The sequence below is a fragment of the Abramis brama genome (assembly GCF_963993115.1).
Source record: "Abramis brama genome assembly, chromosome: 16".
Lineage (NCBI taxonomy): Eukaryota > Metazoa > Chordata > Actinopteri > Cypriniformes > Leuciscidae > Abramis > Abramis brama.
In genome coordinates, this window is record NC_139978.1 from 24,213,465 (window position 1) to 24,270,638 (window position 57,174).

The 57,174-nt window shown below is 38.0% G+C and overlaps 5 protein-coding genes across 8 annotated transcripts; 1 reads left to right on the forward strand and 4 right to left on the reverse strand.

The window, feature by feature from the left end:
* The first annotated feature begins 1,333 nt into the window (after window positions 1-1,333).
* On the forward strand, window positions 1,334-13,326 carry gpr173 (G protein-coupled receptor 173). The gene is made up of 2 exons (XM_084087341.1): window positions 1,334-2,444; window positions 8,425-13,326. Exon 2 carries the CDS (start codon window positions 8,656-8,658, stop codon window positions 9,817-9,819), a length of 1,164 nt encoding a protein of 387 aa, XP_083943467.1. The 5' UTR covers window positions 1,334-2,444; window positions 8,425-8,655; the 3' UTR covers window positions 9,820-13,326.
* Window positions 13,327-15,093: 1,767 nt separating this feature from the next.
* Window positions 15,094-18,619, reverse strand: suv39h1a (SUV39H1 histone lysine methyltransferase a). Its single transcript, XM_084087015.1, has 6 exons — window positions 18,501-18,619; window positions 17,977-18,122; window positions 17,177-17,836; window positions 16,798-16,944; window positions 15,671-15,800; window positions 15,094-15,537 (listed from the first exon to the last, which is right to left on the reverse strand). The coding sequence occupies exons 1-6, from the start codon at window positions 18,517-18,519 to the stop codon at window positions 15,404-15,406; spliced, it is 1,236 nt and encodes a 411-aa protein (XP_083943141.1). The 5' UTR covers window positions 18,520-18,619; the 3' UTR covers window positions 15,094-15,403.
* A 721-nt stretch (window positions 18,620-19,340) lies between these two features.
* Window positions 19,341-22,536, reverse strand: LOC311066056 (organic solute transporter subunit alpha). The gene is made up of 7 exons (XM_084087027.1): window positions 22,256-22,536; window positions 21,576-21,727; window positions 21,427-21,500; window positions 21,169-21,324; window positions 20,954-21,065; window positions 20,196-20,448; window positions 19,341-20,078 (listed from the first exon to the last, which is right to left on the reverse strand). The coding sequence occupies exons 1-7, from the start codon at window positions 22,320-22,322 to the stop codon at window positions 19,648-19,650; spliced, it is 1,245 nt and encodes a 414-aa protein (XP_083943153.1). The 5' UTR covers window positions 22,323-22,536; the 3' UTR covers window positions 19,341-19,647.
* A 2,035-nt stretch (window positions 22,537-24,571) lies between these two features.
* Window positions 24,572-27,696, reverse strand: mapre1a (microtubule-associated protein, RP/EB family, member 1a). Its single transcript, XM_084138500.1, has 7 exons — window positions 27,547-27,696; window positions 26,887-27,063; window positions 26,365-26,510; window positions 26,049-26,247; window positions 25,188-25,291; window positions 24,951-25,103; window positions 24,572-24,852 (listed from the first exon to the last, which is right to left on the reverse strand). Exons 2-7 carry the CDS (start codon window positions 27,005-27,007, stop codon window positions 24,802-24,804), a joined length of 774 nt encoding a protein of 257 aa, XP_083994626.1. The 5' UTR covers window positions 27,008-27,063; window positions 27,547-27,696; the 3' UTR covers window positions 24,572-24,801.
* A 456-nt stretch (window positions 27,697-28,152) lies between these two features.
* Window positions 28,153-44,892, reverse strand: dnmt3ba (DNA (cytosine-5-)-methyltransferase 3 beta, duplicate a). Of its 4 annotated transcripts, XM_084138859.1 has the most exons (27): window positions 44,799-44,892; window positions 43,585-43,714; window positions 43,341-43,486; window positions 42,890-43,088; window positions 42,615-42,656; window positions 40,933-42,488; window positions 40,661-40,829; window positions 39,667-39,735; window positions 39,299-39,351; window positions 37,874-38,005; window positions 37,139-37,216; window positions 36,472-36,621; window positions 36,273-36,380; window positions 36,027-36,156; window positions 34,389-34,511; window positions 34,158-34,202; window positions 33,559-33,638; window positions 33,333-33,445; window positions 33,060-33,243; window positions 32,292-32,376; window positions 31,921-32,066; window positions 31,625-31,715; window positions 31,341-31,489; window positions 30,989-31,074; window positions 30,780-30,849; window positions 30,451-30,569; window positions 28,153-30,315 (listed from the first exon to the last, which is right to left on the reverse strand). In XM_084138859.1, exons 2-27 carry the CDS (start codon window positions 43,706-43,708, stop codon window positions 30,174-30,176), a joined length of 4,389 nt encoding a protein of 1,462 aa, XP_083994985.1. In that variant the 5' UTR covers window positions 43,709-43,714; window positions 44,799-44,892; the 3' UTR covers window positions 28,153-30,173. The 4 variants fall into 4 exon arrangements, with proteins under 4 accessions (XP_083994985.1, XP_083994982.1, XP_083994983.1 ...); XM_084138856.1 differs by having other exon boundaries at window positions 40,933-42,656; XM_084138857.1 differs by lacking the exon at window positions 44,799-44,892 and adding an exon at window positions 43,997-44,098 and having other exon boundaries at window positions 40,933-42,656.
* Between the last annotated feature and the right edge of the window lie 12,282 nt (window positions 44,893-57,174).

The window sequence follows — 57,174 nt, forward strand, 5'->3', positions numbered from 1 at the left end:
AACATGCATTTAAGCCTGGTACTAGGCTTAAGCCTTGTCTGTGAAACCGAAGTGAAATGAAGACCGTCTGTCAAATGAAGTCTTTCTATACCTTGAAATAAGCTGGACTAAGTAGGCTACTGTAGCGATCTATAACTCTTTCCACTAGAGGGCGCTACTGAACCCAGAGAGCTTTTTCCATTTGAGGCTAGTGTTACGACAGACCTTTGCTTATTACGAAAATGATATAAAATGATCTTAATTATCATAATGAAAGATGATGGTGGTGATATACCAGATTATAGGCTACAACACAGTTCAGGGGCCGTTTAAACTTACTCTGTGAAGTAACAATTTGATACTTTTTACCAGTGACCATGCTGCATTGCATATAGGCTACAACAGCAGTGGATGTAGCAACAGCTTACCAGTGCTATAAACATCACACAAGATTCGTTTAGCAAATAGAAAGGGGACATTGATCTATTTATATATTTATATGGTAAATCCACCATTTTGTGCTGCCTATAAATTAAACAACTTTAAAAATGTCATTTTTGTACTTTCATTCCTTTCAGGTGAGTGATTGTGTGTCCTCAGGTCGGTTTTCCTTTTGTCGGGTAAGGCCATCTGTTCCTGCGGCTTCCAGCGGTTCAGGCAGCTGTTTGGCCAGGCATGAGGGCACGCAGCGGATCGCTGTGTCACGCAGAGACAAAACACCTTTTTACCAGGAAGTTACAGGTAGATTAAACGCTCACACACCAAGGGCCTACTGAGCGAGCTGGCTTACAACATTCCTCTCTTCAATCAAAAATGTGCCAAAGACCCCAAATCCATAGAGGAGAACTGGGCCTTCTAGTAATTTCTACATTGTAACATTAGAAAATGTTGCCCTATTTTTACCGACTACAGTGTAAGCCTAATGATATAGCCTATAGCCTATCAATATCTTTTTATTGTTTTGAATAGTTTTTTCATATTTGTTTAGGGTAGGCCTACCTGTTTTGAAATGTTTAAGGATGAAGGATTGAGAATGTAAGCTATAGCCTATCAATAAGCAGCCTATATATTTGTAGGCTATTGTATTGTTTTTATTTTGGTAAAATAACAATACTTATATTTTTTGAAAACACAACAAAAACAAAGTTGTTTTTTTTGTTTGTTTGTTTTTTTGAGTGCATGAGATTTAAACCATCCTTCATCATTAATTCAAAACAGGAAAACAAATATGTCGTATTAAAAAAAAAAAAAAAAACTATAATTTTGTATTTTTTTTTAAAAAACACTGGCCGTTTAAAAGTTGTGGTTGTCTAGCCTATGATTTCAGTGCACCACAGTGAGGAGAACAAGGTAAGTGAGGCTGCCGAAAAATCCCGAGGCGTTTCCGAAGGGATCCGATCCAGAGAAAACTGAGGTAGAGCGCAGAGACGAGAGCCACTGTTTCCTTCGCAGAAGAACCCATTTAATTTCCTTCATTTTTCGTTAACATTCTTAATTCAGCGATGGCACCGGGATACTGACATTAATGGGCAATTCCCGAGCAAAGACTCGGTTCTGACTGCTATGTGTGATCCATCTTTTTTGCGCCTTGCATTACAGACCGTACCAGGCTTATGCATTTTAAATATATAGGGCGCTTACATGTACTGTGTACATGTCTCCACATAGAATGACTACACTATGTGAGAGGACAACGTTGATGCCAATGGATGTACCGAAGGATGATGCTTGGTAAAGCGGATTTATTCCCGTCGAAGATAAGATGTGAATCGGTGTGGCGTGGGAGAAAATGTCTTTGGCTCCAGCAAGAAATGAAGATGGGAAGAAGCGTCTTGTCTTGTAGCCCAGTACCGAGAGCCAGTCGTTATTTACAAATCTAAATCTGCGTACAAGATAATGATACTGACGTTGTGTCTCAGGATTAATCGAAACCACAAAAACACTGCAGAAATAGAGTAATTGTGCTATTAAACTCTGCTTGATTTAGTCACCGTGTGATGGGAATATACTGCTAAAGCTTGGCCTAGCTTTATGGAAAACCCGTAGACATGACATGCACACGAAAAAAGAGGAAACGATATTTTTTGTTTTTTAAAACCTGTATGTATGTAATATTCCAGCTTCTGGCATAATATTGTTTAACCCATTCAGCAAAAGACTTTCCAGTGAAACAGGTCTTGTTTCTGTTTTTCAGACGTGACCATTCCGTTTATTAATTAATTAATTAATTATATATATTTTTCATTCTCTGTTCATAAAGGACGTCGAGGTTCATCTTGGATTACAATTTGGATTCATGAGAGATTTATTGAACGCGTTGTGTCGGGTAAAAAAAACGTATTTGCACCTTTTTGTGCGTTTCAATTTTTTATTTATTTTGATTTTTTTAATATTTGCAACAAGCTCCCGTTAAGGCCTACTATCGAGACAAGATCCATTGTCTGGAGGAAGACCAAGAATTACAAGTAAGACATCCATCACTTTATGACTCTTCTATTTGATGTTTTATAATTAACTAGCCTTATAAAATGGAGGATACAATTGCTCGAGCATTTAAAATAAAAATAGTTTAAAAAAAAATAAAGTCAATAATAAAAAATAAACATCCATGACTCTCTGCATGACGCATAATATGTATACTGAAGTGAAATGCAGGCCTGTTTTATGCATTTGTTATTTCATTGTCCCTCATGCAAACGCGCAGATGCGCGCGCGGAATAAGACACACACACAGAGAGGGAGAGACGCCGTAGTTATTCATGATATCTAATGATAACCATGCAGGTCACAGTGCTCTAAGAAGATGTGAATCGCACCCAAGAGAGTTAGATAACGAAATAGCAGTGTAACACCGTCTGGGACTGTCGTATATGCGCCCTGACAGAGTCCATACGGGTCATTTGCACTTTTGCGTATTGGCTGTGCGAGTCACGTCATTAGTTTAAAGCAATACATTATTTTCATGTTTTTCAGGTGTTTCACTGAAACCCATTGACAACGCACGCGCTGTAAAACAGGTTCTAGTTCAGTAAACGATTTATGTAGGCTATATCAGTATGGCGCATCACCAAGCGCACCTATAGCCTGTCGCAAATAAAGATGATGGAGATACGGAGAAAACACTTTCTAAAAGCTAGCCACGAACGACGGGATCACGTTGTTCTTTTTTATCGTATCAAAACGATAGGTGTGGGAGAGTCGAAATGATTCAGGCTCGTTTGGTTGGTGAATTCCGCGTCGCCTCCTCCCACCGAGACCACGGTAGCGATATTCACTGCTGTTGCTATCCAGCCTTCTACCTCCAACCAACTCCCTTTACACCTGACTCCTCCCAACGACATCGAAGGCCTTCTCACTACTAATGCGAGATAAGAGCACGCTAAATTCTCGGGAGGGAAATATTAAACAGTCCGAATAATTAATATAACAAAATGATAACCCAAGGGATGACAACTGTAGCCTAATGGATAGTTACAATGGAGCTAAAGTCCTCGCTTACGCAAAATGTGTGTGTGTCTGTGTGTGTATTTTGATATAAATTTTGTAAATTAACAAATGTTGTCTCAATTGTATTTGTGTATACATTTTGTATAATTTATTTTTGGAAGCGTTTTGTCCACTGTGTGTGTGCGTGTGTGTGTGTGGGGGGGGGGGGGGGGTAGCTCTACCATCTTTATGGACTTTTTACCCCACATTATTAAACTATTTGATAGTTACGAAAAAAGCACTTTGTCTGAAAATGTATGTGATAGCAACATTTTAAAAATCCAACCTTTTGAAATTGCACCTTTTTGGCTAGAATCATTTTGCAGTGCATAGCGATAAACAGGTGTTTAGGAAAGTACTGCCTTGCTGTATAGTGAGAAAAACAGTACTCATAAGGGACATTTAAATTCATTAGATTACATGTAGGCCAACAGACTAGTTTGTCTTCCAAGACATATAGCCTATGTTAAATACTGAATTTACAGTGGGAACTATTTGCACGCAAATCGATACAATCTGCATATTGAAAAGTTTCATCTTTGGACAATAAAAATATTATTGTTTTTCAAGAGAAAACTTTGACATTAAGCAGTGGGAAAACATCTGTTCAAGTTTAATTTTTTTTTTCCTTTTATCTTTTTTTTTTTTGCATAAAGGTAAAGTTCAATGATACGCATGTAGAATGTTATATCACTTAATATTTATAAAATTGTCATGTTTCTATCTAGAGGTTTCTACAATTGGAAACATCTTAACAATAACAATACTTAAGACTAAATTTCTGAAATTTAATCAGTGGAAGTGCTGATTCAAATAACACCTTTAAATGATATAAAGCTGTACATTTTGTAAACTGGTTACAACAGGTTGTCACAGTAAGGCTGTAACATTTTATCTTCTCTGTGACAGAAACATTTACTTTAATCTCCATTTTGGCTGATTATTTCTCATGAGTGACACTTTTTTCCTTCCCAGCTCACCTCAACGCATACAATTCTGAGTTGCATTGAGGCTTACAAAGACACATACACCGCACAAGGCAGAAGGACCCCGTAGCCTAGCAACAAGCAGCTGTAATTGCTGTGACACAAGTGAATTAGTGTTTCTGCTCTAAAACAATGGGTCGGCGCAGTTCTATCTCCTGTTGGACTAAGGTACTCAGTGACTTTGTCATCAGCTGGCGTCTACTTGTAGCTTTCTCGGTACCTGAGAATGTTAGCCAGTGAGGGCTGGCACAAATGGCGCTTTAAGTGCTGCAAATATCACCTCAGCAGGTGTAGGTATACGCCTGGATTCATGGATCAGTGCTCTTTCACATTGAGAGTCAGATAATGCTAGCTGGCTGTTCTACACCACAGCAGGGTACATGTCTGTTTGGAAAGTATATATGCTCTCTAATAAATACCGCCAACCAGCCAAGACTGCCTTTTCGGTAGTGGGTGTAAATGAGAAAGCCTGAGTTAGGTGGAACTTTCAGAAACATTTGGTGACATTGGAAACATTTTCAGAACAATATTGCTATATATTCTAAAGCTTTATTTTGAAGCTCTGCTATGGCTTTTAATGTAGATTTAAAAGATTTCCCACCCCCTAACTCTTTCATTCCCCCCCTTCCCCCACACCCCTTGCCCCCGCATCCCGGTCCACATGCCTATACTCAACACATAAAAAGTGATGTGTTGTAGCCTAGCAACAATGAGGTAATTACCATGAAAGACTAGTTGCTGGCATGCCATGTAGCGTGTGGTGGAAACAGCTGATCTGTTCGGCACTAAGGGAGAAGCAGAAGATGTTCCTCAGCATGTTACAGCAGATGCTTAGAGGAGCCCTGCTTATCTCATTCAGCAAATTATTGATTGATCTGTGTTTACTGATGGTGAACACAAATAAAATACCTTTTGTGGTGTCAGGTGCTTTTTTTTCTGTTCTTTCTATAATAGTTTAAATGTGATGTATGCACTAAAATATATAGGTTTTAAGATTAATATTTAACATTATTGAAAATAAATGTTTCATGCATAATGCACTTAGGGTTTTAAATTAATTAACTTAATTATAGAATCATTACTTACCAAACATAAAATGTCCCCAATACTGCAATAGGTGTCTTGAGAAATTGCATCTGCCTCTATACGCATTGCTGGGCAGATTACTTGCAAATTGTAGTCCGTTACTGATTACAGATTACATGATGATAATTGTAGTAACGTAACCTAGATTACTCATTTTAGGTAATGTATTCTGTCTACTTTTTGATTACTTTTAAGCAAAGTCATTTATCACTTAAATTTGAATAGGATTATTGTGTACCATACTGATATCAGTAGTGTTTCGTAACTTAATTATTTATCTCATACATGGCGTAATTGAGAGGCGCTTTTGTCCCCAAATTTAGAAGCATCACAGATTTATTTACATGACAATTACATGGCCATTCTATATTGAGAATGTAGTCAAAGCTAAAATGGTATTTTTTAAAAGGAAATAAATAAAAAAAAAGAATTAGAGAGAATCAATAATTTATGAACAATTTACTGCCATTTTCATGTAAACCATAAAAAAGTAACTGTAATCTGACTTTTTTAATCTTTTTCTTATGCATGTGCATATTTTTAAGATGCCGTGCCAAGTTAAGTTTTAAAAACATGTCTCCAGACCGCTTTATTTGCGAACAACCCCATTATTATTTTGGTTTGAGTGGAATGCGTGTCTTTAAAGTGCATGTAATCAAACAAAAAACAAACATTCTCTACCTGTCAATCATTTTGTATACATAACAACTGGTCAAAAATTGGGGGATTGAGGGCTTTGGAGGGGGACAAGGAGATGGCGAAAGGATGTGGAGAGAAGCAGGCAAAGGGATGGTTAAAAAACCGGCAGATGAGACAATGAAGGAGTAGATGGAGGCAGCAACCATGGAAGAGATGAAGGGAGGAGTGGCCAGATGGTGCTGACCCAGAGTATGACCAGGACGAGGTGGAGCCCAAGGTGGAGTTGATGGAGGGAGGAGCCGTGGCAGAATCCTGGTTGATGACACCAGCGGGACGTCCAACAGCGATGGAGCCGTAGGTAGTGGAGCCCAGAGCGCAGAAGGAGAGCAGAGGCAGCGATGGGAGGCTGATGACCTGGCGGCCACCACAGAGCCGCAGCGACGACCCCCTGAGATAGTAGAAAGTAGGTATCCGGAGGGCAGAGGTTGAGCTGGAGCGACTGAGAGCAGAGCTAGCTAAAGCCAAAGGGGTGGAGGGCCGAAGAGCAGCAGACTGTGCGCAAGTCTGCAGCGAAGGTGTGACGATGTCCGACCCAGGTGGAGCCGACGGTCTGAGGGAGCCCACCGTGGCCGAATGCCCGATTTTTCACGCTGGAGTCGAGGGAGGAAGAGAGTCAGGACAAGGAGTCAGGACAATAGGTCCAAGAGGGACAGAGCACTCAGAAGCTGGAGCTGGAGCCACAGGCTCATCACGCACAATTTGAATTGGCTTCCAGCAGGTCCTCTGTGTAACCATGCCACTGAAAGAAGGTATAGTTGACACAGAGGCACCGATTGGGAATGAGAACAACTGGGTGGCAGGAATGGCTGAGGAGAATGGAGAACAGCACAAAAACCAACAAAAAACAAAATATTCCTGATGGCAGGCTGAAGAGGTGGTGGGAGAGGGAGGCTGGGCGGGTTTAGCAGGACTGAAGACGACGATACATATTCTGGCAAGATGGAAAAGGGACACAAGGAATTCATCTCTCCACAATCAAATAAACTGTCCATTTGGTCTAGCCGATACTCTCTCAGTGGCGGGAGGGTGGTCGGGGCTCACTTCAATACCCTAGAATTCCATGAGGACTCCCACGACGATGGATGGCGGCTCACACCCCTGGTCAGACTCAGAGCTTACAGTTTGCATGGGGCTTAGGCATAGTATCCATCTATCGGGTGGTGATGGGCTGGGCTCTGGCTGGGGTCAGGCTGTGGTATGGATCGGGGGTAGACACTTTCCAGACACTTTATGACGACCTCCATCCAGCTAAGTCCTTTGGTGTCTGGGAGGTCTACTGGGTGGTGAGAGTTGGCTCAAATCAAGGCAGGCGAACAAACACAACTCTAGCTTTAACGAGACCAGACAAACTGAAGGGGAACACACAACTTAAATACAAGCGATAATAAGAGTGAACACAGCTGAACAGAATTAATTAGTTACTATGACAACTAAAGACTGGTTGGAACTAGGTCAAAGGAAAACAGAAACCAACTAAAAGTTAATGAAAATGAAACTAAGACAAAAATGACTGAATACAGTATGTTACAGTAGCCTACTTACCTACAAAAGTACTGAGTAATGTAAGGTTTAGGAGTAGGTTTAGGGTTAGAACCTTACCAAGTTTGTGTCATTACTACAATAAGTACATAGTATGTACATGCGAAACAGGACTGTAAAATAATGTTTGGGAATAATGGTCGACCATCATTAGTGTAGTTTGAAACCTTAACCTTTCTGGTAAATAACAAAATGTTAATGTGAAAAAAAATCTAATTTTCAAGTATTTCCCCAATACATTTTATCACAAGTATGTTTCCACACATGGCAAATATTCTTTATTTGATTTCTTAGGGTTTTTTTAAGTCTACTGTACCTGAATGTTTTTGGATAATTTTCACGTTATTTATGAATTGCCATAGTACTTCTAGAGTTAATTTTTTTATTCTGCACTAGTAGTTTGCTGTTGTATTAGTGTGGTCTCCTCAGTGCTCAATTTATTTTCAAGAAAAAACATTTTGTATTGGAATTAAGAATATTATTATTTTTTCCTGCATCAATATCACTTCATGATATTTAACTCTTCTTGACCTAAACATCTTTTTTCCCAGGCATTACAGAAATTATATACTTTCCCCAAGTCAGTTGTATTTGTGGCCTTTAAAGACCAGCATTTGTTTGTAACAAATGTTTTGTTCTTTATTCACAGGTGTGGAGGCCAAGAGAGGTGGCACGTTTAAAGGGACGTTCCAAAGAAAACTGTACAAAATGGGGCAATGCATATCAAGCTTCTCTCCTTCCATTTGAGACAACAACGAAAGGCAACCACGAGGACGGACGACAGCTCAGCTGGAGGTGGCGGAGGTGGAGAAGGGAGTGGAGGAAGTGGGGGTAAAGGAGGAGTTGAAGGAGGAGGTGTGCAATTTGAGCAGCAAAAGGGATGGCCAACGGAAACGCAAGCAGTGATGGGCCTGGGAACCCCTTGGCGGCTGTGGTGTCCACAACAGGTGGCATGATGGGTGGAGCACCTTCTTCAGCCGTGTCTACCTATGTGAAACTCGTCCTTCTGGGGCTGATCATCTGCATCAGCCTGGTGGGCAACTTAGTGGTATCCCTGCTGGTGCTAAGGGACAGAGCCCTACACAAGGCACCCTACTACTTTCTTCTGGACCTCTGCCTTGCCGACACCATCCGTTCGGCGGTGTGCTTTCCCTTCGTGCTGGTGTCCATCAAGAATGGCTCGGCCTGGACTTACAGCGTGCTCAGCTGCAAGGTGGTGGCCTTCATGGCCGTCCTTTTTTGCTTCCATGCTGCCTTCATGCTGTTCTGCATCAGCGTCACACGTTACATGGCTATCGCCCACCACCGGTTCTACTCCAAGCGAATGACCTTCTGGACATGTGTGGCGGTGGTATGTATGGTCTGGACATTGTCGGTCGCCATGGCATTCCCGCCCGTCTTTGACGTTGGCACCTACAAATTTATCCGCGAGGAGGACCAGTGCATCTTCGAACATCGCTACTTCAAGGCCAACGACACATTAGGCTTTATGCTGATGCTGGCTGTGCTAATCTTGGCCACTCACGTGGTGTACATGAAGCTTCTGCTGTTCGAATACAAACACAGAAAGATGAAGCCAGTCCAAATGGTTCCAGCCATCAGCCAAAACTGGACCTTTCACGGACCTGGAGCCACAGGCCAGGCTGCCGCAAACTGGATAGCAGGGTTCGGCCGTGGCCCAATGCCTCCCACTTTATTGGGCATCAGGCAGAACTTGCACAACCAGAACAGACGCCTGCTAGGCATGGAGGAGTTTAAGGCCGAGAAACAGCTTGGCAGGATGTTCTATGTCATCACCTTGTTTTTTCTGGTGCTTTGGTCCCCGTACATTGTGGCCTGTTACTGGCGGGTCTTTGTTAAGGCGTGCACCATCCCGCACCGGTATCTGTCTACTACCGTGTGGATGAGTTTCGCCCAGGCGGGTGTGAACCCCATCATCTGCTTTTTCCTCAACAAGGACCTGAAGAAGGGCCTGCTGGCCCACCTGCCTCCCTGTTGTAGAACTCCACCTCAACTGCCCCGTGAGCCTTACTGTGTCATGTGAAGATGAGTGTTCATTCATAATGTTCTTTTTTTCTGTTCTTTCTCTTCTGGATGGTTGGAAAGTGGACAGCCAGGGGGAGGGAATAAGGGGTCTGTAATTATGGAGACATGGACAAACTTTAAGAGCTGTTGTGGCCTTTGATTTAGTTTAAGATGCTTTAAAAGGGTGGATGTCACAGAATAAGCATCTACTGTCACCTTAATGATTTTAAGGGCAAAATGGGCTCTACACTAATGTGTGGTTTGGTAAATCAACTCTTGAACAGGTTTGAAGAACCATATGTTTCGCTTTAGGGTGGTACAAATTCACAAATCAACCAAACTGATGGTCTATTTTATGGTGAATGTATGAAGGCTATATCAAATGGCTTCTTATGATCGATCTCAACAAACATTACCATTTGATTTGGCTCAGTATCTGTATCCCTTTACCAGGATCCTGAGGGCCTCGAATCAAAGATTTGCAAAAATATTCGTATTCATGCCTTGTGAACAGCTGCACTCCTGGCAGAGTAATTTATAATATTTGAACGAGTGATTCAAAAATACTCAATGTGCATGTGTATTACCTTATCTTTAAGGGAAAACAAACTTGAGATTAAACTATTTTTAAGAATGAGTGCCAAGCATAAGCCTCTAGGAATGAATGAGGCTGACAAAAAAAGACAAAGTTCCTACAATTTATGCTAATTGGTTGGGCTGAATCCTTCCTGTGGCTTCATCAGACAGGAATTAAGATGCTCAAGAAAAACAGTGTGTATAATAAGCAACTTCCAGAACAAATAATGTTGATTCAAAGGGATTGTAGACAAAAGGAGCTGACTGAAAATATGAATCTGTGTGAAATATGGCCTATTCAGGGTTGAAGGTTCTTTCCCTGAGTTTTTGCTGTAATTTATTGTTTCTTAATTTGTCTTTTTTTCTCTCAGCTCTATTTACTTAATTTATAGAATATTTCATATCATTGCACTCAATAACTCATGCCTTTATAATTTCCATAATGAATCTGAATATATGACCATCTTATGATGTTGAAACCAGAAAAGGTGAAGTATTTTACTGTTACTTGTTTTGTGAAGAGACGGATCAGTATTGAATACTGATTTGTTAATGATGCATTTCGGTTAAACCAACCGATCATTTATCCTTCCGAACGCTTGCACAGAAGTTGTTGTAAAGGAGAAGTTACTTGGTCTTTTGTGTTTTGAATTACTTGAAAGAAAGTTTGCTAGCCTGTCGGATACAAAAGGTTTTTAATATGTGATTTTCATACATGTATCTTGGAAAGTGATAATTTCAGACTTTACATTTTCAATCATGTAAGTGACAGGTAGGTTGCATTAGAGGTATTTTAGTTTGCATTTACTGTGTTTTACAGACTAACACAGGATGAATGGATTCTTGGAAAGAAGTTGTTGGTCAGGTAGTATTAAGGAACCTAAAGTCTGACAGTGTATCTCGGCCTCCTGTTGACCAGAAATCAAACAAAAATCTGATTTTTAATCTTGTAATGAAAATATGAATGTGTTTGAGATTAGGGAAGAAAAACATGTAAGGTGTTAGTGGAATGTTTAGATATCTTTTTTGAAGTATTCCATTTCATTAGGAGCTAATAAGTGGATGGACTAAATTTCCAAATGGGTTGAGTGTTAAATGAATTTCCCTTAATATTTTGCACACAACTCAAGAAATCATTGATCAGCCACATGATTTCTCTGGCATATATTGATTTGAATCAGAATGCTGACCAACACAGACAGGACAGATTGTAATATTTCCGTGAATGTTCAATGAGATCTCTCTCTGTACGGTAGGCATGGGATTGGTAGGAGTGATCAGACTTTCTTTTTCTGAAACCTGTCATTGCAAAAACACAGAAAAAAAACATCTATGATGAACAGAAAAAGAGGAATAATTATTTCTGTTATCTGCATTTTATGCCTTATTCCATTACCAAGGTTTAATGTTACCAATGCAAGAATGATCTGAAAGCTGTATGCTTCTAAAGACACCAATAAATCATACTAAAACATATGCTGGGGAAAACACAACACTGTGTATTTGTGGATTATCGGTGGACATGTCTTGCTGCCCTTAACAAGCCTCTGGGTTGCGGGTAAGAAGACGCCTGCATTAGCTGCGTTATTGATAACGAATTTACGAACTGCGACATGTGGGAGTGTACAATTTTGCTCAATTCTCTGGAGAGACTTGAATTTACGAAAACAACAACACAGAGAGACACAAATTGATTTTCCGTGGAATTAAAAGGAACTTCTTGGATTCGTAAGGATTTCTTCGAGACTTTTTTCTTCTTCTCGTCTTTGGGCGGGTTTGGGGTGGGGGACAGTATGTGAATGATGGTTTGGGCTATTGTTGTATTCACCTGTGAATAGGAAATCGCTTGGGTCAGTGTTGGGGGTTGGGTGAACCGGATGTGATTTTGTAACAAGCAAAAATGCCTGGTAGAACATTTTTAGTTGCTTCAGGCATCTTATCTTTTGTAAAATAACTGTGAACCTCTGTGTAATTTCATGTGTATTATATGGACAATGCACTAACTTCAAGTGGGGGGCGGAGTGAAGGGTGGGGTTACGACCCTTGATCGTCATCTTTTTACCACGCATGTGTGTGTGAGTGTTTACGCTGAGTATGAGTGTGTGGATAAAATTGGGTACTCATGAGGAGCAAAGCAAAGGTGAAAGGTCAGAGATGCACCATTTGATAGGAACCACTCCTGTAGTTGATCCACTAAAATTTCACATTTTCAATGCTTCAACACAACTGCAAAGACTACAGAGAGCTGAGCCTTAAATAAGACATAATGTTTATTAGAATCAACATGGAATATGGATCACAACCAACACTCAAAAAGGAATATGTCTTGTTTACCACATCTTGACACTTACATGAAAACAGACAGCCACAGATGGAAAAGTTATCAGTCATTGTTTTGCCATTTCAGCATTACAATGATTACTGAATATATTTTTTGTTCAAATGAACTGTAAATTATACATTTATTTGGCAAGTGAATTTTGATATTCAAGTTGCTCCTTTAAACAGCAAGTGATCAGTTTAGTATCCATTTTGAAAACAGACAAATATGAGTTTTCTTGAGTTGAATTATTCTAACAATGCAATGAATTTGTAAGCAAAAACTTTTACATAATTTATTTAAGGTTGAGAAAGTTTTATCCAACATACCAATGTCTTAATTTTATTTGCCTTTCATATTAATTATTGATAGTGCCTGAGTTGATCACCAACAGCCACTCACACAGCTAACTATTATAAGAGCAATAGACAGCACATATGTTCATTGAAATTTTAGTTGAGCAACTCGGGAGTTGTTTATTTGTGAATGCATGATGAATGAAGGGGGTAATGGAAAAACTGAAGAAGAAAAGAGAAAGAAACGTGAGTCAGCTTTCAGATATCTTGATCTGTAAATCAACAGGATTTTTTTTCCAACATGACAATAAAAGTTTACTTTTGTTGCATTTTTGACTCTTAATGTGGTCTGATTTTTACTCAATGCTGTATGAGTTCAGGATTGAGTGAGCAATATTCTTGTTTGATTATTGAAGTCTTTATTCTTTTGTCATAATGTTTGTAACCTCTTTGACAGTGAAGTTTGCCAACTCGAAGACACCTCAGATTCACACGCTTGGATTATGAGTTGACCTTTATCTACTTTATACTTATGGCAGATTCTCTGCACTGCAGGAAGATCTAAGTCAGCTAAAATGTGTCGGAGAGACTGAACTATATAGGATGAGCATTTCCCTTTCAGGCCAGCAATTTAGATGTGATTATTTTAAAGTCAGCATGAAATCAAAATTTACAATTCTTGTTTTTATATGGAATATTGCAATATTTATTCTAAATGATTTATCTGTGCACATAATTTTTTTATTCATTTTTTAATTCATGTGCCGTAATTTTAATCAAAATAACTTCCCTTCCCTCTTGCTGCGACATTTCTTTGCTGATGATGTGTTTACTGGCGTGAGGGCGGGACAACCTGTCACTCACATGACATCACAGCAATAGCAAACCACAACCATCCAATCAATTCCCGTTTGGACAAAATCAAGTCCGCTCTGAATTTTTTCTTGTTTGAGAAGCGTTTCACTTGGATATACTTCCATTTCATGACGGCTTAAATTTTTTATCAGATTGACGAATATGTTCATTCAGGTTCATTCATTCTCGCTCTGTTCCTTCTTTCCAATTTGGGTCATTTGCAAGAATGTTAAATATTTGCATGAGCATTTAATAACATCAGATTGTACCAGGGTGTCTCTGCAGCCACCTTAGATATGCATGCAATCTAAACTTGACAGAGAGGTTCCATCGGAATTCAACAGTGAAATGTTCAGCAGCATGCGGTGGATGAACATTAGTTCACCCGGCGTGAGATTGGCCATGGTTAGATGCTCAGACCATATGTGTAAGGTCAGCTGATTAATGTTTGCCAGTCTGCGCTTTCTGAGGTTTGATCCACAGCAAATCCAATAAAGGCAACCACTCGCCCTCGGCAACCACAGCATATCGGGATGCTTTGTAGATAGTTTATCTAGGTTCTACAGAGTAGAAGATAGGTGTACAAAAGAGCTATGGATATATAAATGAACAGAATGACAGCAGGAAGGAATGAAGACTTCAACAGCAGAGGGAGAGGGATGAGGAAAGACGCTGGCCTGGAGGAATCTCACCTCGTCATGGCAGGTTAAAACTGAGCTGAGTGTCAGCAAGGCCAGATGAGTATAGGGTTCTACTGCAGCCCTCTCCCATATTCACTACACAGATGTGTTATTTATTGCTATTTTATCTGGATTACATATGTTCAGTAAAACAGCCTTGTGTTTCAATGTTTTAAATGTGGAATAATGATGCACAAAATCCTTCAATAACTAACAAAATACATATCTTTCACCTAATTCTAAACATTTGCCACTGTCACAAGGTGAGCTTGTTTTCTTTATTCACAAACGTAGTAATTTTTTTAAAGATTTGTATTGTGTGTACATCTCCCTTGTTGCCTTTTCATCTGTAAATTTTGCAAAGCATTGAACCAAATGTGTTATGAATACAATAGCACCATCTGGTGGCAAATATAGTATGTATATATATAAACATATGTTTATGTATATATATAAACATATGTTTATATATATATATATATATATATATATATATATATATATATATATATATGTATAGGTAATCAACATACAGTATTCTTGAAGACAGAATAAATACTCAGTATCAAAAGTAATATTTTTATTAACTGAACAAAAGAACATAAAAACATGCATATTCATTGTGGATAAAAAAATAATTTTATTAAAACAGTCCTGAAAATGGATTGAAACAATTTAAATTATTTGAATTAATAAAAGCCATCATACATCACAATGGTCACTAACAAATGCATGAAGTTAAAATCTATTTGAAGTACATATACACAAATAAAATAAGTAAATAAACGTACACAAAAATAAATTTCATGAAATGTGTTAAAAATCTTGACATATATTGATGCCTGTCATTGTATCCGTGCTTTTGTGTGAGCTGGATTAAAATAGATATTTTCGGCAGTTCTTCACTCCACACTTGCACTCCAAATGGATCCGCTTGATGGGTGATCCTTCAGTTCCAGCCCGACTTAAGTCTGTGTCCATTTTTTTACTCTCTGCATCTACTGGATCAACTGCAGCAAAAATGAGAAGTATACATTAGGTATTTACAAAGTTATATAAGATATATTTTTTCCCACATTATCATATTAACAGACCCGCCCCCAAAAATGTTATAAAAGGCCAAATGAAAAATAAAAATCCTACTGGTCATCTTGTAGTCAAAGGTGAGCTCTTCTCCTGCTCTGATCCCTCGTTTAGCAAACAATGCAATTCTGGGAAGTCGTTCATCTAAGTTCTCAACAAAAACATTATACACCAGCAAGTTTGGATCGCACTGGAAAAACAATGGTAAAGATTTATTAATTGCATGCTTTGTGAAGTTACTGTTATAGTTAACTTGGCAACACACTGCGAAAAATTAACACATTAACGTTTAGAAACATTGCCCAGACTTGGCAACTCACTGCGTTAATGGTTTTCACAACACCTTTAAAATGTTTATTCTCTTAAAAGAGGTCTATAATGCTAAATGTACTGGGTAAACATCATATATAATAATTTTAATTTAATTAATAAAATAATAAAAAACTTTCAGATTTTCAGCAGCCATTACTACAGTCACATGATCCTTCAGAACAAATAAGGTATCCTTCATAAAATTAATAATCCTTCAGAATAAATTATACCTTCTATAAATAAATATCAGAATTTGTTCCAAATTACTTGTGAAGGGGGTGGATTCTGGAATCCAATGCTGCTTCAATATAGATGTAATGAGTTATTATAATCAAGGTATTAATCAGTATTTTTCCTCCTAATATCAAATGAGTTGAATGACTTCTCTAAGCTCGAGAGATTTTACTTTGTAATAGAAGTTACCAGTGTGATCATTAAAAATGTTCTTTTCATGCTGGCGCCCAGCAACCCAAATCTGAAACCTGGAAGGTCACGACCATATCTAAATTCAGCTGCACAATCGATGGAGATATGCTTCAGTCTATCTGTATATGTGTGGAAAATGTGTGTTTATCTATTTCTTAGCCAATCAGAATCATTCGACCTGAAGCAAGGACGTAACGACCTTGGTGAAGGGTATAATTGCGGTGATATTTGTAACTGTAAGCGGTGCGACCTACGAACTCCTGTGTGAGTCTTGAAGCTGACTTCTGCCTGATGAAACTGCAAACTATATTCAGTAAAACTTTTCTTCAATTTATTATAATTCTGACTCCAGGTCTTCATTCATCATTTCTGGTTCTGGGTCTTTGACTGTAAATCCCCTTACACTTGATAGACAGCCCACATGATGTGTACAGCTAGTTAGTGCTCACGCTGTGGTTGACAAAATGAGAGACGTTTCCATAATGAGCTGCATCGATGGTGTAGACGTCCTCCACATAGTCCAGATCAAACAGGTAGGTGACGCCTTGCTTATCGTAAACCACTCCTCTCCTCTCTGCTTCCTCTGTGGTGATGATCTGATGCAATACACAACTGACAGGATTCACCAACATTAACCAATTTAAAGGGATAATTCACCCAAAAACTGGGGTCTAATGTTGTTTCGGACACCACTGACTTTAACTGTATAGACAAAAACATTTGAAACATTCTTCAAAACGTCTTTAATGTAAAAATTTGAATTATAATATTTTGCATGTTCAAACAGGAATGACATTTTTGGATGAGCTATCCCTTTAACTTGCTTACCTCTCCGAGATACTCCATAACAAAGCTGTTTTTGTAAATCCTCTGTAGCGTCCGCACTCCCCACCCTCTGCCATTTGTTGTTTTGAAGATGCACAGATCATACTGAATACCTCTCTGCACAACCCTGTTAGCACAGTCAGGACCACATCGGCACATGGAGTTACACTCGTAGATGGGTACCCCGGGCATCACTTTCACCTGCCTGCTGACATTATACGCTCTCCGATGCTTCAGCAGCCCTGGACAGCAGCCGTCGATCGGCTGAGAGATGCAGTCATCACACTCACAGCCCACCGTCACTCTATTCACATCCACTCCTTTCCCTAACTTATTGTCATTAATGTAGGTGAAGTTTTTAGGAGGTCCGTCCAGATCGACCTCATTACAAACAAATATGCGGCCCTTGTGCCTGCAGGTCTGGTTCATGAGGTCTTCCCATTTTTTAAGCTTGATACGTTGCTTGGCCTTCTGGAGGAGGAAGGACACAACGGGGGCGTTCAAAGATGTTGAATCGAGCGGGTCATTGGCCTGAAGCAGAGCTGCCTTCATGTCTTTTCGAAACTGGTGCAAGAGTATTGGGCATTTAAGGTTTTTGAGAGGCTCCCATGTGTTTTCTGACTCTGCATAGCCCCTCCACTTCACCAGGAAGAACTCTCGACCCTGAACAGGCATATTTTTAAAGGTTACGGTGACTGACATGAATCATGTAAATTGGAAATATAAAATATGGATAAGGAGAAACAGTTGGAGCCACAAATGACTAGATCACAGTTGTATGCAATGCATAATTAATAACTCACCATGTGTTTTTTGTAGTTGCACAGATACTCCACTTCATAGTCATTAAAGTTGTTCTTTGTCACACTCAGCTGTTTGCAAACTAGTCTTTCTCTGCGGCATAGAGCCTGGAGGTCCTCCCATGAAAGTTTACAAGACACCCTGCAATCTTAAATCATATGTAAGGGGCTCAATGTATATTCCTTAAGAAACAACTGCAACCTTTCACACATGTTAGTGTCATGTATGCTAAATGTGTCATGTATGAATAATCACAAAATGCTGTCTTACTAGGGAACTTTTAAATATGCTATAGTTAATGACATGACTAGTGTACAGCAAGTGCTTTGCTGTACACTAGTCATGTCATTAACTATAGCATATTTAAAAGTTCCCTAGTAAGACAGCATTTTGTGATTATTCATTGCTATTTTATATATATTTTTGTTTAGCCATTGCGCACGTTTATTCATTGTTATTTATAGGAAACGTGCATCTAATGTCCGTCACTATTGTCACTATTTGAAGAAAGCAAAAGAAATCCTACCTTTCAAATATTGCGCCATTTTCGCGCCTGAATCAATCACCTCACCTCGCCACCTCGCCTCAGTCGCCTCCCCTTCAGTACAGGCTGGATTCCCAATACCGAATAATGTGAATATGGAATTCGCGTTGATGATTGGTCGAGTTGTAGCTGAGAGAAGAAAACCTAATGTTCATTGGTCAATCCCGTTGACACAAAACCATGACACAATGTGTTTATATGTATTTATGTCTAAGCTGTCAACAACTTAAAATCACAATTTGTAAGCGAAAACTATTTTTTTCTTATTTACAGAATATAGGCTAATCATGAAAAATATCTCACTTCTTACTGAAAGTTATTTTCACTTGTTTTAATGAACAAATCGTGAAGTTGTTTTCATAGAAATGAACAGGAAATAGACCTTATTCAGCGTAGCGCCATATTTGCAATGAAAACGAGGCTGCACATGTCTATTGTTCAGCTAACGATACATATTTTTTTTAAAAAACTTACGTAGACAAAAACCCCATTAAAAAATTACTGAAAGTTTTTAGTTTTGAAAATGAATGATCAGCTTTGCTTTATACAGTGCACGCCATTGTATAGACTGCAAGTATGCCTCACAGCCTCGTTTTCATTAAAGATTACTGTACATTACACATCCACATCAAAAACGCAAATTTTGAAGCTGTTATGTTTATTTTTAAAAACACGTTTCTACTAAAAGTGACTAGATAAGAACGTTTGGGTTAAGTGTTTACATTGTTGACCAAAACGTCCAATATTGTCAAGTTATGTTTACTACAGGCCTTATTTTACTCTTAAATAATAATAATAATAAAAACCTTATAAAACCCCATAGGAAAATCTTGAGGGAACCACTGGAAAATTAGTCTTCCGGGCATTGACGTCACGCCTATGGCAGCTTCTGGATCAAATGTAAAAATGTAGCCTTATTTATTGGGAATCACTAATACATTGTGTATTTTTTATTTTATTTAAATGTACTAATAATAGTAAACTGCAGGTACTATTAGAGATAAAAATAAAATAAAAAAAAACTTACTATGCTGGTGAGTTTACAATTCAAATGGCATTTAGTTTCCTGGGCCCCAGTGGAGTCATAGACATAAAAACTGGAATAAACTATACATTTATACATTTTTCTCTATACAACAGTAACATCACCACTGTCAATATGGTTAATTTCAGCACTGACAGTAATTGTCGGCAGCTCCACATTCATGGAGTCCTCAGGAGGTGTAAAATGTACTTTCTCCATGTTTGTTGCAGTTTGTAGTCTGTGCTGTAACGGAAAAGGGAAGCAGTCCAGTGGTGCGTGTTCAATTTTACAGAGGCTGTCTTCACTGTCGCTGTTGTATCCGAGGTTAGAATGGCATGGCTCGTCCTCTTGAGAGGAGAGCTGCACAGCGATTGGCAGCTCGTCTTCTGTCTGAATTGCCTTTTCATTGAGAACTCTTATGACATCAATCTCCATTTCTTCACCCTCGCCATGACAGGGTTCAACTTTTCGGAATGTGTGATGTGCAAAGAGGCTGATGCAGAACATCTCCACAATTACAGAATAGTGGTAGATTACTGGTAGAAAGACAAAATGAGAGAAAATCATTATTGTAACAAATTAAAGCATATCTATTCCAGTTTCCAGATCCCAAAACTTTTGGAAAATCGAAGGAAATGTTTTATGTTTCATACACTGAGAACGAAACACGTCAGAGAAGGGAGGAGTGCAGGGGATGACATTCAGCGCACCCATGGTCTCCAGAATTCCACTCTGTAGTCCACAAAGGACCAGGACAACAATGATGCAAATAAATTTGGCTCGAAGACTGTATCCAGGCAATGCCCTTTTTGAAGCTTTATAAAACAGCAAGTAGCCATAGAAGGACAGAAACGTGGATATGGCAATGATTGCATTTACATACATGTTGGGATTAACCGAATTCACCTGAGAAAGAGAAAAAGATTACAAAGTCACAAGAAACAAATTCTAACCCCTAACTCTAATAAGAAGTGTTTCTTGAGCACCAAATCAGCATTAGGAAGATTTCTGAAGGATCATGTGACACTGAAGATTGGAGTAATGATGCTGAAAATTCAGCTTTGCCATCACAGGAATAAATTAAAAATGTAAAATATATGAAAACAGTTATTTTAAATGGTTATAAAATTTCACAACATTACGGGTTTTGCTGTATTTTTGATCACATAAATGCAGCCTTGGTAAGCATTCTTTCAAAAACATAAAAAAAATCATAATGATTCCAAACTTTTGAACAGTGCTCCAAATAAGGTATCGCTTTTTAAGGAAGCAGCATATGAATGAGACTGAATATTCAAGAAAAATGTTGTGACCTTGAAGAAGAGATGAATTAAACTCGGATAAATAAAAGCTTCTCTCTCAACAGGCCTATCATATAAATATTACATTAGCAATGGCGTATTGTACTTACATCACCGTAATCATATTGTTCATTTGTCCAAAGGACAAGAGTGAGGAAGAACAGGATTGTTCTGACCACAGAGAGCTGAAGAACAGCGGCCATCATCCACCCCACACTGGTCCTAATGGAAAAAAAGGTTAAGATTCCACCATTATTATGAAACAAGACCGGTTATTATAAATTACGTAAGTTAAAGATATGCAGGTGTATGTGTGATTAAGTACTTGTTGATGTCAAAGAGAGGAAGACAGCAGCAGCAGCAACAGGGGAAGGGGTTTGGAGACACCTGTTCCCCTGCTAATGCCTCCAGCATGCGGGTCTTTCCACCGAAGAAGTCTTTGATAAGACCCATGAACTTCAAGAGTGTAATGGAGTGATATCTGCCAAGAAATTTAAAAACATTCCATACAGATATTGTGCAATTTGATTACAAAACACACAAAACATTACAAAACAACAGTGTTTAGTCAAAAGTCACTCACAGAGATGCAATGAAATTGCACAGAGATGAGGAGCGTGGAACATACAGCGCAACGATAGACGTCATCCCAAAGACCTGTCAAAAGTACAAAATGTTACCAAAAGGTAACTAAAGGAAATTAATTAATTGAGGGAGAAGGTGCTTCTTTACTGGATATATTCCCAGGATCCACAGGCAGAGATTCCTGCGCCTCTGAGAGGGGACATGACGCAGAAAAAAGCCGATCTCCTCCAAGAAGAGAGCAAGCAGCAGCACAGCAAACACAGCAGGAAGGAGGAACAGCCAGAGATCGTTCTTGATCACTATGAGCAGAACGAGCAAAACCACATTCTTAAAAATAAATCTTCCAATAGGAGATTTTCAAAGCAATGCCACAGAAGAACCATTTTGGGTTCCCAAAAGAATCTTTCAGTGAATAGTTCTTAAAATACACCTTTATTTTTGAGACTCAAAGAGACATATAATTTCCCATCCTGGTACCCATTCATATGTCTAAAATGGACATAGTTCCATAGCTCAGAGCAGAGGCACACTTTTGGCAGCTTTTAGGGTAATAATGGAAACAAGTGAAAATGAAGAAGGAAAATGGGGGAACAATGCTATATAGATGACTCGAATATTGTTGACTGATGAGCAGTTTCATCTGTGTTGGGTTTATTTCTACTGCATATACAAATTGTATAGCATTTATTCAATGTGAAGCATATTGTCATTCCTGTCATTATCCAGGGAAAATTACATTTAACATTGTAACACTGGTTATAGCAGCAATCCGCAGAACTTGGTTTCATACATCTACTTTCATCATCATGTTGAGTTAAACCTCTTACCTTTAAAGAACTCAGATGACAAAGGGATCCCACCTCCCATGAACGTGCAGTTGTCCACCCTCCTCATTGTTCAGTGAAATCTGAAAGACCTATGAAACACAAGAATTTCGATTGGGAGCCCTCAGATGTCAGGATCCAAATAAGTAAACAAACGCTTATTTGTTAATTAGGTGCAAACCCCTGTGCTACAGAAATAGTGAAAGATTTAGATAAATAGGCAATTGTGTATAAATAGTTCATGCCAAATCTATACCAAGGTGGATTCTTATTGCCTAAGGGATGTCTTTCTGAGCTCACTTATTAATGATTGACTCAAAATCAGGTAGGGCGCAGGTAGAGGGCCAAGTCCATCTTCCCACAAGTCTCAGACAACATTGCATGATTTATGTTAGGAAATACAGTACATGGGAAATGTATAAACATTTAATACAGTTCTTAAAAAAAAAAAAAAAAAAAAAAGATTTTTTTTAAGGAATTATAGCCCACTTGATAAAAAATAATCTAACATGAATTGTATACTTAAAGGTTGACAGTTTGAGTCATAATCTCATTTTGGAGTTGGAGGAGGAATCTGAAACAAACCAAAACTTAGCTTTATAGGGATAACCCTAAAAGGAAAATTCTGTCATTTACACACCCTCATGTTATTTCTGTCTTCTGATGAACACCAAAGATATTTTATTGAATGTCGGTAACCGAACAGTTGATGGTCCCACATACTCTGGAAGTCATAGGGACCATCAACTGTTTGGTTACCATTACACATATTCTTTAAAATATATTTTCTGTTCAGCAGAAGCAAATTCTTAACCTATAGGTTTGGAACAACTTGACGGTGAGTAAATTATAACCGAATTTACATTTTTGAGTGAACTAGGCTATCCCTTTAAGTGCATTGACGGAAATGTTTCGTTTTTTACTAGGCTATAATGCAACGACTGAAAAAGTGGAGAATCTCCGGATCAAAACACACACACACAAAAATGTTTGTTTAAAAGCAGAGTCTCTGTTCTTTCTTTTGATATATTGCATGCTCAGATATTCTTACAAGAAAGACTGCTGGCGGGCATGAACATTTTGTTTACATTTCCAAAAATGCTGGAGGTGGCTGGCAACCAAAAAACGCTAACTGGGAAAAGTTACTATATAATGTTTCATCGGGATGCGACCTGTAGTGCGTTTGAGTGAGGGGCTTTTATTTTAAAATCCATTACTGGAGACAAATCCGGACCGGAAGTCAAACGAGAGATGCAATTCGTAAACATTGAGGCAGGATGCATTAAAATTGAGCATTTTATATTAATAACAATTACTTACATTTAATAGATAACAAAGTGATAAATAATACTTTAAATAAAATGCAACGCTGCGTTTAAATGGCTTATTCTTGTGACCTTGAAGGTAAAAACTGGTATGCATGAACAATTTACTGAAATTTAAAAGATTTCGTTAATAACAGGTACGTCAGTGATTTTAGAGCATTACATTTGATCACTAAATCACAGAGGAGTTAAGTGAACAGAGTAATGAATGGCTTTGAATTGTTGCAAACAGAGCTGTGGCAGTCTTTATAAAGAGATGGAGAAGCAGAATGATGTGGAGGTTCCTGAGAGGGAGTCGGGGGCAGCCGAAGCGATCGCGGAGTCTCTCTCATTCCCAGAGGTGTACCGCATGATTCAAGCTGGGGAGGAGGTTCCTGGACTCCAAAAGCTGGAGATCAAACCTTGTCATGATCAGCCCACGGTTTCTCAGATGCCCAGAAAGTCAAAACCATGGGAAAAATGACTGTTTCCTAATAATAAAATATGGACTGGTTTACAATATTGCTTATATGCAAACGTAGTAAAAAATTGTTAGCTTTGCAGTTTATGACTTTAATACATGGCACATGCACAGCACACATGAATGTAAAATAAAGCATGCTTTAAGAAACTGCCTAACTTTGTCAGATTTAGCATAATAGTGGTACTTGCAGCTTAACAGCTTTGGCCAGTTAAGATTAAGTGAGGGTTATGTCACCTGACTCAAAACCAAAGCCTCTCATGACTGTTAAGTGGTTCCTCATGTGCTTGTAAAAGGAAATGCAAAAGGTTGACACACATCCTGCTTCAGCGCTTATTAGAGGAAGTTAACTTCACTCACAAATGGTCAACAAGCAGTCAAATGTACAGATCAGAAACTAGATAACAGCAAAAGTTCTGGAGTATACCAATTACTCTGGTGGAACTACAGAATGGCTTGCTCAAGTTTGAATACAATACCTGGTTTTGTTTACTCGTTGGCAAGTCAGACCTCAGTGGACTGCTTTATACAAACAGCCTTTGATAAGTACTTTATTTTTCATTCACAAAAATAATTTTGTTTTGATAGTCAATAAAAAAAAAACTGAAAACACAAGGTATAGAACTTCTCTGAATAAAAAGACATTCAAAAGTCAAAGTCCAAAATGATGGACCAAAGGCAAGTGCAGCAGAAATCGGCCAGTATGTGCATTTGAGAGTCCAACGGGGTAATTTTTTTTTTTTTAAACGGTCACCCCTGATTGGTCAAAACTCTTCCGGTTCTGCCGCCTCGTCCTCTGGAATTACAAAACCGTCCTGTTGAAAGATGGGGAAAAAAAAAAATTAAAAGAACTGAGTGGGGCTGATGAAAGTTATGTCTCAAACTATTTTTAAAAACAGTGATATCCACTTACGTCTGTGGCATAGAGAATATCCACAATCTTTTGCAGTGTAGGATCACCCTCACCCTCTTTCTCTTGGCAGATGAGCTCAATGTTCCTCAGTTTGCCAAAGTAGAAATCCCTTTCTTTTTCCATGTCAGCAATGGTGGCCTTCAGGTCATTTATCTGAAATTATAAAATGATTAGCATCTGAACAAAGTGAAAATATAATGCTAAAGCTTTTATTTATTGTTTCTTGTAAAGTCTTACCATCTGAGTAAGCGCTCCTTTCTCTTCCTCACCACCGCCTCCTCGCATTGCAGCTGGAGCCGTCTTTGGTGCAGATTTAGGTGCTGTGGCTGAACGCTGTGGAGCTGAACATCAACAGGACATCCATCACCTTGTTATACATACTTGTCAAACTGCCTTAAGGATAAGGGTTAATTCCAGCATCAAATTTGCTTAATTTTTTTCCACAACATTAAAGCTGAAATAATAACAGTAATAAAATATCCCACCAATAAGTGCTGTAACCCCAAAAGAGAACTGCAAGACTGTTGTTTTGAAATGTGCAATACTTCGAAATGTACCATAATCACCATAATGTGAATGAGAAAATACCCAGAAGTGAATTAGCCTAGTAGATAGGTGAACAGGCAATGTGCTTTAACTAAACTAACTGGTATTTTTCAACATCTTACCAACAGGGGCCATTGGCTTGACTGCAGGTGTGATGCCTGTGTCTGAAGTAAACAGGAAAATCCATGCACAGGCAACGTAAGGCTCCAGCCATTCTCGCACATGTAAAAACAGCTAAAGCATGTACAACTGGCCCACTGGTGCATGACTTAGTCACACCCACATATTCTGGGGTCATAATCCATAACAGCTGCAGCTGCCATGCACCTGTTATCATTAGGACAGCTAGCTTCCGACAATAACACTAGTCCCACATAACTTCGAAGAGGACTATATGAACCCAAAAAGATTTATGATGATAATTGTTCATTAAAAATGATAAGTATCCATTTAATATTAGTAGGTGATTTATGCATGCTATTTTCCCCTTGAGGATATGCCTAAAAAGGCTGCAATGGCATCTAGAACTACCTGTTTGTTCTCGCTCCTTACCTGAGCTAGGCTTCCTTGGCTTGTTAGCCGTGGCTGCTGCTGCTGGACTCGGATTGCCAGCCATTTCTTGTCCCTGTCGAGCGGCCACCGGATCATATTCCTTCCCATCATAGTTTGCGTCAAAGAACTTCTTAAACCACTGCACAAACTCAAAGTTGTCCTGGAACTTGCCCTTTATAAGCTTGTCAACAGGAATAATCTACAGAGATGAAAGATGTCAAAATAACAAGCAAAAAATGTGTTACACATTACACATTTTGTGTAACAAAACGGAAAACACGATTTGTGTGCTAATAAATGTGACTGGTTGACATACTTTGCTAACACCCATCTTTTTGAAACTGGCTTGAATAAGTTTGAAGTTGTGGATGTATTCATGCTCAAGTTTGGCCTGGAATTTCACTTTCTTTAGTGGAATACACGATGGGAACAACATGTCCATGAATTGACAGTAAGCAGCACCTTAAAACACATTAGTAAGACAGTCAGCAAATAATACATACACAGTATAAAATAAAAACATAATGTAAAATATTTTAAAATAAATATTAAAAGTCATGCAGGTCCCAACCTAGAAAAAAAACAAAGAAAAAAACTCATCCCCCCCTCCACAGTACTACCTTTGTTCATTCCCTCAGTAATGTGACCCAGATATTGACAGACACACTTAGTATGCAAATAACAGTCATGTCATTCTATGACATCCCACTAATTCTATACAATCGTTATGGTTAAAATACAAACTAGGCTTTATGTTTATCTCAGAGACCCCGTCAGTACTTTAATGATGCTCAAGTTGGGAGTAAAAAGTGAAGGAGCCAGACAGCTGGTCACTGACCTGAGCACAGTTGCTCGATCTTGGCATGGCTCATCTGTAAAGACTCGTTTATCCATGTGAGCATGTCATGGCGGCTGAGGTTTTCACTCGTCACTGATGTCGAGAACACGTTCACAGCCATGGCTCAGACAAAACCAATTATTTAAAGCTGATGGAGACACTTTTCCGCTGAAGTTGCTAGAAAAAGAGGTTGAGTTAAGAGTTCAGGCTCATTTCCTTAAACATACTTTCACACCCTTTAGCCCATCTACATCATCTTTACTTCCTACTTAATGTCACTTCAATGTGTGGCTGTATATTTATATCCATCTAACGTTATGAGTTTCAGGTCTGAATCGAGCACATTACAAATGGAATAAAAATGGGGTAACGTTAACGTTATTTGTTTTAAAATTTGTCTTTAGTGAATTTTGTATGATGCCAATTGAACGCTCTGCTTTAAGGTAAAAGTTGTAAACTAATCTGTCAGAATTATTAATCGATTATTCATAAACGGTTGATGCTCTTGTAATAACTTAGCTAACCGTTGTCTTTTTAACTGTCGAACATTTAAATCACGACATTAAAAGGCAAGTATCGTCCTAAGTGAGCAAATCTACCATTAAAGTACAGTTTTTCTGTGTTTCTGTGTCACAGATCAAATCAATGCTTTTATCTTACATTTGGTTCTGAAAGTCCAAACTATGATGGGATGTGAGTGAACCGGGCTGTAGTTTCACCGGCGTGCCGTTCGTAAAGTGCCGCTTCTGCAGCAGGCTGGATAATGGGCTGCAAGTCTGCAACCACAGCAGAAGCTTACTAACCAATCACAGATGTCAAAATAAAAGTCATAACTAAATACTGCCATCTGTCAAAATAAAAGTAACCATCAACAAAATAAAAGCTATTATTAAACGTATTAAATATATAACAAAATTTAAAGTTTAAATAATTCTAACACTTTTGGTAAATTTAATAATGTATAAATAATATGCAATTTTAAGCTACATTTATTTTGCGGGTTTTTTTCTACCAGTCTTTTGAATTAATACATTTATGCTCTATCAAACTCCCTTGGAGGCAAGTTTTAGAGCAATATGTAGTCAATTAAATATTTTTTATAAATTATATATAGTCAGTAGTGAATGTATATGTGTATATATACTAGTGACTAGACTTTTAAAATTATTTCTAATTTCCATGACTTTTCCAAGCCCACACATAATTAAAAAAAAAATCAATATTTCCCATCCCCCAATTTCCAATTGGAAAAAAAAGACAGATACAAAGGGTTGGTGAAATTTATTTTTCATCACTGATGTTAGTACAAGCATGGAATATTAAAGTTAGGCAAGCAGACTATAGCAAATATCAAAAGCTATTTAAACAAAACCTATCTTGTCAATCATCAGTTCAAGAAAAACATCCTAGATCTACAGACATATTTAGCATTTCATTTAGCACCAGAAGACATGGGTTTTGAAAGACCCATTCAACAGAAAAGAAGAGGTATTGAGGGCAATTCCAAGGATACAAATATATAGTATATTCTGTTCACAAGTATTGAATAAAAATAATCACATTAAAGATCATGATTCCATGAGGTCCTATGAGGCCTGCTGGTGTTGAGAAGACCTGAGGGAGTCATTTCTAACGAGACAATACTGCACCTCGAAACTACACACAGACCGTCATTTCACAACAATTACATATAACACATCAACACCACAATTCTTACTGGGATTTTCTAAAGCTTTGCTACAAGTAGACATCCAAAATGAATCAAGACCTTGATCTTTCACCAAAGCTCACACATACACCTCAAGCTGGTTTAAAAAAAAAAAACTTTCAAAAGCTAATGATCAGCTTTGACCAGTGACAAGGTCAGAACCACAAACACAACTATCTGCATAATGCTGAAAACACATGATTAACAACTAGAAAGAAAGCAATTTATACACATTTCACACCTAATTTCACACTGACAGTTTTCAATGACCACAATGGAAAGCGAAATGTATTCTGAGACTTTTCAATGGTTAGATACAATTTAGACACTTGCACTAGACAAATGCAAAGCTAGAATTATTCCCTTTGATGTAATCTGAAGTTCTGTCAGTTAAAATCATTTCAACATTTGTCCTATGAAAACATACAGCCTATCCACTTGTAGGCACTTATTCTTTAAGCCCTTGCTCACATTGCATCATGTTCTACAAAAAGGCCTCATAGTTAATGCAGTGACTAACTCTCACATAGATATTGAGGTATTACTAAAAACAACACTAAATAATGCTTCAGTGACCACAGTTTTAGACCATCAGCTCAAGGCCAACAGTCTTAAATCGGAAGTGCGTATAGGTAACAAATGGGGTAAAAATGCAAACTGAACTGATGTGTTGCAACCTTAATTCTAAGGATTGATGACCTGTTTATTGTAAAATGATGAGATAGTATGGTCTAAAATGCTAGCTCAAGGCAAAAAAGTAGTCCTAAAAATATTGGATCACACTGCAAATTGTGTCCACATTAAAAAGGTAAAACTTTAGAATGCATCTCAACTCAAATCTATGAACAGCCCAAGGCTTTCACTAAACTATAATGGCACAGACAACATTTGTGCTTCTGAATACATGGTGTACGGGTTGCATGTATTCCTATAATCAAAATGCAAGTCATCTATGGTGTGCATGAACATTCTTTTCAATTAAATAGATGATACTAAATAGGAAAACATTTAAGTGTTGACTAAGTACAGTTGTCCAGTGGCCAAACATTCTATATTATAAAAACAGCACCGTGGAATGACAACATGTCCAATCATTATGAAAAAATTATGTAAATGTTTAACAACAGGACATGTTTATTCCTAAACAAGGAAAAGTTCTGATGTAAAAATATGATATAAAAAGCTGACATGTTAAAAATGGATTTAGATAAACTAAACAGAACTAATATTAATTTATTCATTAAATTATAAATAGGCATTCCTCCAGACAATGAACCAATCACAGAGTGGCACTGAGGTAGTGTGTGGGGAATCGTGTGGCTCTCTTCAGAATTAAATCACTTTAAAAGCACACAAGTTAAAAACGACAGTACTTATGATGTTTGAAATATGATCCAAAAGTGTCTGTGCATTCCAAGGATCACTGTTCAGGATAAAACACTTTTAAAACAGAACAGATTTTTTAAAAATGCAACATTAAAAATGAAAATATTCTGTGAGGTCAGAATCTGCAGAAACCTAAAAAAAAAATCAAATTCATTTATCTGAGAGATTCCAATTGCTTTGCCTTCCAGTGGTTTTACTCGCAAGCAAAGTAATCCTTTAGAGGGGCAAAGAGGTGTCGGATCACGGGAACACTCCAGGACCGCCCAAGGACTTTCTGTCTCTGTCCCCGCCCCATATTATTCACATCTGTGTAATGCTTTGGGAACCCAAATATTCTGAAAGTGCAGACAGCAATACAATATCAGTCATTTTGTCAAAAGTAACTTTTTAAACAAACCCACTGACTTACTGTATGCAAACCTGACAAGGCAATGTTTAAATATAAACATCTAAATAAATAGATATCTGACCTCTCCATTTCAGTGCACCAAAGGTAGTCCTCTTTTCCATTCATGGTGACTGGTAGAGGTCCCATCTTTCCTTGTTTGATGGAGTTGGACTTGGTGGTAATAGTGCGAACTTTGTTGAACTGATGATTAAATCATTTGTTAAAAGGAAAGAAATACATCTTAGTTAGTTTTGACGATTCTTAGAACATCTTAGTTGTGCCTAAATGTGTGGCACCTTCTAGGACTAATATAAGCAGTAACTACAAATGAAAATTTGTATTTGTGCATTTCTTTCATTTCATGTGGGAAACATTAACTTTTCAGTCAGAAGATACAATAAATCCGTTTACCATTGCAGTTCGTCCGACCTCCAGGCAGTCCTGCAGATCTACGTTATCAGTCAGTGAAGCAGCAAGTGGTCTAAAAACACAAAAATAAAGTCTTCAGTCACATTAATCTGAATGAATTCATCTATTACTGAACACACATACATTTCCATACTTGGAAAAGTTATGCTTGTGTTTTAAAGGTATGTGTGGTTGTGCGCGCGCATTTATACCGGTTCATTCCAGGTAAATTTCCCCAGAAGTAACGGGCCCTGTGGGCTGGGCTTACTTTCACAGCATCAATCATCACAGGATTACACTGGAAACAGATAAATGCATGAGAATTTAATATAACCATCAAAAATAGTAACATATTCATCTCAGTGAAAAGGAATTCTGCCTCAACAGCATGTATAAATGTATGGTAAGAAAGATTTCCCAACACAGATTTTGCATTGAGTTTAAGTTCAAACAGAAAGCTGCATGGTTTGAAAGTGACTTGTGTGCGAGATGAGCTTCATACATCGTTACAATACTGACGAAATTTTTGTTTAATGTGTAAGCCTGAAAACAAAAAGTTTTTACCTCCAAGAAACGGCAGATATCAGCCTTGTCGTGGGCACTCATCGCTACAACATTCTCAAAAAGCCAGAAAAATGGCCGATCGTCATCCTCTTTTGGCCTCATCATGGTTAACATGCGGTAATATTCAAAGAACAGCCGACCAGTGCCTTCTAAAAGAAGACGAGCAATAAAATAAAACAAAATAAATTACTTTTTTATAATTAGGTTATATAAATATCTTCTGATGCAAAAGACCAAACTCAGATGTACCAAAAACTTCACAATTCTGTTAAATTATATCTTACCAAAAAGACCTTTTCTGGCTGGATTCACCATGGACAGGTCATTACACGGACTTCCACCGATCAGGAGGTCAAATGGCCCCCACTCTGCCAGCTACAAAATGGTGACAACAGGGAACTTTAAAGGGATCTTGTCACAGTGACAGCCTTTCGTTCTTGCAGATAGGAAGAGTGTTTTTAAAATAGCAAAGTTTAGCCATTAAAATCTGGTTATGCGTCAAATTCCTTATACTACTTTAAGAATGTCTACGAAGAATGTGAAGTAGTTCATAGTTTATGCGATAATTCTCTATACGTACATGCTTCCTTGTGATGGTGCGGACATCCTTCACATATTCAATCACGCCCTCGTGTTTGATCATCCCGACCGCAATAGAGTCTTCACAGATCTCAGAGGCAATGTAGCGGTCTAATTTAAAGCCCAGGTCTTTTAAAACCAGATAGCCTAAAAAAAAAGAAAGAAAAGACACAAGTATGAAAAACCACCCTTGTTTTTGTCTTCAACTCCCACGATGCATTGCTATTGCACCAACCTTAAGGTAAACAAAGCCAAAAAAATAAGTGCTGTTTTGCAAAACAAAAAAGAAGAACCACTGAAGAATATCCTGACATTATGACATATTTTTAATTTTTGGCTAGAAATATTGCAGTAATATTGAAGTGAGCAGACCTGTTGCAATCCCATCAAACAGGGAGAGGACTCTGATTGGACGACGCTGATGAGCTGGAATAGAAGGATACACTCGGTGTGGCTCCTAAACCAAGGACAAAAAGAGTTTTCTTTGTATTAATACACCATTCTGCTTTTCCATTTGTTTCCCAAATGTACACAACCATTCAAAAGTTTGGGGTCGGTAAATTTTTTTCTTTCTTCTGAAAGTAATTGATTATTTAATTCAGTCAGGATGCATTAAATTGAAAAAGGGACAGTAAAGTATTTTACATTGTTACAAAATATTTTTAAATGTAAATGTTCTTTTGCATTTTCTATTCATCAAAGCATCCTAAAAAAAATAACCAGTCTTCACAAGAATATTCATTTCTTGAGCACCAAGTCAGTATATTAGAATGATTTCTGAAGGATCATATGACACTGAAGACTGGAGAAATGGCTGCTGAAAATTCAGCTTTGTCATCACAGGAATTTTAAAATAGAAAACAGTTATTTTAAATTGTAACAGTATTTCAGTGTGTGTTTTTACTGTATTTTTGTTTTGTATTATTGATCAAATAAATGCAGCATTCATGAGCATTAGAGGCTTCTTTTAAAAAAATCTTACCAACTTTTGAATGGTAACGTAAATCGCAAAATACAAATTGAACTAGATGGAACACAAGATGCAAAGAGTGCCACTGGGGTATAAAGTCTGTATCTTTTTCTTTATACAAATTGGACTACTTGGATATCTAACACAAGAAGGATAAGATGGACACTCACAAATTCAAAGGCACTGTTATTGGCGAAATACTCCTGGACACGAACACTCCAGTCAGGCCTGAGCTTGAGCACACCATAGCACTTTGAGGGCAGGCAAATGTAACAGCTCCATGGGTCAACCTCCTTCAGCTTTTCAAATGTCCCCGGTCCCACCAACACATTCAGACAGTCTTTACAGAAACATCTGAACAGAGTGAAAAAGACAATAAAACAACCTGTTGTGATGGTTAACATGACATTAAGGTTTAAGTTAGTGTAAGTTTGAGTTCAAACCTGCAGCAGCTGGCGTTTCCACAGAGAATGACCTCTTGTCCGGCACAGCACACAGTGCAGTATGACTGATAGCCATCCTCATCATACCTGTACAGCGTCTCTGTAAAGTTCTCCTACACAAATACACAATCGTACATGGAAAATTACATTCTGGCCAGCAAAAGCAAGTAGCATATACATTTTGTGATTCAGTACTAAAAAGATAAGACAAGATTTGAAATCACACCTTGCACTTAAAACAAAGGCTTCCTTTGAAGAGAGGATGGATAATTTCAACGTTGTCAGTTCCACAGGACAGGCAGAAATCTGGGGAAGGGGCCATGGGAACAGACATTCTGTATAATTATCTTGCAATTGATTAAAAATAAAGGACTGAGCAATAAGAATTGTCCCAACGGCAAAACTAAGTCAAAATAAAATGAAAGGTATGATTTATTGTGGTGGCAGCTGTGAAAATATACAAAGTGCACATACAAATTTAATCTAACAGGTTTCTACAGCTTTTGATCAATGAATTGACATGCCTATTCTTAGTGTTTTATTAATAAATTAAGTATTTATTCATTTTATGGAAAAAAGCCATTTTAATTAAATATTTTAAAGCTGGCCATAACTATATTTCCACAATTTTCCTATGACCTTTTATTAATTCCCATAATGTTGCCAGGCTGGGAAAACCACAATTTTATCATTCCCTTGCATTTCCAGGTTTTCTGATTGGCCTCGTAGGAAAAACAATAATTAAAATTATTGTTGAGCCCTGGAATAGCTTTGATTATGCTCAATTTAATTATCAATTTAAATAAAATAAGACAAGTGACTCACCTTCAATATTTCTGCCTTTAACAGTTACCTCATCGACCATTTGATCTGAGAAGAAAGGGAATAAGCATGGGTTATGTCCTCTTACCAAAATTATGTAAACACAGTTTTGTGTTAATGTTTTATGAGATAGAAACCTGAGTTTTGTGTTAATGTTTTATGAGATAGAAACCTGATTTATGCTATTATGATTTATGCTAAGTTCTGACCTCTATGTAGATTGATATAACTCACCTCTGGTGTACACCTGAGTTGATGGTCTGGACGGTCTGTTCTTGCAGACATACTTCCTCTTGGCTGGAGGCTGATAATCAGACACAGAGGAATCCGACTCAGTTTTATTACTGGTAGAGCTGTCTGTGAAATGGAAAAGTAGATGGAACTCTTGTTAATCAACCCAGATCATCTGTGCATAATCCTATTTCTGATCAATGTGAAGTCACATTTTGAAGTCACACAATTATTGTTTTTTCATTATAATTTGTCACTTTTGATACTCTATGTTATTTGGTCTGTTTACACCTGGGGTTTTTTCATGAGTTTTTTTTAATCGGATAGCTATCTTATCATGAAAAGACAGGTGTAAACAGCCTCCGAAGCACTTTCGCGACGAAATTTAATCTGATCACTCAAACCACCAGGGATAGTTCACCCAAAAAATGAAAATTAGCCCATGATTTACTCACCCTGAAGGCATCCTAGGTGTATATGACATTCTTCTTTCAGACGAATACAATCGGAGTTAATAAAGGCCTTCTGAATTGAAGCAATGCGTTTGTGTAAGAATATCCATATTTAAAACTTTATCGACTAAAATAAGTAGCTTCCGGCGGACGGCCATGGTTCAATGGTTTACGCCATTGATTTTCTCTCGTGGTTCAAAACTTGGCTGGGCAACCGCGTTCGTCATTATGTTGTGCGTCAAGTTCAAGGGTTACTCTTTTGGCGTAAATCGATGCGTACGGCCGTCCGCCGGAAGCTAGTTATTTTAGTCGATAAAGTTTTAAATATGCATATTCTTACACGAGCGCATCGCTTCACTTCAGAAGGCCTTTATTAACCCCCGGCGACGCGTGGAGCACTTTAATCATGAATATATGCGCTTTGATGGACTTTCAAAGACATACAGCCATTCACTGCCATTATAAAACTTGGAAGAGCCAGGAAATTTGTATTCGTCTGAAAGAAGAATGTCATATACACCTAGGTTCAGGGTGAGTAAATAATGGGATAATTTTCATTTTTGGGTGAACTATCCCTTTAAGGAGCTGGTCTGAGACACATTTCAGATGAAACCAGACAAGTTTTAAATGCATCTTGTTGATAAAACCACATATGTAAATTGTATTCCTCCCAAAAATATAAAAAAAATAAACATGTGAGAGTGTGTTAAAGGCTACATGACATGTATACTGCAACACTCATAGCCGCAGATGAGAAGCTGAGTATCTCTTTGGCAAGCCGACGTGCAAACTGCCGTAAATGAAAGAAGTCGCAGACCCTAAACATAAAATCATCCTTATTAAAAGTAGTGTGACTAAATTATCCTACCACTCACTCTCCTATCACAGTCTTTGATCTTGAAATTAGCTGATAAATAAAATGCAGCTAATATCTGTTGCTTTTGTTGACGTGAACTCCGTTAAATTTGCATATAGCGCAGGAATTGATCTAAAGGTCGGATTTAAATTTTGCAGACACATTTATGTGGCCATGTGTAAATGGAACATTTTAACAAATCAGATAGCTATTTGATCACAACACATGAAGTGACCAGGTGTAAAAAGTCCCATAATGAACTTTCAAAATTGCTGTCAATTACCAATTGCTTTGTTTTTTCAATTACAAATATGTTTTAGATTTTGTACATACCTACAAGAGGCAAAAAGCCATCAGGACCCATGGGCTGGAAGCCTCCAAATGCCCAATCTAGCATGGCTTTCACTTCTTCCCCTTTCTTCTCCGTGGGGGGGAAAGTTTTCCCACTGCGCTCACCTGCCAACTACACATGAACAACAATATAATGCAATATTACAATAAGAATAAAATAAGCCATATATATTCTATATATTCCAACCGTAGTTGAGAATGGTTAAATAAAGTATCGTTCCACTGTACCTCCAGGATTTGGTAGATGGCATTCTTGTAGGTAGGTAGACCTTCATAGGATTTACTACAGAAGCACTTTGCAAATGCAGAAAATGGCAAAAGTCCCTCTGTATGTATCTAAGATTAACAAGAGAAGCATGTTTCAGTGTGAAATACTGGATCTTTTGAAGAATGCAGGAATTTTTTTTAATAAAGAATAAAAACTAACCTCTGAAAACATGCCATCTCCAAACCACTCTACACGCCTCATTGACACAGGAAGCATCCTGCCCTTCCAGGCCACCACCAGTCCAGGCCACCAAGAGAAGCCCTTCACTTTTCCCCACACTAGCTCTCCAATGGCATAACCCTTCCCATCCTGCACAGGGAAACAATAAGTCAATACTACATACATTCATAACATTCATGTCATATTATATCAACTAAGAAATGACTGTACAAGCAGGATGAATATGACTTCAACATGTAAGACCAACTGTCAGAGCAATCAAAAGTAAACTAAAATAATACAACCATTTACACCCGGTATTCTATTTCAGATGCTCCAGCCACAAATGGACAGTGCTAAATCCAGTGTAAAAAGTTTCAAACGTTTTGTGATCACTCAAACCACATCCTGAAGTAATCAAAAGAATTCACAGAACACATGCAGTGACACAGATCATTTACTTTAGATACAGCATCTGTTAATGAATCAATGCAGATCATGTGAAACACACATCTGTAGTTACTTAATAGGTAATGTATGTCAAGTTAAGTCACCTTTATTTATATAGCACTTTTTTACAAGACAGATTGTTTCAAAGCAGCTTTACAGTGATAACAGGAAAATAATGTGACGATATTAAAGAAATTTAGAAACCTAGAAGACTTACCTGGTACGCTTGTTCTTTCTTTCCAGGTCTGGGGCTCAGTGTTGAATTCGATGCAGAAGAACGAGCATTGTTCTTCACCTACAATTAATACAACAGTTACTTTAGTGAGACACAAAGGAAGCATACATAATCTAAAGTGAGTGCAATTAGACTGAAAAATTTGTGTGGAAAACACACAGACATAACACCCAGTTTTAATGAAGCCTCTGCGGATCTGTCTGTATGCAAGCTTCCACAATGCTAAATGTCTTGTTGAAACTTGAAGTGATTAACTTTATAATCATTTGTAAATGTTACCCCATTTAAAGATGTGTATTCTTCATACACAAGCATTTCAGTCTTTCTTATGCATGTTAGTGTGTAAGTCCAGCATGCATAACACTGCACACAATGAATTTAAATTTATTATAAAGCACTTTTCACAATACATATTGTTCCAATGCAGCATAATAAAAGTAAACAAAAGATGTTATGAATGTTAGCACTGAAATTGCAGAGGAAAAAGCAGACAAGGACACATAGCTAGAGGAGGAACATAAGACTCCAAAGACTAATCTACCAGCCAGAAAAGAAACCACAGCGCTCATGCACACATTCATGAAGCAGCATCTATTGCTTATGAAAACAGCTCAATGTAATACAGAGAGCATGAATGGGACGAAACTGAAAAGCGGACACTCTACACCCGCGATAGGCCAGACAGAGCACTGAATCTTGACCTGGGCAGGTACATACCGCCTCTGGCTTGCTGTCCTTGTCTGGGTTCGCTGGTTTGCTCCAGGTGCCAGCACCGGCCTGAAAGACTGTACGTGCCAGTGGTTTCTGCCGTAAGCTGCTCTCCCAACCGAATATTCCTCTAACAGAGCCCTATAGACCCATACATATGCATACAAATTACATACACTGTCAACTCAGATCACATGACTCCTAGAGTAAAGTAATCAGTAACAGGGCCCTAAAGTACAGATATGTAGAGAAGGAATGAAAGAAGTTAAATCAAGAGAGGTTAGTTTGGTGATATGGTTGATGTGTTTGTGTTTACCGGTCCATTATTTTCCCCCCTGTGATAACTAAAGTTGACCTAATCAGTCCTGGTTTGCTTCATCAACTCAAGAATACAATGTAAGATAGAATTCAGCAAAAGTATTCACTGCTCTGGGCATATTCAATGATGAGACTTTGGCAGAAAAGCTTGATCAGTAAAACGCAGTAATTAGTGATAGACTGGTATTTTTACCAGGCCTGATCATCAGTATTGCTAATAACCATTCGTGCATTTCCCAGAATGTTGGTTTCCCCTTTATGTCAGTACAAGATCTACAAACAGTCTAGTCAAAATCTTACTACCGTTCAAAGTTTGGAGTCAGTAAGTTTTTTTTAAGGAAGTATTTCTTTGATTCAGCAAAGACACATTAAATGGATCTAAAGTGACAGAAAAACACTGTTACACCAGACTTCCTTATTAATTAAATGCTGTGCGTTTGAGCTTTTTAATTCAAAGGATGTTGAAAATGATTCAGTCTTCTAGAAAAAATATTAAGCAGCACAACCGAGTAATGGATGCTAAAAATTAAGCTTCGCAATTTTTTAAATAAAGTGCAATTACATTTTAAAATATATTCCAATAGAAAACAGTTCTTAACTGTAATAGTATTTTAACAATATTACTGTTTTCACTGTATTTTCAAATCAAATTAATGGAGCCCTTTAAATATAGATTATTTCAGTGTATTCCATATACATTTTTTTTTTTAGGTCGCAGGTTCAATTCTCAGTACCGGCAGGAAATTACTGAGGTACCCTTGAGCAAGGCACCTAACCCCCAATCGCTCCACGGGCACCACAGCAAAATGGCTGCCCACTGCTCCAGGTGTGTGTGTCCACAGTTTTTGGAGTTTGTGTGTGTGTTCACGACTCACTACTTCTAATGTGTGTGCACTAACTTGGATGGGTCAAATGCAAATTCTGAGTATGGGTTACCATACTTGGACTTCACATGTCACTATTCTGTTCTCGGTATCAGCATCAGCCATTAAAACATACACATTGGTCAGGCCACTCTTTACAACGACACTAAGGAATTAATTCCTTGGTTAAAAACAAATCTTAAAACATTTAATAGTCGTTTCTCAGCCACAGTTGTTTTCCAGCTAATATTACCTCCTGTAATGTGTTAACGCCATCATCGGCTCCATCTTTCTTTAAGGCCATTTCTGCAAGAAAATAAAATGTAAACAGTTAAATCGATAAGAACAGTCAGGTATGAATTTATCTATTTTGAGGTGCCAAAAAAAACAAGTAACACTAATAGCAACAATTAACATTACTTTGAGCACATACAAATAGAGCATGTACATTTGTAATTTCAATGCAAAGGTGAGCAACTTTCTTGAGCATTTAGTGTGAAGCGGAGACAAAGGAGGAAAGTTCAGATCAACAGATGTTTGCCACCAGGAGAAGCGTTGAGATTGTAAAGCATTATTCTATAGCTGCTCTGGAACCTCTTAAACTGGACATTTCATTCACACCTCTCTGACTGGTGATCTTCTCCAGTCGCACCACACACGGCTTCACTGCGCTCGAGTGTTGAACCGTCTCTGGAAAACAGCACATCGTTTCCATCAATCTAACCAGCCTCTGCTGGATCTGACTGGATAGAACTTTAACTGCACTATACAAACAATAATATAGATTACAATTTGATAATTTTATAGTACTTACTATGTTAATTATTGGCACTAAATTAATCCATGACAATTCATTGGGAAATATAGTAATCTGTGGAGCACCATTTAGCAACAAAATTCACCAGTGTTGATTACATGCAAGCCGAAAGATGTTTCTACAACTTCAAATGCTTGAATGATTTTGACAATGCAGATCCAGTCTTGCAGAGTTAGACCTTTGGTTGTTGGCTTAAGGCTGGGTTCACTTTGCAGCTTATTCTGGCCAAGAAGAATTCAAGAACCACACATTTAGCCGCCGTGCATAAGCTTCGTCACACACTATTAATGGATCTAGAAAACTTGAAAATATTGACGGCAGACTATTGTGGTCTTGGCAGTAATCACTGAGCTGCTTTTCACAATGAAGAATAGAAAAGCCATTGTCAGCCTTATCTGACATTTCTGATCCAATCTGATCCACACTTTTTCAGCAGCAACACAACTTTGAATATATCTTTCAGATTTAATGCCATGAACCTTGAAAAAAGTGGTAGCCCTTCCTATCGTAGTAGCCATTACCTTGCTAGCACAATTTTGCGTTCAGATGGACTGAAAAAAAAAAAAACTGTGCACCCGAAATTCAAAAGGTTACATTTTTATTAGACGGTCTGTGTACATTTTTGATATGGTTTTCTGCTGTGTAAGTTGATTTTTTTTTTCAGGTATGCCGACTATGTCAAAGGCTGAGAATATATACGTCATTCTCGCTGTGAATCGTTTTGGTGCAGTTTTTTCACCAGTGATTGTCTATGTTTTGCCTTAAAAAAACACACACAAAAACTTTAGGATAACTTACCTGACGTGCTGCTTCTGGCTTTTTTCTTCATCCCATTTCTGATGGGTGAAATCTTAACTTCAGTTTGCTCTACGGAGGAGTCGTCATTGGAATCCAGCTCCTTTACTATGTCGGTGTCACTTTCACCTGAACTATCATCCCAATGAAGAGCATTGCCATTTTCAACAGCCTGTAAGTAAAACCATTTTGAACATGACGAAATTAATTGAGACAGACAAATAGAACGAGCATGGAGAGAGACATAGATTGAAATATAGACTTGTATTCTATACCTGGGCAAAGATCTTTTCTGCTTCAAGAGAAGGACAGGGCAAAACCAAAAGACAGTGGACAAGCCTCTTGAAAACAGATGCTGGTGGAAAAGTCTTGAGCACACTACACCAGTATCGCTCCACAGAAAGGGTTGAAGATGTGTCTTCTTCATCCTCAACAAGCTGATACTCCAAGAACTCATCAGTGAGCTTAGCAGAATCCTCAGGTTTGGAGCAGATGCCAAATTGTACAGCAAGGTCAACTATATTCTTTCCTGTGACCTTTAACCTTCCCGCTGGGCTGAGGAGCTGTGAAATGCCCCTCAAGACACTTTCGCTCAGAGGGAGACTGTCAGCGATAGAGGTCGTAAGAGTTTTGTAAAACTTTAAAGACTCATCATGAAATGCATTCAGGGAATCTGCCAGTTCCTCTTCTCTGGCAGAGATGAAGTCTTCTACCACCCCACCCAAACTGAGCTCAGTAGCAGGAAGACAGAATGTTGAGTTCTCCAGGATGGTTGGGTCTCGTTCCTTCAGGTAGCGTATGACCGCTTGAGGGCGGAGAAAGCTGGAGGCATATGAACGTAGGAGCCCACTTGCTTCTCGAAGGATCTGGACAAGATCAGCACGAACAGAGCCTTTGCTTTGTTGCAGGTGCTGCCCGAAGGCACGGAGTGGACCAAGAGCGTGATCCAGAAACATCAAGGTGACCCTAATTTTAGGGTTCTCCAACTGCGAACAAATATGCTTAGCTTTATCATTATTTTCATCACAGGAAGTGAAGTATGATACCAAATCACTCCACATTCCAAGCATCCTTTGAACGAGCACACAAAACTCCTCACAACTGTGTGAAAGGGGTGCGCTGTTGTCTTTTAGTCCATTAATGCCTGCAAACAGCATCTTGAGGTTGTCATTGCTAGTGGAACAAGTGGAGAAGTGTGCGTAGATGTTGACAATAAGTTCATGAACCTGGCTGGAGTAAGCCTTTAGGCCAGCATTGTAGGCAGAGTCAGGTATGCTGTAAAGTCCACCAAGATCAATCACCTGTGGGTTGAGCTCCCGAATTTGCAACACAACACTATCTGAGGTCTGTTCCTGATCATTAACATAGAAAGCTACCATGTTGCTAGCAGGAAGTTCAAACTTTTGGAGGACATCGAGTAAACATCCAGAAACGGAGTCTTCAGCTTGAAAGACATCAAGGAGACGGATACAGTACCTTGCTTTATTTTCCTCAAAAAAGCCCACGAGCACCACATGGCAGGAGGTCCTTTCTCCGCTCTCTACATCAAGTGGCACCTGCCCATATATGTAGATACAGAACGGGTTCAGCTTACAAGCAGAAACAATGTCCTTTGGATACTCTAGTCCGAGGATGTAATTTGCAGTACGTTGGGAGACCTTGTTGATCCTTGAGGGTAAAGTGGATAGGCAATGGGTTTTAATGAAAAGCAGCATGGTTTCACTACAGGAAATGGAGACTTCAATCTGCTTTCTCCCAGATGAATTTAATCCTCCCAGCTCAAATTTCATATGCTTTTGAGTCTGCTGGTGTCGCTTCAGATCGTAAAAACCTGCGTGTAGGACAACATTATGGTCACACAAAGTGCAGTAAGCGCAGTGGTCTCCCATATGACTGGCTTTGATCCATTTAAAGGTTCTTTGCCATTTAGGATCATAAGTCACAAGTCGCCTCCTACCATTAAAATCAATGTCTTTGTCAGACTCGTCCCTTACTCTGCCTGTATAAAATGAAAAACAAGTTACATCAGTGCGTGTTCTGGAATAGTGTTTGCATTTCAATGATGAGCTGATTTTCCAGTCCTACTGATGTATTATAGATACTGAGGCAAATTTTCTATTCATGAATAAGGGAAGTAGAATTGAATAAAATAATTCAAAGTCATCATACTTAAAAAAAAAAAAAAAAGAAGAATTTAAATACAAAACTGAAATGACAATAATGGAGGCTTACCAGATTCATGTGGACTTTTCCAAGATTTTGGAGACTTAACAGCGTCATCTACATGTACAATATCCTGACCATTACGAGCTTCAACTGGGTTGTAGTCCCTCCCTTGCCTCTCATTGGCATGGAAAAATTTCTTGAACCACTTCATAAAGGTGAAATTGGGTCTAAACTTTCCTGTAAGAAGCTCATTCACAGGGACTGACTGAAAGAAACATAAAAAATGGAGAACATCAATGTACTGTAAAGAGCTTGACAGACAACATACTGTAGTTCTCAGATTATGTTCTTATACAAGATTCACATTTAAATTATCCATCATATCATTTCTGCAGCACATATGGGATTAAAAAGAATAGCAACAACATAAGGTAAATAAAATGCATGCATCACCTTACACATTCACAATTTTATATGCAGGAGGATTAATAGAATACATCATCTGACTAAATCTGACCTCTGTTATGCCTAATTTCCGGAAAGCTGTCTGCAGAAGACTGTAGTTCTGCATGAAATCCGAACTCTTTTGGGACTCAAACTTTACTTTGCTCATGTCAATGGACCCAGGGAAGAGCAAGTCTATAAGCTGGCAAAAACATGCACCTAAAAAAAAAATAATAATAATCATGTAATTCAGGTTAAAGCTGTTGTCAATAAGCAGACATTAACAACAAAACAGAAAAAAAAAATCAAAACGGTACCTGATCGACATTGCTCCACTTGAGTAAAGTTAGTGTGCAGGGTTTCGTTGATCCAGGACAGAATGTCATAGCGACTGAACTTGTCATCGGGGCTATTCGGGTCCAGACTAACATTTGTAGCCATCTTATGCTTTCATAATGCAAAATAAAAAATATTTTTCTTACAAAATAACAGTAGATTGTGAGACAACATTCAGAAGCAATAAATTATAACCAAAGTCAATTTCATTGCACATTTGAGATCATAGAGAAGTGTTTGTTGTTTTATGTCTTACACTTCTTAGACCAGAGAGTAAGATATGACACTAAACCAGTAATAAATCACCTTTTGTTCACCTATATAGTATATGTGGAAAAGACAGAGAGAAAAAGATTTGAATGCATAAGAAATAATGCAAAATTACTCTCTTACACATGAGATGCATAACAAAGTTGATAGAGATGCATAACAAAGTTTACTGAAGGTTTTTGTATTTTGAAGAAGCCTAACTAGTCTGAGTCATATTGCAGTTCCTCAAAACTAAAAAGACTACAGCCTCTGTATTGCGTCAGTGTGTTGAGTAAAACAACTCCTCCCCACTTTTTACGAAAATCTCGCGGGGTAATTTTTTGCCGCGAATGCAGCGCGCTTAAAAAAAGTCGCTTTCACTTTTAAAGTTAAACCTGTGACAACAACTTAATACACCGTGGATCGAAAACAATATGCGCACGAAATCTAAACGAAAGTATGAAATAAAACCAGCAACGTGCATTTAGATGTTTAGCGGTTGATTTATTTGTGGAATGACGATGGAATAGTAGTGGTTTATAGCATTATAATTTAGTCGCTGACTCTTGTTGTCTTTGTGAACACTTTCAAAACAATTGGATTCACGCTACCGAGACAAATGTTTACTTCATTTGTGCGATTTTAACTTTGCAAGTCGCTTTAACCTAGACGTAAACGGCTAACATGCAGTGCAATATATGTTTGCAAATAACGTCAATTCAGTAAACATTTTTTCCATAAGCCATATCCGCGTTCTCATTGTAAGACCGGTTGTCTTTGTCAGTGTGTCTTTGTGTTGCTGTAATGGTCGCTCACATGAAGCGAAAACTGTAGCCTATGTAGGCAATGAAACATAGGAATGAATACTGTTTCAGCAGAATCGTGACTCTCCACAAAAACTAATAAATCGAAACGTGCTTTTTTTTTTAAATCAAGTATGTCCTACCTTATTTGTACCTTGGTCCCGGAGACCTCGCTACTCCCCAGTCTAGAAGGTATCCTAGTCCACCCCAGTGCTTCCCCCAACATATGCATTGTGCTGACAAGGATTGGCCTGTAGAAGCCAAAGTGGGAGGGACTACACTGCAGCTAGCTAAGATTTCTCGAACGTACGAAATAGCGTGTTGTTGGGCAAACATTTATTTTGACGTCAGGATACAGATGTGAAATAAATCTGAACTGACTTCTGTCCAGTTTTATTCGTAACCATTAACAACGAATCTGATGCCAAGAACGGGCATTCGCGATTTTTTTAACTCGCACAGTTAAAAACGCCGATCAGTTTTGCACATGTTCTGTTGGTGTTTAAACCAAACATTGTTGGATTATTTCGTCAAAATTACTGAAATAATATTTAAAAAAAATGTGACGCGCGAAGTTATCCAGAAGTTTTGCAGAATGATTCACTTTTTATTTAATATTTTTTAATGAACTATCAGTCATTTCCGTTACAATCATGTTACGATCATGACACGGTCACAAACGAAAGCCACGTGGCGTGCACGCGCATGGTTGTCGAGTTGGTGAGGTATGTTTTTACGTTAGTAAATTTTGAAATATTGTGTATAATACCTCAGAGACCAAACATATATTTGCGAAATTACGCCTTTTTATTGTTAAATGTGCATCGCGTACATTTAAAGTGTACACATCTCTCAAATATCAATATAATCTCTACAGAAAACAGTGAGAGGTTACTGACACTGAAATGGCTGGCGGTGCGCTGAGTTGAACGTGTTGATATGGCGCCAAAAAAAAAAAAAAAAAAGCTTCGGGGAAAGGGCTTGTACCACCTAAAATGGCGGGGCTATTTGAATGGCCTTGTTCTGAAATGTGACTCGTTTTGTATCTTTAAGAAGAAATTCTATTACACCGAGTTTAAATACACTTTCACAAATGTAAGATGATCCTTTAAGTTTATCTCAATTTAGTCCACTTTGGACCCTGCCTTTACATCAGCTACACATGTGATGTTTTCCGTTTTATTCTGCTTTATAGCGCAGCCAATCTGGTGCATATTACACCAGCAAACTAGTTTTTTAATCATAAAAAATATAGTTTATGTAAATCGTATTGAAGCTTGAGAAATAATTGATAAAACCATACCAGTTTAACACAAAGAAGTCATTAGCACGTTAGCTTACATAAAATATGCACACACACACACACACACACACACACAAAAAGTGTGTGTAAATATATATATATATATATATATATATATATAATAAAATAAATAAAACCTTTAGGATACCTTTATGACAGAGCTGGGTTAGTTTAGACATGTAGGCTATGTCTTGATTGCATTTTTATTTGTTTTAACTCGATTTAATTAAAGACAAAGCAGGACAGACAGGACAGGTGAGGATTTTTTATTTTCCTTTTCTCACTCTTTCTTTCACTCATTCTTCGTCCCTTCTTTTACTTTCATAAATATGTAAGCTGTTTTGTGTAATTCTATTTCTCCTATCCCATCTTAAAGGGTTAGTTCACCCAAAAATGAATATTCTGTCATCATTTACTCACCCTCAAGTTGTTCCAAACCTGTATGAATTTCTTTCTTCTGCTGAACACAAAAGAAGATATTTTGTAGAAAATGGGTAACCAAACAGTTGATGGGCCCCATAGACTTCCATAGTATGGGGAAAAAAAATACTATGGAAGTCAAAGTGGTCCATCAACTCTTTGGTTACCACCATTCTTCAAAATATCTTCTTTTGTGTTCAGCAGAAGAAAGAAATTCATACAGGTTTGGAACAACTTGAGGGTGAGTAAATGATGACAAAATTTTCATTCTTGGGTGAACTATCCCTTTAATATGCAGAGGCGGCTGTAAGAAAGACATTTCTTGGTTAATTTTCCCAAGAAGTACTGGCACTATCAAAACATTACTCTGTTTGAGCATTTCAACCAGCCCAACGGAACAGTATTGACACAATCAACACTGAGTTTGGGGCAGGGCTACCTGTTTAGGAAACCTGTTTGAAAAAAAAAGATTATTTTTGCAGTTCTGTTTGGTGATTACACTCAAACTGTGGTTTTTGGTTGGAACTGCTTTGAGAAGAGGTTCTTCTCTACTAACCACTTCATTTATGACAGAGCTGAATTACACACAGCTTGACTTTTAGTTTTGTTTTAACATCAGCAGGCCTAATTTGTTTAAAGGCAAAGCAGGACAGACAGGATAGGTGAGGAATTTCCTGATGAAGCACTGTGACACTATCAAAACATTACTCTTTGTTTGAGCATTTCAACCAGGCCAACAGAACAATATCGACACAACACTGAGATTGGGGCAGGGCTACCTGTTTTTCTGACCAATTGTAGAGTAAACCTGTTTGAAAACATTTATTATTTTTGCAGTTCCGTTTGGTGATTTCTGATGTGAGTTCCGTTTGGTGAACTGTGGTTTCTGGTTGGAATTGCAATGAGAAGTTATTCTCTATTTACCACTTCTTAAAGGTACACTGTGTAGTTTTTTAAAGTATTTTATTAGCTAAAATCAATGTCTTTATTATAAATATGTCCTCATTGGTGTAAAATTACCTCTGCCAATGATCTGACTTATCCTCGTAAGCGAAGAGTTTCTTATCTTTATTTACATTGGCCGGGTAAGTCCAAGGAGGCTTCCATGTCATTCCGCCATTTTGAAAAACTATAATAACAGAGAGGGGACAAAAAGCACTAGCCTACCTCAACGTGTTTCCATTCATGTTTTCGTTCAGAGCCAGCGATTTTGAAAGGCTGCACTGCACGTTACTTAATAATGCAAGATCATACTTATAGAAAGAAAACTCGATGAAGTGCTATTGGAAGACATGTTGTCATAGCTTCTTGGTACATAACGTCTACCTAGTTGCAACATGCATTTGAAAAAGCGAGGCGCTAGAGAGCACTATTCGTTTGAATGCAAAATACAATTTCACCGCTAGATGGGAGAAATTCCTACACAGTGTCCCTTTAATAACTCGCAATTGTGATTTTATATCTCACAATACTGAGAAAAGAAGTCAGAATTGCAAGATATAAACTCGGAATTGCTAGAAAAAAAGTCCGAATTGCAAGATAAAAAGTCGCAATTATCTTTTAAATTGTTTTATTCCTTGGAGGAAACAAGCTTCCGTAGTTTTCACAGTTATCCCAATAGAGATTCCCCAAAGAACCTTTCCCTGATCAGTTCTTAAAAGAACCATTTTTTTTTCTTCGCGTGAAAAAACATTTTAATAATCTAAAGCACCTTTTTTCTGCTTATCACAAAAAAAAGAGAGATGAGAGGAGAAGAGCAAAGGACCATGTGATCTGTTTTAATATTTTTTGTTAAATTATTGAAGTTGACTGTCCAGTGGAACACGGAAGCTTAAACTGAAGTGAATTCCTTATCAGAAGTGAAAGAAGTAGTCAGCGATCCCTATCACGCTCCTGCTCTACAAAAACAGTAGTCTTTATCTTCTCTCCTTCCTGTCCCCTCCAGATGTCTGCTGTTTGAAACTGAAAATAACGGTTTCACTACAACATAACTTATACCCACACATAAATCTCTCTCGTGCATATTTCACAATGTCTCCTTTGGCACGCTTGAGAAAGTGACCATTTAACTTGTGTTTGAGACATACTGTTTCTCTAGTGATTATTTGTAGCTGTCTGCTAGTTTATGAAGGACAACTTTTTAGGAACTGAAAACATTTGGTATACCTGGGATTTTGCAGAATTCAAAGCAGTAATGAAATAAAAGTCCTGTCATCATCCCCACATTTCTCCAACCTGTATGACTTTCTTTTATTTGTAGAGCACACAGGAAATATTCAGAAGACTGATTTTTCTTTATTTTGCCACAGTGAAGCTGCAAAGCACCAAAAAGGACTCAACAATAAAAGTGGTCTAACTCATGCTACAGCTACCAAAACTATTGTGTTAGAAACAGGATCAGTCCAGTTAGTTAAGAAATCATTTAGACCAGTTCTGATTCATTGAAAAGATCTGACTTAAAAGAATGGTTTGTTCAGGAATCAGACAGCTAGGAACTCTCATCGAACATCATACTGTATGCTTTTTATGAAGGTTTTGATAAGATTTTGCATCTGGACTGAAGCTTGAAAGCTTTAGCCCATTTATTGTAATTGCATTGAAAATACCTTGAAAATATCTCCATTTGAGTTTTGAAATGACATGAAAATTTAATTCTGTCTTAGAAAGTGTATGGCTTAGATACTCAAACTGGTCACTATTTCATTTGTTATTTGCCATACTTTTTGCATTCAGTAGTTCATTTTAAATAGTTGAGTGGCAAATTAATTTTTTAAAGTTTAAATAAAAAAAATAAAAAATTAATATATAGGCTACCTCTGTTATAATGAGCTTCTAAAATGTTTTTAAACTAGTTTTAGATGGAGCATGTCACACCGCAGCACATAATACAGATTCACTTGCTTTAAAAAAAGCAGCAGATTGAAAAGTGCTTCTTAACACAAACCCACTCTCGTCTTCAGCCATAGATGAACCTAAGAACCCAGACAGCTCATCGCATCACTCACCTCGCTATTGAGATGGCAAATCCTATCACACTCATGCCTGGTCTACCACAGCAGGGTCACTGGGGTCAAGGTAGGCTTTGTGTTATATTTATCAAGGGGCAACACCCTGTAGTGACAGGAAAGAGAGCCAGTCTGGTTCTTAGTTCTTAATTCAGAAAAGAGAAGTTTTGCTAGAGAAATAGCTGCAACTGAATGCATCAAATAGGCATATATAAACTGTAGAAAAAATATGAGATTTGTTGACTCGAGCTGCGCACGGGTAAAAAAAGGTCCATTGTTTATTGTCAATATGAAGCACAGCTCAGATGTCACTTTCAAACCAAGCAACTTTCTGTTGGTCAACATGGCCAACTTGAACCCATGGAGAAATCTGCGTGCGAAATAGTTTGTTCTTGCGCGGAATTCCCGATCATGTGGATTTCTATTAATGACTGGATTTGGAAAGCAAAAAAATCCTGAACATAAAGTTGGTGGTCTTGCAACTGTCTTAAACATAGATTCTTGCATGGAGCCATGATGGGGTTGGTGGCATTTTTATTAATTATTTATTTTTTAGGGCAGAGAGCTATTTGGGTTGCTTGAAGCTGAGTTAGTAATTAAACTGATCATAACTTGTAGGTTGTACTATCTATACATTTTGAGCAGTATTAGTTTTCAAAGCTTTCAAAATGTGAGCTAAGTAAGTCTGTTCTTTAGGGTGTGTTTTTAAAGGGAAAGGTTGAGATAAAATCCCTGAGAGAAAGACAAAGGTGAATGAATGAGAGTGGTAAGCAGCTGAGACAGGGAAAAGACAAAAAAACAATACTAGAGGTCAGGTCCTGACAGGTGCGATCAAACTCATCACAAGTTGCAGGATAAGGGAACTCACAGCCACCACAGGGGGTCACGCTGCACTTGTCACAGCCAATCAGACACAGCCACAGTGTGAGTGCTGCCTTTGTTTGTCTCACCTCACTGTGAGACTTTTCTAGCCAATCATCTTGATTGATTCTGGGTTTGACTGACAGGGATGAGGGAAGGAATTGCAAAGCGTGTAATAAAGGTCAGTGAAGTGTTGTAAACTGCTCTGGACACATGTATAAAATGTAAAAGGTGACAGTAATTTAAATAATTTTCTGTTTATGTGTTTATTTATTAATGGTTTTTTTCTTGTTGTTCGTGGAGTACTTAAGAGGTTTTATTTTAACACTTAAAACTTATTTATGTGAGGGTGCTGTGTCAGAAATTAACAAAGGCTGAGGACAAAAATGCCCTATAAGAAACAAAAATTTCCCAAATATTTAAAATGCAAGTTTCTTTTTGTTCATGTTATTGTATTTTATTATTTTCAAATATTTTTAACATAACATTTAATATATTTAACAATATTATTTTCTATGCCAAGACCTGATCTTGTGTATTTGGTTCTGATTTACAGGCACGATTTTTTCCTAAAAATTTCAGCATTAATTTAAAGTTATTTGGAAATATTTACTTTTTTTAAATGTAACATTTGATATATTTCATAATATTCTATTCTAAGCCCAGACCAGATCTTGTGTATTTACAACTACTTTTTTTTGTTTTGTTTATTCAGTATACTTAATTGCAAATTGACAACATGGTGTAGCCTTTTATATATATATATATATATATATATATATATATATATATATATATATATATATATATATATATAATAAAAAGTATGCCACCATAAAGTTAAAAAATGCCACTGAAAATCAGTTCTTTAATAAAGATAATTATTAAATTCTTGTTTGCATATATGTTTTGGGGGGTAGGCTACTAAACAAATACAGCTTCTAGTTAAAGCATACTTGTCTGAGCATAATGTGTGACTGAGTTAGATGTGGGAGGGCTTGAGTGGAGCCAAGATGGTCATAAACACTTTGGCTGTGAAGTCATTGTGTTATTCTTCTATGGGGTCACCACAAAGTTTTCAGTATTGGTCACAGTAACACAGACTATAGAATCTCTTTAGAGAACCCTGTACATACAGGCCATATACATTTGACTATAGTGTTATCTCTTTGTACTGTTCAGTTTTTAGACCTTGTGCTGTTTCATCATTTGAAATACAATTATTTTTCTCTAAGACCACGTGGCAAACACATGGCCATTGTGCAGCCACTTACTTCCCCTCACAGAACAACTCCACCTGCTTGAAAAACGTGCTTTAAAAGCACAATGTATAGAATGCCTCGTTAATATACACACATAGCGCCCTCTACTGGACATGTATGGTAATTATTACAACGACTGTTACTAGAGCCTATTTCAAATGTTGCCATTTGTCCGTTTATGAGATGTTCAGTTCATTATTATAGCCCACATAACCTTAATTTAACCTCATACTAATAATACAAATTATATTAAAATAAAATATTATAAAAAGTATGTCATTATTAACAATAAAACGTAGCCTATTATTATTAATCATTACGAATGAACATTTTCAGCAGTGATTTAGAAGACTTTCTCTGCAGGATCCCTGCTGTGCTCCGGCCACAATACTCTGCTGCACCCCCAGGAGTCAAACACACACACACACACACACACACACACACACACACACACACACACACACACACACACACATACACACACACACACACACACACACACACACACACACACCCACCACCACCACTACTAAGACTGACCTTGAGTTGCCATGGCAACCTCTCTGCTCCACATGAAGCTTCACTTAAGTAAACAGGCATGCACACACACACTCAAACAGGCATGCATACACACTCACACATTTAAGTAATGTTTAACACACGGGTCAATGAACTCAGTAAGTCTATAAAGAGAATAATATTGAGAAGGTAGAAAACAGTAATTTAGCAGACTCTTCAAGATACTTGCAATATTCTGCAGGGTCAGTCCCCATGAAGAAACCTGAGGTTAAGTGCCTTGATCAAGGACTCAAGTGATAGCTGAAGTCTCACTCTTTGTGGGACGTGAACCTACAACCTTCTGATAGGCAGCCCTGAGCCCTGCCCTGATTGAAATGACTTGTTAATTTCTTTAACATTTCTTTACTAACATAAAACATGTGGCCTGGTAGAAACATAGCTTTATGAGATCTGCAAAAACAATTAAAACTTATATGCCTGGTTTCACAGACAGACCGGGTTTAGATTAAGCCAGGATTAGGCCTTGGTTCAGTTAGGACATCTAAGCTTTATAAAAATGACTTGGAAAAAAAACATTACTGTGTGCATCTTGAGGCTAAACAATGGCACAGCTCAAACACACATTTTAGTCCAGGCTTAAACATTGTCTGTGAAACGGTGTATAAAAGTGTATAGCATTACATGCAGATATTCACAGTCAGATAAATGTCAGTACATTGTCACTTTGAAATAATGTCTCAATACTGTTATCAGGCCATATGGTTTGAACACCAAGATGCAGTTTTATGGGATGCAACATTTTCTAGATTTTAAAAAAATGTATGTAAAGAGTTGGAGTGAGTTTATTGTTGATCACTTCATAAGGAACATGATTTTTGATGATAGGCTACATCAATAATGTTGGTGCACTACAAAGCTGCTCCAGTGCTATCTGCTATTCTGCTGAATAAATGAAGCACATTACAGTTGGATTCCATGCATATATTGTTGGTTCTAGTAGTTCACATTTCAATACGACTCCCATGTGACATCTGGTACAAGGAAAAATTGTGAGATGGAGGGCCTTGTTACCCCTGCAGAAGAAAGAAGTCATTTTTGCATATTTGCCTCAACTTAGTTAACTGAAGTCAGTCTTAATTAACACAAGTCTTTGTACAATATATGATTAATGAATTGCTAAGCGGAATAGCCTTCCTGATACTGTTCGTTGCTCAGACTCGCTCTCCCAGTTTAAAACTAGATTAAAGACGCATCTCTTCAGCCAGGCATTCATATAACATTTTAAATCTTACTGTTCAAACTACAATCTGGCCTCTAGTTCATAAATGCCAGAGGAGAACTGGCCCCCGACTGAGCCTGGGTTCTCCCAAGGTTTTTTTTCTCAATTGGGTCACCTGATGGAGTTTTAGGACACCATTAGGTCACTTGATGGAGTTTTCGGTTCCTTGCCACTGTTGCCTTTGGCTTGCTCAGTTGGGGATATTTTGGGGATATTAATTTAATTTTATCAATCAATAAATTTAAACTAGAAACAACCTTGTTGTGTTATTTTGGTTTAATGCTGTGAAGCTGCTTTGATGCAATCTGTATTGTGAAAATCTCTATATAAATACACTTGACTTGACTTAGCGAATGGTTGTTCAGAACTATATTTGCCTCTAAAGCCCAGCATGTTGTCAAGACAACAATACAGATCCTTAAATAACTGTTTTCAATAAGTTAGGGAAAGTACATTGAGGAAAGTTTCAAAGAGTCAGTAATTACTAATAAAATTAAATAAAAAAATGTATGAAAATAAATTAGATGAAAAAATGTTTGAGAAAGTTATTTCTATCTATCTATCTATCTATCTATCTATCTATCTATCTATCTATCTATCTATCTATCTATCTATCTATCTATCTATCTAGGCTATCTAGCTATCTAGGCTATCTAGGCTATCTATCTATCCTTTCTTATTGCTTAAGGGCTTTACACCTTTTTCTCTCTCTGCTTCTAACCCCATGTGTCATAGCTGTCACAGTTGGTTATAATGGTGTAGTGCAGAGACTGTCAGTCAGCCCGTCTTCACATATGGTGCCCCTCACAGGTCGAAGCTGCTGTGACTTTAGGATGCAGACAGATGTGTAAACACATATTTACACACATATGCACCTTTGTAAATGAACATCAGTGTCGATCAAGAGTTCAAGCCTGTCCCATTAGCAAAGACCTCCCTCCTTCTCTATCTTCAGTCTCCGCTTCTCCCCCTTTCACTGCTCATTTCCTGTTACTTGGTTACCGGTTGCCTCGAACTGCTTGGGCCAATTGCGTTGCCATGGTGACCATGCCCATTCTGTCGTTTCCCAACAGCCTCTTTGCTCTCCTGTCCTGACATTCCCCACTGCCCCCCAGCCTGCACGCCCAGGCCTTGGCCCACCCTACGCTGATGTCCCACGAGGCTGTCTGTGTGTGTTTGCTTGCGTGAGTTTGTTCATTCGTCGTGTGTTTGCTCCCTCCCCCTCACTTCTTCCTCAGTTTGGATGACAAACAGGCTGACCACCTCCCTGTACAAGCAATTTAACACCTGCTGAAGAATTCATGGCTTATCTGCATAGAAATACAGAGGTAGAGAGACAAAGATTGACTGAGAGACACAACTGGAAATAGCCATTCATAGTTGTTTAGAAGAGTCTTTATCAAGATTGATCCTGAGAACCCTCAACACCGAACAAAATGTCCAAAATGTGCTGTATAGGGTGTCCTCCAGGACCTGAGTTGAATAAATCACTGATTTAATGTCATATTATGGTACTGACTTTAAATGTTGTTGCTGTTGAGAAAACAGTACAGGAGAGTCAGTATGTGCTTTTCTGATGGACTGCTTTCATTAATTAATAAAAAAATGTGTTTGGTTGGTTATTACCGTACTCTGAAAGTGTTGCCATCCACAAGGTAAATGTAAAGAAAAAACTGATTGCATCTATTTCAGCAGCTTTTAGACAAAAGCATACTGCATTGTGGATGCAGTTCCATAGCTGAACTTAAGGTGGCAGCAGCGAATAGATCATCAGTCAACTCCTCATCAGTCATCAACTGAGAAATATTAATGTTAGTCGTCAGCATTTAAACTTCATCTGATTCAGCACTGCCCACACATTCCGTCTTAATCTCTCTGCTTTCCTTTGTCAATATTTCATTCTTTTAGGTCCCCTTAGATTGGTAAAATGTTCTTTCTTTCTTTTTGCGAGAGAACCATAAGGCATCAGATATGATGAACGGAGCGAGGACTTCAAGTTATATTAAAGGTATAGTTCATCCAAAAATAAAAATCTATCATAATGTTGAAACAAACTTTATTTCCCCCTTCCCGTGGAACACAAAGAAAGATATTCTGAAGACGGTTTCAGCTGTTCTAGGCCATACAATTAAAGTTAATTGGGTCCAAATCAACATTAGACCCCACTGACTTTAATTGTATGGACATAAAGATACTGACATTTTCTAAAATATCTTCTTCATACAGCAGGGTGAGTAAATGATGACAGAAGTCTCCAAGGCTTCCACTTAATTTAGAGTGCATCCCACTAAACATCTCAAAACCAGGATGAGACTACATCTCCTGCTTGACACTAATCACCACAGTTAGAAAGCCAGGCTTAGGGCTGAGATGAGTCATGTGACCCTTTGAGGGACCAGAAAGGGGGAGAGATTGCTTCTCCCTTGCCTCCCTCCCTCCTCCAGTTCTAAATGACAGGGTTATGGAGATGATCACTGAAGGTTCATCATTGTCCTCCTGCAACGGGGGAAGGGGAGCGTATTAAGGGGGGTTTAATTATGAAGCAAGAGGGCTTATTAACAATGTGAAATGATAAACCCCCTCCCTACGCAAATACACGCACAACCTCCTCCTTTGCATCCCACCAGCTGATCCTGATGTAATTCGGGCTGCAGGGTGTTCCGGCACCAATCTAAAGGGGCAAAGGTCAAGGAAGTCAAGAGGTCTTAAAAGGGACAGAAGAGAGTTTTTGTGCTGCACACATACAGTCATCATTATAATCACATGACGCACCAGAAATCACCCTGGTCAACATCAACTTATTTTCTTGCTGTTTCCATAGAATGGAATATTTATTATGTAAATCGATATTCACACAGACATATAACTGGATACTCTGGACGAGTGCAGAAGGATGCTGTGGAAAGAGAAAACTGAAGCGATCAACGGCAAGGAAGAAAAGGATGGGAGGAAACTGAGGTAAAGGAGGACAAAAAGGAATGAAGATGTTTGAAGAGAGAGAAATGAAGGGAAGAGAGGGGGAGATTAAAAGAAAAAGGGTGACTGTTTTTTTCCTAAGCTAAGTTCTGAGCTAATGCGCAGCTTTAGTTACACCCACCCTGAGCCGGCAAATATAAGCAGCAGTGCACACATACAAAACGGCAGCCTCCTCTGCACTGGCACCGTAATCCCTTCTTCCCATTCACTTCTGCACACACACGCTCTCAATGGGAGTGAGCTACACCCTTTGTTGCTGTAACAGAAACCTGGCATGCTGAAGCCAAAGGCTGGTGGTGCACACTGTGTGTGTGGCCAAAACGAAGAGAGAAACACAGAAAGGGAATGACACAGAAACATAAACTCAAAGAAAAACACGCAAAAGGACAAAAATAAGAGTGTTCGCTTCAGTGCCAGTACGTTTAATCATAGCCAGAAGGCATGATGTAGAAATGTTAGGGTAAGCTCTGCTTTTAACCTCCCTGCCTGTCAGCGATTAGTCATGTGAGCTGATCTGCTAACTCAGAAAGAATGCTGGCCCAAAACAGACCAATCACGGGCCGAACCTGGAATTCGCATGTCTCTGTCCAGAGTTTGGTCAAAATGATGAAACTAAGAGAAATGTGCTCAGTTGAAAATTCACACCTGAATAGCACATTGCAGTAAGAGTTTTTATGTCCAGAGGTGTACACCAGTATGGGTACAGTTATGCATGCTTAATTATGGCTTGTGATAAAAGAAATAGCCTACCAAAAAAAATTCCAAAACACATGGAATGCATTTCAATATTTGAAGGATCAACAACATATAAATCTTTCTTTTTGTTAATTTAAAAACAAAAAAACAAATATGACATTTTTAATTGTCCGTTATAAAAAATAAAAAGATATGTTA

Bases quoted from the DNA above. Each gene is read 5' to 3' on its own strand.
- gpr173 (XM_084087341.1), top strand. From the start codon at position 8,656: ATGGCCAACGGAAACGCAAGCAGTGATGGGCCTGGGAACCCCTTGGCG.
- suv39h1a (XM_084087015.1), bottom strand. The intron at 15,801-16,797 runs GTGAGCACTAAC...TTGTTTTTCCAG, and splicing joins CTCATTTTGTCAACCACAGC to TGCGATCCAAACTTGCTGGT. The intron at 15,538-15,670 runs GTAGGATTTTTA...TTTTTGCTGCAG, and splicing joins CTTTGACTACAAGATGACCA to TTGATCCAGTAGATGCAGAG.
- LOC311066056 (XM_084087027.1), bottom strand. From the start codon at position 22,322: ATGAGGAGGGTGGACAACTGCACGTTCATGGGAGGTGGGATCCCTTTG. The intron at 21,325-21,426 runs GTGAGTGACTTT...ATTTCTTGGCAG, and splicing joins TGCAATTTCATTGCATCTCT to ATATCACTCCATTACACTCT. The intron at 21,066-21,168 runs GTACTTAATCAC...TTTTTCCATTAG, and splicing joins CCTCTCTTTGACATCAACAA to GACCAGTGTGGGGTGGATGA.
- mapre1a (XM_084138500.1), bottom strand. From the start codon at position 27,007: ATGGCTGTGAACGTGTTCTCGACATCAGTGACGAGTGAAAACCTCAGC. The intron at 26,511-26,886 runs GTCAGTGACCAG...ATGTGTTTTAAG, and splicing joins GATCGAGCAACTGTGCTCAG to GTGCTGCTTACTGTCAATTC. The intron at 24,853-24,950 runs GTAAGTGGATAT...ATCTTTCAACAG, and splicing joins ATATTCTCTATGCCACAGAC to GACGGTTTTGTAATTCCAGA.
- dnmt3ba (XM_084138856.1), bottom strand. From the start codon at position 43,708: ATGGCTACAAATGTTAGTCTGGACCCGAATAGCCCCGATGACAAGTTC. The intron at 30,850-30,988 runs GTATAAATGCGC...TTGTGTTTTTAG, and splicing joins AATTTACCTGGAATGAACCG to ACCACTTGCTGCTTCACTGA. The intron at 30,316-30,450 runs GTCAGATATCTA...CTGCACTTTCAG, and splicing joins TGGTGCACTGAAATGGAGAG to AATATTTGGGTTCCCAAAGC.